Here is a 72089-nt window from a genome sequence, read left to right as displayed (position 1 = left end):
ACGAGAGATGATGACCTCGCTCTCCATGTCTGAATAAACAAGTGAGCCACGTTGGGTCTGTGAGAGGTCACTGCACAGCGGAGTTATGGAGATGGACAGAGGAGAGGGCAGACAGACAGTGGGCCTCAGCGACTGAGTGAGAAAGAAGGAGAAAGGGAATGGACAGAGAGAGAGGGAGAAGGAGCGATAGACGTGTGTTTGGTTCTCCCTGTGGCCTCGGCTGCTCTAATGTACCCGACCTCCACAGGCCAGCAACAGGGCAACTTGGGCTTCTCCTGTTTTGAATATATAAAGATTAATAGCTCCTTTCAGACTCCAGATCAGCTCTATGGATAGCAATATGTCCCATGTGGCTACATCTCCAGTCACATGCAGCCATGTGAAATGGTGGCTGACCTCTACCTTTTTTCAGCTTTCATCTGTCTTGTTATGCCTTGAATATATGTCTGATCCACAGCTCAGTCACATGGCGGTTCTGTTTACCATTCTGTGACACTATTCAGAATTATTCAGAAAGGATCCTTGATAGCAAGGAAAATAATAACAGAAACAGATAAGTGGAGCCTGATTTTGATCAATCCTGACCTGGGATCAGGCTGAAGCACCCTGTCTAGACATTAGCTCCACTTAATACCAGCATCCCACAGCACCCAGACCTCTCTGTCTTTCTTTTGCTTCCTCTGTTTCTTTCACACTTTCCCTCTCTTATTTTCGCTTTTCCATTTTCGCAACTCAGTTCTCACAATTTTCTGACCTCTGCAGCTCCCTTTTGTTTTTGATCTCTGACTCCCCAGTCTATCTCATCACTCTCTGAGTCAGGCTTAGGTGTGGTTCTATGGTGATAATGACAGTGAAAGGAGGATGTGGTAAAATGGCTGAACCAAGGATGACCCAGCAATACAGAAGGAAGACAGATTGCAAAGAATGTATCCTACTAACATGCCAAAGATAACTAGTGAAGTTCCCTTTTTTGTCTTTTCTCTCATATTCACTGTCTAAAAATGCAAATGGCTTGTTAGTCAGTACACAGCAAGGATGCATGAAGACAGAGCCTATGTTTAGTGGCTCAGTAATTGTGACAGGGTTACAATTAAGGGAAGGCCTAACCACATCACACTGCCCTCATTATATTGCAATTACATTCTTGATTGTGAAACAAAGGTACACAACAATGGTTTGATAAGACCTCTTGTTTAATGAAACTTTGCTGTAACTCCTGTGTTCATTCAATTAGTAAACAGGTCTTCCATTCATGCCTGGGCACCCCAGTTCTCATTTTCCCAAATGCAGCACACCCCCACCCCTCACTTCCCCAAAGCCCCCACCCACCCCCTGCCCTTAGCCTTCAGTGTCCCACATTGGATCTTGGCATCCCCCTTAACATTCAGGACACACAGACTCCTCCCCCAACCTCCTCGAATCCCCTTCCCCTCCACCCCGCACACACACCCATTTGATTGTGATTGACAGCGTCTTTGTTCCATTGTGCGGAGCTGTCGCCTCTGATGAAGACACATACACAGAGCTGAGGCGCTGCACTCATTGTACACTGCACAGAAAATATAGGTCTGCAACCAGTTGCACTGTCCTCTGATGATGAGCTCCATGCAGTCGTACCTGGTGAGTGTAACTAGCCAGGACATGGCAGGGCATGGAAGGATGAGATGGGACAGTGTGTGTGCAGAAAGGACAAACTCTGGCTAGGCTATCAAGGCCCGACCGCAGGCCTCTCCCAGTGTGGACCAGGGGGTCCTGGCCGGATGGGCTAAGGGGGCCAGCTGGAGAGGGAGGCACAGGGCTGCGCAATGTGTCTGAGGAGGCCGTCATTAGGGTTCACCCCTCCTCAGGGATGGGAACCAGGTCACATTCTCTCACACGGCACAAAGCAGGGTGTGTGTTTGTGAGACGGGTGGGGGTTCAAGGGAGGGGTTTTGATGGGGAGCAGGCCATGACCTCTTTATATATCCATCAACAGATCACTAACTTGGCCCATAGACATGCTCATACAACACACTCACACACACACACACGCACACGCGCGCATATATGCAAACACATGCTAATGTGTACGTATGTGCAGAAACATGGACACTCCAAAAATGCATATGCAAAAACAAGTACGTGCTCTGCAAGAGGCATTATGTGTGTCTTTATCTAAATATGGTCCCAATAATTTAAAGTCTCTGTTAGCTGAGATACTGAAAATGTTTACTACTGCTTACCACTAAGGAATATTTATCTTTCCAAATTAACCTTTCAAAATTATCAGTATGGATTGATGTTGACCATTGTATTATTGAAACATGTAGTGTTACAAATCCAATAAATGAAATAAATCTGCATATAAAAAAACATGATGGCCTGTTTTTGTAACAACATATAATCACAATCTAAAGATTCAATCAATTTAATGATATTGCACTTGTCTCAGGACAAATTCCATTACACTACAGCTCCACCTCTGCTTACTGCTGATACTGTGAAATCATCAGGTTTGCTGCCAGGGGGGAAAAAAACAGTGAAATACTGCCCCCTCTTGATACCCAAGGAGTCTTGCAGAAACAGAGAAAAGTCTTGAAGAGCTTTTAGTATCAATAAGCATTACTAGTCAAAATGGTGACATTTTGTTATTGATATCCTTAAAAAAATGTGTGTGTATGTATATATATATATATATATATATATATATATAAAATATACACCTTGGGATCTTGGGATGGAGAGGCTGTGGCTCAGAGGTGGAGCGGGGCTTCCACAAATCGGAAGGTTCTGTGGTTCGTTCCCAGCTTCCCCAAGCCCACATGTTGAAGTTTTCTTGGGCAAGAAATTTCAGTGAGTGTGTGTGAATGAGTTAGTTTCTTTTGACTGATGAGCATCTGGTACCTGCCATCAGTGTGTGAATGTAGTGTGAAGCGCTTAAAGTTCGGAAGACTAGAAAGGTGCTATAAAGGTACAGTCCATTTACCATTTACCTTTGAGGGTAAATCAGAAATCTCTTTATTTCTAAATCAAGATGCTAGATAAAAAATACCTGACCCACCCCGTCACAAAACCTTAAAAACCAAAAACATTCAATTTATCAAAAGATTAAAAATATGATTTAACAGCAGTTATGACCATGAGAACACTATGTTAAGGCAAACATGAAATTAAGAGCACAACACAGTAAAAGCAGATATATTCTTTTTGTCTCTCTCATAAATGTTATAACTCTGGTGAGCCTGAGTGTATAGTTATCTGGGCTACAAGTTATAGCATTATCACTTCTCTATAATTTTATTGTTTCTCTCTGTAACTGAGTTAATCTTTTGTGCTTTGTTGTCTGTCCATGGGGCTCGTATCTCAAGTCCTGTCTGTGTATTCTCTTTATAATGACATAGACATGTAACCACTTACACTATAACTGTTCAGTTCCTCCCATATAGCAATGATTAAAGCATGGCCTTCGCTTTATAATTTGTATGTACAATAATCCAATGTGTGTGTTGTTTGTATTTCTGTGTTTTTGTGTATGCATGTTTTGTGTGTGTATTTGTGAATACATGAGATCATTCTGCATACAACAACTTGTGCAATTGTGCATATTGTCTGGCAAAGCTTATCATGGTAGTGTCTTTGAACTAAAAGACGCTTCCTGTCTCCAGGGTTACTGGCTCTGCTCTACCTGCTTAGCCCAAAACCTCAGGAAAAGGCAGTAGGAACTGGGTGGGTCAACAAACTGGGAGGGTAAGGGACAGGATTGGACACCCTCATCAGTTAGGTGAGATGGTGCGTCTACGCAAGCAGCTGCATGTCAGGCACTTGAGGATGCTCATGGTGATGTGCATGAGAGGGCCAAAATTGAAGAGCAGGTTGTAGAAGGTGTTGACAGACAGGCCACCAGTCTCATCTGCGTACTTTAAGGCCACAATGGGTGTGTAGAGGCTGTTGGTCAGATTCCTGAAGCGAGGGCTGCTTGACTCAATAACCTTTTTAGTGCACTACAGAGATGAGAAGCAAAAGAAAGTTTTGACTGATTTCATTGCTATGTATGCTGGTTGAATGTTTGTATCAGTTAGTGATCAGATTCGTATAATGTGAGCTAGAAACCTGCTCCCTTACTTTGGCTATGTCCTCTGGCATCTGGCCCATGGCTTCAAATATATCTATGGATGATGGCAGGTAAACGTCTTTAAAATAACGAACTGTGTCGGCATCTACTCCTGGATACTCCATCTTGGCCACATCCTCCATCATCTTTGTCTCAAACTCAGTGTGCACCGGGCCAGGCTCAATCATGGACAACCTATGTGGAGTCAGATGCAGAAAGGCCCGTGAGGGAGCATATACAGTACAAAGTAAAGACAGATGTGAAGAAAGAACAGAGGAAAGAGGGTAATCTACCGGATATTGAACTTCATCAGTTGCACGGCCATACTCTCACAGAAACCTTCCATGGCAAACTTAGATGCAGTGTAAACATCATTGAACACCACTCCTAAACCAACAAAACAGAGATTGCACCATTGTATTATCAAATTTTACAGTATTCAATTAACAGCAGACATCATTTACACATAAAGGCCTAAGCTACTTGAATCAACCAAGTAGATAGATATCACATAGGACAACACAAGTGCCAGACAGAATATGTAAGTCAGTTTAGCTTACTTGCTTGTGACTGACCACTTATCAGATACTCTTTAACTTGTTCAGGTAAACCCCGCCCATTTGGCACGTCAAACAAGTTAAAACAAACACAACATTTCTTTGCAACTGCTTGCTGTTTGGCTCAAGTCAGGTCAGCAGACCTTTACTGGAAATGTAAGGCATACGCCGTCAGCTAATAAATAAAATAAAGTTACGTTTTTAAATCTAGAAATATTTTCAGATTTCATCAGTCAAGCATTCTCATATAACCTTAAACAAAAACTGCTAGCGTTGTCAGTAACTACAATTGGAAAACAATACATTTGAGCAGATTACATCTAGCTAAAAAAGCAGCTTGTGTTTTCTTTCAGCATTTTAAAAAAATGCTTCTGTTATGTAAAAAAACTTAATTTATCTATGTTTTGCATGGTACTATAAACTCTGATTTTTGACTTCACTAATTTAATAGATCCTAAAGCACAAAACAAACTGTATGATTTACAGCTCAATATGAGTGATTTTGAAAATTTCAGACTCTGCACTGGTCTGTCCAAAACATGTGCAGGTCACTTTGGATGATCAGCGTATGTTATCCTGTAGCTTGAAGAAAATTGAATTAAAATCTCCTGCTTTTCAAGTGAGCCTTAGACTACTGTAACTAAAGATGTCAGAGTTATATCAAAAGTATTTTTATGACTGCAGATGTGATGCTATAGTTTAGTAAACCAGTTTAAAATATGACTACAGTGCTCCTGTCTACAACTGCAAAGTCAGTCTTAAAACTGTTGGTTAGAATTGTAAGTATCTTTTTCTGTGTTTTTTGGATCAAATTTAACTGGATTGCAGATTTTATTCTGTAATGTTAAATACACACAAATCATACCCTGAAGACCCATGACACTGCTCATGACCACAATGTGTCCTGAGCGCCTCTTCTTCATATCTGGCATCACTTCTTTGATCATGCGAACAACACCAAAGAAGTTGGTCTCAAATACTCTTTTCATCTCTTCAATGCTGATACTTTCCACAGGTCCCAGCAAGCCCACACCTGCATTGTTGACTGACAGGAAACACACAGACACAGAGATGACACACTACTTGTTTCTCCAACATTGCACTTATCAAAATATATTGTTGACTTAATATGAAGTGATATCTGTATTGCACTGTTCACATGGGCTTTCTACAAGAATATATCCCTAATTGATAGATTACAGATGGTATTACTTGATATTGCCACCAGATGTCAGTATCTGACAATCCAGTTCAATTCAATTTATTTATATAGTGCCAATTCATAACAGAAGTTATCTCATTGCACTTTTCATATAGAGCAGGTCTAGACTGTACTGTTTATAATATTATTTACAGAGACCCAACAAATCCCACCATGAGCAAGCAGTTGGGGGAGAGAGAGAGAGAGAGAGAGAGAGAGAGAGAGAAACTTGTCTGAGACAGACTTGTCTGACAAGTCTGACAACAGAGAAGTGTGATATAAAACCAGTCCATGTTGAAGGGCCTCTGGGTCTTGAGTGATTAGGTGAAGGGGGGTGTAATGTTAGATTTTGAGTAAGATGGAGGCAGGTTTATAAATAGAACCTTTATCCAGACGAAAGGTTTAAACAAAACACAAGAACTGAAAAGAGTCACCTTTTCACGAGTTATTACTCTAGCAACATACAATTTACTGCCCCTGTAACACAAAATGACGATAAAATGACTTAAAGGTCCAGTATGTAGGATTTAGTGGCATCAAAGCTCGTCCCACTGTCCCCTTCCAAGGGTGTAGGAGAAACTACGGTGGCTGTGAAAAATGCTAAACGCAAACTGATCTAGAGCCAGTGATTGGTTTGTCCATTCTGGGCTCCTGTAGAAACATGGCGTGGCCTTGCATGAGGATCCACTCCCTCTGTAGATAAAAACGGCTTATTCCAAGGTAACAAAAACACAAATTCTTATTTTCCGGTGATATTACACTAATGAAAACACTCTTAGAAATATTATATTCCATTTCTGCCAATAACTCCTCCTAAATGTTACATACTGAACCTTTATATTGATTGATCAATACCAAGGACCATATAAATTGTTGGTGACATGCTAATGCTGATTTCTGGATTTTGGCATTTTTTTAGCTCTAACCTCCCTACAGAAAAAGAACAAGTAAAAGAAGGTGTCATGGGCAGATAGAGCTGCAGATAGAGTTTCAGCTATATTTGGCACACTCAGGAGATCAGTATGGTGGTTCTTTCTGTTTTGGTGCAGAATCTATCTGCCCACTGGAATTTCAAGACTCTCTCAGTCTCCTCCCCCCATCTACTCTTAATGTCAACTGAAAAATCATGGGGATGACCACTGTTCTAAAACATTTCAGTTACAAATCTTCAAAAATTGTCTCTACAGTTATAATATGGTTACAGTAATAACACTGTAGTGTGATTTTTGCCTTTTCACTTGACAAGACTATTAGATTTTTACTGTTACTCTTTCTCTTGAAAATATGACATTACTGTTTGTGTTAAATACAGGCTTCTATAGTGGCTAGGTTGCGTGTTAGTGCTCTCTGCATTTGGTTATCATTCTTACACACAGAGAAGGAATTGAACAAGGTCATACAGTACAATACTTTATAACTTTAGGCTATATACTGAAACTATTTATCGACTGTTCTAAAATATATAATAAAAGAAACAAAACACATTCATACTCGTATGTTTATCCACATGCAGGGGATAGATCAAAGAAGCCATTCAAAGCTGGGGAAGGGGTCAAATGGGAGATGCAGGCCTAGTTTCAGGTGTGTCCCACTCACTCAGGATATCAATATGGCGGTCTTTAACATTGTTGATGCACTGTTTGACAGAATCGTCACTGCACACATCTAGCGGAAGCAACGTCAAGGTCTTGCCATATGCATCTCCTGCTGCCTCCACTAGCTTGTCCTTCTTCTTCAGGTCCCGCATCGTGGCAATGACTGATAGGGAGAGAAGTGGAAAACATTATTTTACTTGTATGATGTGGCTTCAAACTTTACAAAAAGAGCCTCTATAATACCAGAAAATGATTCTTTAGACTTTTAGTATAGTAACACAACTTGGAATCGCAAAAGAATGCTTAGGAGCGCGTGGAGCACTCCAAATCATCAGTGTTAAGATAACTTTATATTTGAGTCCATTTTTGTACATTTCTTTAAATTTCACACTGCACTTTCACTATTCATCATTTGATAGGGAATCATTAAGAAAATCATAAATAATCATTTCCTGTAGTTAAAAGAAAAAACTCTTGACCCATTGTCACATTGATGAAGTGACACACAGGACTGTGAGACCTCTGATTTGTGAGGCCACCACCACTAAATGACTTCCTGAACACACACTCACAGTTGTGACAGAGTCAGACGTGTGGGTCAGAGTTCCTAGCAATGACCACGCCTGTCAGTTTACAGAACACAGAATTGATTTCCTCTGAACTTTACACGCTTGGCAACATTAACCTACATACAGCACAGGAATCTATCATGACCAGTGACAGCAGCTATCAGCACCGTGTTGACTTGGCTTTCATGGCTTCTTCCATGCTGTGTGTTGTGCTAACACTTTTCTGACTGATGTTATCTAGCAGAGAAAAGAGAGACAGTGCTGTTGCACAATGGCAATCAGTGGGAGTAAACAACCTCTTATTCACATAATTCATTTGAATCTACCAGTTGTCCTTGGCAGATAAAGGTAAACCCTCACCTGATTCTTGTCTGAACAGAGACAGGGTTGGATAAGTAAGATTAAAAGAGGGATTGCTACACTGTAAAGGTTTTGCACTGCCATGCAATGTTACTGATGTAACATTTCATGATGCATAACAATAAAACCATTTTCTTTGAGAATGTTGCTGTGAAAGTGTCATGCAACATATTTGCAAGTAGTCAAATACACACTACACATTAATGATGTCTCATGAAGTCTAATTAAGCCTAATCTTATGATTTGAGAACTATGTGTCCATGAAGCAACAAAGAGATTTACGTACTGGTAGAGAAGTGAACAACAGATCCATTGTTCTTCTGGCTCCTGCAGGAATTACTCTTGGGCTGCTTAAACATTCTTGAATGAACCACATTGCATTGCACACACAGAGGTCGTTTTGGGGTTTTTCTGAGTTTGGTGCATGTTACTGCAACTAATCATTACTTTATGCAAAATGCAATAGCTAATCTCTGTTGGATTTCCTAAAGACCCTGGGAAAAGAGCAGATCAGCTTCATTGCTCAGTGGTGGCCTTATTGAAAGCAGGTCACATTGTGAAAAAAAATCTGCTCAAACCAGTGTTAAGGGAGCAGTTTATCACTATTGTTTTGCTCATCTATTTCACGGTAATAAATCCCTAGCAGGCCCCAAAGAAAAAGAAAACTTTAACTAACCCCTGCACAGTGGTTCCTAAAGTGGCAAAATGACAGCAGTAATGACTTAACTTGGCTCAAATTTGTTTATTAATTAGAGAACTTATATGATGACTGCTGAAATAATGGGTTTCACTGTTAACTCACTTATGGTAGGCCCACAGCCAATTATGTAACTCTGTATAAAGTCAGATCTAACAGCAAGGGGGGACTTGAAGGCAAACTCTTACCAACAGGGGTGGGGTGGGAAGGTGGTTTAATGTAATTAGATCGGAGGCTCCATGACATGTAAAGGTTTTGGATCTCCAGTTCCTACAGTGACATTAATGATGGCTGAGATGCAGGAGAGGAGACACACAGACCAACAATGTCAAAGTGGGACACCCTAACTCCACCGTGCACCAATGAAGACTTCAAACAAGGCCCTTGCTTTAGAGTGAACCCTCGCTTGTACAGGTCTCAAACTTTGTCCCCCTTTCAACACTCGCTCCAGTGAGGGGACTATAGGAACATTAGACACGCCACTAAACCGGAGCAGGCGGTCTACAATTCACTGCGATAAAAGGGGGCTTTGTGCTGGAGAAGTCACTTGAAAGAGAGCTGACAAGACTCCTTTTATGATTCCGCCTGGCAAGCTGCATCCTTGCAGAGCCCTACCCTGGAAACTGCGCTTTCAGATGATAATAGTTGAACCAAAGGGGCGACTGAATCTCAGTCTTTACAAAAGGATATGCATCCGATAGGCTATCACTAGGGTTAGCTATTTCAATGGACACTACACTAAATCAGTCATTTGCGTTTAGACGGAGAGTTGCGCATGAAACTCAACCGAAGTTTGTGCGTAAAGGAGGCTTGGAGCAATAGCAGAGCTTTGCAGGGAAAAGTAAACACGGAATAGGTTTTCAAGCGAGCCACACTATTACAGGCTTGCTACTAATAGGTCCGATCAAAGAAACAATGTAGAAGAAAGCGCATTTACCATGGTAACGCTTCTTTTCATCTTTGGCCAGCGTGACGGCGATTCGTAACCCGATGCCGGAGGAGCAGCCGGTGATCAGCACAACTTTCTGCCCGCTGTTCGCCATGATTTGTCCGGGTAGGCGCTGTGTTTTTCAGCGGTCCTCTCCTCCGGATGGTCGCTGCCGAGGGAGCTACCGATCACTGGACTTTAAAGCACTAAAGCGGATCATGCAGCCACCGCAGCCATGTGAGCGTCTAATTCAGTCACATGTTCAATAAAATCAGTAACCAGAAAAAGACGTAGCATGGCAAACACCCTTTGCAGGCACGATTTTAAACTTGATAGGTGCCGCCTGCCCTGAAAATGAAGTTAATTCCATAAAAATGTGTGTGGCCGTGCATGCGCGCACGTGCGTGTTGTAGAGGGGGCAGTGCTTATTTAATTTCTGAGCTGGTGACCCCAACAACAAATAACTGTATTTACACAATGTTTTGTTCACATCTTATGATATTTCTGGTTCACAACTATATTACAGTTAATATTCTTAATAGGCCTAGGACTTATAGTTTTACCATGATATATTTTATGGTAGCCTATACCCAACTTTTCTTTTTACTATTATTTAACATTTTATAATTAAATTTAATTAGATTAAATTAAATGTGATTAATTAAATTAATTGTAACACAGTATTTTAAATGAGCCACTAAATATTTGGGCTGCACATATGATTTCATAACAAATCATATATATTATTATTATTATTATTATTATTATTATTATTATTCTTGTTTAAATGCTCTTTGCTGTTGTCCAGACTATATCTTCACCCAAATTAAGGCCTTGATGTTCGGCTCTAGTTGATTTATGAATTATTTATTATGATAATTACTAGTCATCCATGCTTACCTTGTGAATGTAGTGTTTCTTAATGCGCTGCATTGTACTGCCATCTGGTGGTAAGGAAATGTGCAGCACACTGAAGAGACAGGCTTGCTGAATGCATAATAGCTCATCAAATAAATTATTCTAATTGTATCACTGTAATCCAATTATTAACTAAATATAATAATCTAAGAAGGTGTGGTTTGTCAGTGATGCCATTAGCAAGGATCTGTTATGGTGACTAGTGGACCCTATTCTTGACTGATGTTGTAAGGGGTCAAAGTGCCTTTGATAAGACCAGACTTGCTTCTTTTTTTCTGATGAAAGGCCGTAGTGCAAGAGTCAGAGCCTGCCGTGTTTGGGCATGTTGCTAAATGTGATGCAACCACATGCAAACTGTAAAAGACATTGTAGAAGACTATAAATTTATGTTTTCCATTTACTCTAATGCTGAACCTCATAACCCACAAGCAGGCATGAGTGGATGGTCCAAAGAGCAATCTGGATAGATTAGTAAATGAGTGATTTGTTGAAAGTAATCTGTAATTTATGTCCTTCTCTTTTAACTCACTTAAACTGTTTTTGCATCTACTTATCAAATGCCATGCCAACTTTACATGATGGAAATTTCAAACAGCTGGTTCCCCCAACTAAGGATGTTTTCTGTTTTCTGATTAGATTTTCAATTCCCTTTTTTTTTGATAAAGAATTTTAATGCTTTAAAATATTTGATGTATTTAATGCATTCATTAAATAATGGAATAACTAGCACATTTGTTTCTGTTTTTAAGAATTTAATTAAACTGGGATTATTATGCTGGATCTTCTCAGCTCAAGTGCCTTTAGTTTCTCATTTGGACAGGGTTCAGGAAGATTAGGCAGTACTCTGGTATGACATTTTATAATATTTAGTTAATATAGCCTAATAATTAGCCTGATACATGTGGCTATAAAGTAGCTCCACACAGGTTACTTGAGTTTAAATGTATTCTCTGTTGATTTTTTTCTTCCCAGCTTTTGAAACCTGATTATTTTTTCCACTGTTGCAGCTAAAATTTTCATGTCATTCATGATCATTTTCTGACACAAAACATGTCTGTTGTAATCCTCCATGGTTAACTCCTTTAACCATATTCCAATTTATGCATCTTAACACAGTGTGAAGCATCAAGGTCACTATAAGATCAATACAAGAGAATAGGTGAAAGCAGATACACCCACTCACACACACTCAGACCAGCAGAGGGAACAATGGATAAGGACAGGGACGGGTTCCTGAGTTTGTCTCCTCTTAGGGTAAACTGAGGTTACTTATGGACGGGCCTCCATCATCAAGAGCAGCTATTCATTTCTGTCATAACTTTGAAAGGAGAGATTCTCCCACAGGGAAGACACATTTAACAATAATTGGCCTGGCCTGATCCATTAAGGGTCAGCCAGTAGCTAGCATGCTGATGGTGTGAAGACTAGTTTAGCTTCACTGTGAAAAAGCAACCTCAAGCATGTGATGCATATAAAACTCAACATATGAGAATACATAATGAAAAATCATTTTCATAGACTTCCAATCATCACTGCTTGTGATGAACTGTCTATTATGCTGACAACAGAGAGCAGACTGTCAGCTGATGATAGTATCTCCATATCAGTTCAGACCCAATTTCCTCTTGCTGTCTCACAAAGCTGATGTCTGCTTATTTAGAACATGCCTAAGCTATGAACCATTTCTCTCACAGGAAAGCAGAAGTTTACAATGAGATAATAAAAGTATTATTTCCATTGTCAGATAAAGTAGCTTTAAATCCAAGCTGACAGTCTGAAAAACAACATTCACTGCAGTGACATCTTATACATTTATATCTGGCTACATTTTAGATTTTAGGCATTTGGCAAACCACCTTAGAGAAACCTACAATTGAGTGTAAAGGCAGAGTAGATCACCAAAATCACAAACAACTGAAAATAGTCATATGTGAAAAAGAGTGCCTTTGATCCTGTTATTTTTTGCATTTTTATGGCTGATCAGCAGGTGGTGGTCTGAGCAAATGTCATGGCCAGGGACGGACAGAGAATGAAAAATGACCATGACACTTTGATCTAGACCAGCCCACCAACACTGACCCAACAATCAAAACATAACCATCCACCAGTGGATATGGTGCTAAAAGGGTGGTGGTGAGTAAGCCGGAGGAGTAAGGTCAGGGCCGTTACTGGCATGCTTTCCCTTGTGCCTCTGGAGAGAGTGGACAGGTGTGGATGGAGATGAGGTGGGGTGCTGGGCAGCCAGTGATCTACCAGCCTCCAAGCTATTGCTGTGGAATTTCAGAAGATTAAGGTGCTAAGACACGAAAAGAGTGAGGAAAGAGACAGAGGAGAGGATAATACAAGCCCACACATGCTTTTCCATGCCACGTGCTTTCTCTGCTTTTAATGTCTTGTTGTAAACCCTCCACCCCTTTTCACGACAAACTTTCCCCGCTCCACTTTCTCTACTGCACCTCTATATCTATGTACCTACATTATCTAACCCTCCTTGTAGTAATCAGTTTCAACATCCTTCCTCACCAACAGTGTTCACCTGTTCCCTCTGACAATGCTGTGCCTACGCCAGCTGTGCCCTGGGCCCAAATCATCCGTAACTTCTTTATCAAAGTCCAAGTCATAGAAAATGACACCCTCATCCCCTCTAAACCTACTTTTATAGCTTAATAGTCGATTTCCTGTGTACTGACTTCAGGGATGAGCAGATGCTCCTGGAGCTTCCACTGCTTTTCCAGCTGACTTTACAAAGCCAATGTCTGTTTTTACTCATCATAATTAAAGATGGATTGTGTGATTAAGTAGATGCTGTTCTAAATGTACAATGTACATTCAACTATTTGTCATAATAAACAAATGTATACACTGCATTTCAAATACTTCCCCTAACATTTTTTATGTTACGAAATATTAAATCTTTATGCAGGCTAATTTTTTTTAGAATTTTACAAATAATTTCTGCAGTAATATTCCTCATCATACAACAAGTGCATTAGACTGACTATCCCTAATTGTTTGGCCCTCCTGTTGGTGGCATCTCCATGCAGTAGCATTGGACAAGAGACAGACTCTGGCTGATGCTAGTAGGATAGGAGACTCTGGCTGTGTGAAAGGGCCTAGAGGGCTTTCTGCTCTTTTGTGTGCAGTCTGCAGAGGAGGTGTGGAATGCAAACTTCATGAGAATAAAAGGGACGAAGCGAAAGAGTTGCTGGGGGTCGGTGGGCGGGAGGCAGACTAAAAAACAGAGAAAGAATGGGGGCAAAGACTTAGAAAGGAGAGAGCTGGGAAAGAGTTTTTGGGGTTTGAGGCAGACAGAGAACACTGTTAGCTGAGAGAAGTGCTAAAAGAGTAGCCCACAAGCTGCACAAGAGGAGAGTTAAAACTGTTGCTGCAGCTGCAGACCACACACAATGAACTCTCCACAGAGAGTGCTTGAGCGCAATGACACACTGAAGATCATGATGTGGCATTTCTGAGCACCAGCTAATGACATTTTTAGAAACATTCATAGAGTTTCAGCTCATCATTATACATCATTCGTACATTCTCTGGCACATGCCTGTTGAAAAGCATTAGTCAGACAGTGAAATTTAGCTTGGATGAAAAATGTTCTTTTTTTTGCCATGTACTAAATTTACATATGAAGGCAACGATTTTTGTGGTACAAACTTTCTTCATGGAAACAAGCTGAAACATAAAGATCTTTGCCACTTAAAGGATATTCAAAGGTTTCCCAAGCAGTAAAAACAGAAAGCAAAGAGAAACAATATCATGGTACCAGTTACATCTGATCTTAGGCAAACAAACTACACAGATGGATTCCCGGGGGGCTTTCCACTTAGCCACTGTGGCACCATGTTGCAGAACTCTTCTGATCAAAAAATTTGCTTATTCTTAAAGTCCTCATGGATTCCCAATAGCTACACCTAGAGTAAAATACATTTTATATTGTAAATAAAATGACTTTAATTTGGCGTCAGTGCTTGGATTTACCTTATGTGCCCCTGCAAATACCAGTTTTCAACCTAATTGTCTTGCTATTTAGAGATCAAAACATCAATCATGGTGTTTTGTGCTGTAAACTAACTTGCAAAGAGGAGGGTACACAGCAAAGTAAGCTTGAGTGTGGTCACTGCTTGAGTTAATTTAGTCTATTTGTTTGAGCAGATCATTTAACAGACATGGTCCTTAGACGTTAATTAGCTTGGTCTCCTGTCATCTCTAAATGTTATAATTATCACCAGACTGGCAGTTCCCCTTACTGACCCAGTGCAAAAGGAAAAATTTCCACATGCTTTCTCGTGGTCACATCCCTCTTTTGGCAACCTAATCACAGCAGGGTTTAGCAACTGACTGTGTGGAGTAATGTGTCTGATAACGCAGCTCTGTATCCAACCCCTGCTCAGCTTTGGTTCTGATGGTGATCTTGCTCCTTTCAACAAGGCTCAAGTATAGTGGTGGTGAAATACCAAGCAGTCAATGTTATCCTGTCTGATGTGCTCACTGATGTGCCCCCTTGTACTGCAGGCAGGAAAACCCAGAATACCTGTTGCAGGGTGGATTTGTGTCACAGGATGTGGCTTGGTGAAAGCTCTTATGTAAGAACACATGCTGTCTGATATATGGAGATACTATCATCAGCAGTCTGTGGGTGGTAAAATCACGTTTCTCTTGAGGTGCTTTCACAGATCAGGGGTTTTACCAGCTTCTGACAGATTAACCTACATTTCCCCCCATAAGCAAATGTGCATTTGTTTAGTGCCTGTATTTTCATGCCTTTATACTTGTACTCTTGATAAGTCAAAGATGTTAGATTTTTTTTCTTGTTTTGAAGTCACTGACTAAACCCACATTTTACACCATCCTGCATAACAAACCTTCATAACAGACCACATAGCTTTTCTTGCATGTGACATGTATTGCAGACAGATGTTGGCTGTTTCTTAGAATCTCTATGTGCAGGGAAAAAAACCTGTGGTTGTTATCTAAGGCTCATTCATATTTCTGCTATAAATGGTGAATTAAAGTGACAATGGATTAGCTGTCAGGCTCCACCACACACACACAAACCACAAACTTAGATACACAATCATCATTCACACTGATCTTTAAATCCTTATTATATCACAATGACAGAAAGTAATAACAATGTTCATCACATAATATACAACTAAATGACATCACAAGCCTATTAGGAAGCAGTGGTGTAAGATTCGTAAGGTGGTTATTTCATAATGAATGTGTAGATAAAAAGGTATACATAAAGGTATAAAGGTATACAAAAAGCATACATAAATCATCATAAATAATTTTTTGGCAAGCTTAAAGAGTCAGTCACCTCTTCCTTCTGAAACTTCACATGCATATTTTTCCTGACAGTTGGCTTGTTGTCCTGTTCTGGCATGTTCGTCAACACAAGGAGCAGACTGGAGTCAGACTCAATTGAAAGCCCATCTTAGTCTATAATCTTAAATGCTCATCTTGAGGCTTAATAAAGTCTCACTATGTCTCACAAGGCTTAAAATGTGATGACAGATTACTTCACTTCACCTTCCACCTTCTCAGTGATCAAATGATAAGAAAAGTCCAACATATTTTATCAGCACAGAATGGCCTGCAGAGGGAGAGAGAGAGATACTTCCAATTTGTAACACCACATCACATGTGTGGGATAAACTTCAAACTCCAATACCGTAAGCATACTTTATATCATTCTGAGGAATTAGAGAATAAATAAAAATGACAAGAGACTGGAGCTAAAATAGGGGAACATACAAAGTCTGTGATGGATTCATCTACTGCCAGACTTCATCTATGATTTTTTTAACGCTTATCCATAAATACATGTCAAAACATATGGAGGATAATTTAGTTTCTTGGCGTTTCCACATGATTTGTAAGTGTTAACAGTGTGTACCAAAAAAAAGTGGCTCTGTTGGTTTCTGCTGATTGATTATCAAGATAAAGAGGCCGCCAGCATGAACTGACTTCATTCTCCGTGTTGAGCACTTTTTGTGTTTTTATGTGTTTACATTTATGTATTTACATCAACTTGAGGGAGGATAATCTATTTACCTTACATGAATTATCAGTCTGATTTACGAAAGCCTCTTGGTTAATGAAAGTTGACAAACTACTGGCAAGAGACAAATGGTTTGATTTTAATTTTCCTGCACATTGCGGTCACGTCACATGTTATAATTTAAATCTATGTGTTGGGTCCCAGGCTCAATCAATGCATGTTCGGTGCCAGTCATGTGGAAAACCACAGTCTGGATGTATCTGGTTTATTAGTAAAAACTCATTGTAAATTAGAGTTTTTCTTTGTTTTATTGTTTGTTGTGTGTTTTAAAGAATAATTATCTGTAAGTAGTACAGATCCCGTAGTTGGACAAAGGTACATAGCACATGCTGTGGAAATATTTCTCACCCAGAGCTCAGACTACCCACTGAACTCTTAGTAACTATCTGCTAAAAGCTGCTAGGAATGTGGCCCTGACTCAGGCTGGCTAAGCTGGTACTGAGAAGGGAGACGGTGGGAGGTCAGGGGGTCTGTTGTTTACTTACCAGATCAACCTCAATCTGTCCAGTTATCTGGGTGTTTCTGTCAAACCTCTTTCTATCTCTTGCTCTATGTTCTTTCTAATCACTCTCCCACAATTTACTGTCTTTGAGGCTCAATAAATGTATCTTTTCTCTTTCATATTCCTAGAGGGTCCCTTATTTTGAAGAATTTGAAGATTATTTTTGATGCTGCTGAACTTAACTTTTTGACATAATTTATTTGCCATGAAGAAACATTAACACGTTTTGGATTCCCATCGTAACTGTCTGTGGGTCAGTGATGTTAATGGGTCAGTGATGTCTATTAATTTGTGGCTCAGAGTTGGGTTTGGCTAGAAATAATAAGGAACAGCATCTTCGGATAAAAGAGAGAATTTCGAGTTTTAAATGGGTGTGTTTCTCCCTCTTTCTGTGGTTTGAGACTGTTCTTCCTTAAGACATTTTGGTTTGGTTTATTTATGTGAATGTTCTGGGATTTCAGCTGCCAGTTACTTTACAAAGGCCGGTTGGACTCTCGAAACATTATCTTTGGTAATTTTCCAATTAGACGAGGTCTTCACAAGTCTTATCTTAGAGCATGTCTCAACTGAATACCACAGTCTTCCTAGAATTAATTAGGCTTCTGGCAGGACTATATTCAGCCTCCACAGGTAATCAACACTGTACAGGCTTAAGTTTTGGCAGATGATTGGGACAGATGTCCCCAGCAGTATTAAGAAGTAGGTGAATTGTCACAACCAATTATTTCTGCGCATTCCTGTAAGCAGTGTCCCTCTTAAAAGATTATTAACTTCTTGCTGTATGCAAACTCAATTCATATTATGTTATACCTGTAAAACCATGTTCATTACAAAATGGAGAAACACTAAAATATGTCCTTTCAATATTTTGATGAGTATAAACATGTACAAAATTGATGTTTCTGTTTTGTCTATACGGGAACTTTCTATTGTGTGGTGGATTTTGTCTACATTAGAGAGCTATATGAGGTGGGATGACCACTCAAATTAAAGTTAGGGGGTTTGCAATAATACCTCATTTGGTTTTAAATAATGTTTTTTAGCCAGGTGTGTCTGCCCCTGAACTAGTAGTCCACGACCTCTAACCTGAGGTGATTGAGCCTCCAGCCTCACAGTGGTCAAGCTCCAGCCTGAACAAGCATTACAGAAACTGCAGCAATGCTGGGCTGAGATAAGTCTGATGGTGGAGATAACCTGCCCCAGTCTTCATAAACCTTACTCTCTGAACTGGCCAGGGGTGCTGTAATGTTGAGGTGTATTTAGTGCTGTGTGTGACGTTCAAATCTTGGATACATCCTCCAGTTTTAAATGATTTAGTCAAACCTCTGATATTCACTGTCATAGGAAAGTCAAAAGGGAATCTGTGCAGGCCAAATAACAAGAATTACATTGCATCATCATCATCATCATCATCATAATTAATATTATGATAACTGTCGCTGTATTCAACCATTGAGACACTTTCAGTTTGATCTTATATCCTACATTCAGGTGCCGTGCCTCTTGTTATAGTCTCTGTGGATAATAGCCTACACTGGCTACATCTGCGAAAATCTGGAAACTGACAGATTACCAGGTACGAGCGTTGTGCTCTACATCACTTCTGTGGGTAATGACCACCTTTAAGAAATGAGACCTAACAAATTAACGTGATTTATGATGGAGACTTCTGCAGGCGCACCGCTCATAAGTCCCAGGACACCGTCCTATGGGAGTGAAGAGGCGGAGGAAGTGAAGAGCAGAGGGAGGGAGTGAGGGAGAAATTGAATGAGAGGGACAGAGCGAAACTGAGAGGAGCCACCACAACAAAACTTCTCTAACAATCAAGCAAGTGGAACTACAGACTGGCTTCTCTCCTTTTCTCCCCGAGTGGCTGCTGTGTTCCTGCAAATATAACTTCTGCAGCATAAAGTTTTGGTGGCGGAGGAAGAGGGGGTTCCCGCTTGTAAAGATGGACCATTTAATAAGGACCCTGTCACGCAGGAGAACACCGCTACTTCTTTTTATCCCACTTCTCATAACGACGACACAAACTGGTAAAGTATTTAGTTGAACACCTGTAGTTAAATAATAAAGAAGTGCTATAGATGCTAGAATAAATGAAAATGACGACAGAAGTGACCGTGCTTTCTGTAAATGATGCACTGTCCCCTTAATCTAAGTTTCCATGACTTTTTTTCAGGCACCTTCATTCAGAACTTGCCCCCCCCCCAACACGATGTTGTTAGCACAAAAGCATAATCTTTACTTTAAGGATCACTTTGGATCGTGGTGTGTAAGGCTGATATGTGCTTTGAATCTGTGTGAATGTTTTGGTGATGCTACCACTTGCTTTAGGCTGGGATTAAAACTGTGAGCTGGCTCAAATGAGTTTTAGAAGTTGTCGGAAGGTGTGCAAAGGATTTGTAATTATGTAGGCTATAAGCCATTTTTGTATATGCATATATATTAATTATTCGCGTCATTGCACAAGGAGCACATTTTGATTGATTCGGTATTTCCTGCTCCAGCCTGCATTTTAACTGAACACATTTCCAAGGTCTGAATTTGAATGTGTCCTTCCTGCATCAGGTGTGCTGGAAGACTTGCAGCAACCTCAGGAGATGTATGATGTCATGTTTGAGTTTGCTTGTGACCATCGTCGGTTTACTGTGAAAAGGATTATCGTTGGCTTGAGAAAGAGGTGAATGGCTGAACACTGACCGAACTGAGTAGATTAAAATTCCTGTCATGGATCTGTTTAATGTGCCCTCTGCACACATAGGTCTTAAGTGAAGGCGCTTAGCACTAACACTCTTACTGCCTTAGTTATGATTATTCTGGCACACATCAATATTTTACACGTTTTATTGCAGGCTACTACCTCAGGTCATATTTTACACAATTGTAACTTACTGTAAGTGACCCAGTCACACTATGTGTTGTAGGAGTGGATTGACTGGACTCATTTTTCAGTTATCCACCTGCAAGAAGAGGGCCTGCTCTCTGTCAAACAGCTGTGTGTCTCTCTCTGTCTGTCTCAGTGTCCACATTTGCTGCACTTTCAGGCTTGTGCAGCAAGTGCTGCAACCATTTTAAGATTTCCTTGTTCCCAAGATAGCCAGTAACAACCAGCTTGTGCATACATATTGTATGTCATTTGGCCCACCACTATCTGTCACCCACACAGACATTCATGTGTCCTGAGTATCCTCAACTGGCAGCAGACTGTTTCCTTACAGGTGCTTTGGTTTAGAGACTCCCTGATGGAGTGACATGCCTCAACAGCAGGAGTTAACCCTGTGGTCACCAGAAGTGCTTAAAGATGTCTCATTTTCACTTGTGGCTCTCCACATGCACCCACTTTATGGCTGGCAGGATTTGTTGGAATTCATCGGCTGAAATAAAGCGATGGCAGGAGGAAGTGAGCCAGATGACATACTCTCATTCAAGTAACTCAGCGGCGGTGGTGTCCACTGCTCTCTAGTAAAAGCCTGCGAAGTGAGAGGCTGAGATGATTTAAAAGTGCATGGGACATATGGTGGGGCTGATATGGCAGTCTTAGATATGTGCATGTGGTTGATAATGTGTTTGTGTCTCTGAGTCTGAGTGTTTGTGTGCATGTGTGTGTGTATTACAGTGCAAGAATGTTTTCCCATATGCTTTCTGTGTGTGTTCAACAGAGATGAGAGAGTACTTTGTAGTCATGTTTGCTGACAGGAAGTGAGACATTCTTGCACACGTCCACAGTAAGTATCAGTTAGAATCCTCTGTTCTTTTACCTCAACACATTTTTGTTCAGTTTTCTTTTCCTTCTTTTCTTTTTTTTCTGTTCTTTTCAAAGTCTGGGAATAGGGAGTGTTTGTTTTTATTTTATATGCCTTATCTCTTCATTTACATCATCTTTTTCCTCTTGCTTATGCCCTGCCTCATCCTTGACTGGTTCTATGACAGAGAAGAAATCGTGCATACAGCCTCCTCACTGTGTGCCGTTTGATCCAGCCTCCTTGCCAATCCTGCACCAGACTCCCAAAGGAGGACTGCAAGCCTTGTTCGCCTTTGATCTAGCAACAAATTAGTGGCAAATGAAAACAAATGAAAAAAGCAGCTGAATTTAGCAGGATAGAGAATAGGCAAAGAGGAATTTTACGCCTGTTACAGCCCTAGCGTTTTCTTGTGTTATGTGAGTTTGTGTTTCTCTAATGGAAACATTAACATCAGAAGTGTCAGAGAGATTCTCATGTCTGTCCCTAGTTGCTGATGCTGCAAGTGTCATATCAAACTGCTTCTCAGACTTTTTGATGAGACAAACTGTTGGAATTCCCCCAAGTCTGTAATATGTGGAAATGATGCTTAAACACTTCATGGTGCCGGGCTGCAATCTATAGTATTCAACACAAATCTGGCTTCCAGAAACTTAGTAATTCCCTTCCCCTCAGGCTTCTATGGCTCTGTGTTTCTGATCACTGGATGCTTCAAGAAGCTTTCTGTGGGACTAGTTGGAGATGCTTCATGTAGAATTGCAATGAGCAAACATCAGAGGAGCTGACTTCTTTGCAGTGTCCCCTTGCATGTCATCTGCCTCTTCATCCCAGTTTATGAGTCTCAGAAAAGTTTTATCAGTCATCCGTCACATGCTCATGCACATTTTAGTAGAGGTCACAGTAGTAAGCTTTCCTACCAAAGCCATCTGTAGAAAACAATGTTACCCTCAATGATATCTTGACCTGGCTCATATTTCAACTTATCTAAACCTTCCAAGTGTCAGCATAGACACTAAGCTGCTAACATAGAGGTGTCCCTCAGAAGCACAAAGGAACAGAACTTCTAAAGGAGCATGTGTATATACCTGTATTACACATTGTATGTGTGTATGTGTGTGTGTGTAACATATAGTGCTAATCTTTCATTTTGCCATCTCTGGTGTTACACTCCACAATAGCTGCCTCAATGTTATGATGTATGAGAGACTAAATGACAGCTTGGGGTTGAAACTTGAATGGACTTGGTCATGTGTACGCTTGCATATTTGTGTAATCCTCTGTGCCTGAGGTGTGTATGCTGTATTAAATTGTGCGTGTGCTCTTGTGTTTGTATTTGTTGTGCTGGTGTGTAATGTTACATATTTATGAGGACCTGATAGCCTCATAAATATTTTCCAGATTTTCCACCATCAGGGCATTTTAAACCCTCCCCGCACCTCTTAAAGGGAGTTTAGTGATTAGAAATTGGGTCAGGCTGGGTTAAGGGCCAATGTTAGGCATGCAGTGGAGATTATGTTTATGGAGTATATTTACTGTAGTCAAAGAACGTCCTCACAAGTATAGATACAAATGTGTGTTTCCGTATGTGTTTGTGTGGAGTGCCTGCCCAGTTAGGGACCTTGAGGGGCAGGTGTTTTCTCTATGGGCCAACAGCTTTTGGCCTGCTGGCCCATCATACTTTGAACAAACATGAGCAGAACAAACTGTGAGAGATTGAAGAATGTGGTGCTGATGTGAATTGGAAGGAAATATGTAACCAGATTCCACCAGAATCTTGCAGCTTCGACACCAAAAGTATAACCCACATTGAGCATCAGCATAAACAAAAGGACACAGGCGCTGACCCATTTTCAGCAGAGTGCTCTGAGCAAGCTAAATTGTTTTATAATTGTTTTCATATTTAAGAGTTTTGGTCATTCACCTATAATTTTAAATTGGTATTATTTTTAATATTTGTGTATTCCCCTCATGCAGTACAAAATGAGCAAGGAGATATGTTAGAGGAAAAAAGTGGAATGCATATGTGACTCAAATGTAATCATCAGTGCCAGATTTCTGTAGAGGCAAAAACTGGAGCTAAGTCCACTAATTATGATGAGGAAATGCTAGGATTATAAGTCTAGGTGAGATAAACACAGTGCCTGCATTTGGGCAATTGACAGGCATGTTTGATACATTGTATATAATACATTGTACACTGAGGCATGTTAAGTTCAGACATTCACGTTCACGTCCAGTTTATCATTGTAGTTAGGGGAGGGTCGGTCAGTGGATTCCCCACAGTCCATATACTGTATTATGAGAATGCACATGCACAAGAAATGGTTACTATAATTGTTGACATTTTTGAAAAAGAAGATTAGTTATCGGACACAGTATTGCTTATCCTGTGCTTTTTTCCTCAAATTTGACCATGTTTCACCTAATGTAGAAGGCTTTGTCACCATTTCTAGCACTCGTCTACACAACCACTGACTTGGCTTGTTCCTAAAGTCTTAGTGATAACTGAAAGCAGACCCAACCACAAAGCACATTCAGGCGATAAATATCTCTGCCTCTCAGTTTGCATACTTCCAGCCCAACAAATGCCTCTGTCTCCATGTTACAATAAATTTACCTTTGTCATAGATATTTCTTAACATGCTCTTCCCTTAATAACCCCTGTTACAAAGTGTTTCTGACAGATTTAATAATACAGTGATTCAGAGAGAAATTTTGACAAGGGTGAAGGGCCAAGTGCTGTTTTTTCCTTCTGTGGGCGTTATGATTGAGCTACATATAAACAGTGTGTGCAGGTTGTTTGGTCATGCTAGTGCGATTGTGTGTACAGGCAGTGCATCAAATTTATTGGCTGTTCATGTGTTTAAATTTCTGTCTGTTCAGAGTGTGTATTAGCTCTCCTCGTCTCATAGTGTTCTTGTCCACAAACAGCAGTGACCCAGACAAAAGGTCAGACCCAATGCTAATTAGATTAAGACTATTCTTCATGGGGCCTAGGAGAAACTGTGTCTGGATTTATTCAACCACTTCCACTGGATCTGTCACCAATTTTTCATTATTAATCACTATGTGTTTTACAGCCTGTCACATTTTTTTGAAGAAACGCTCTCACAACAGTAGTTTTTATGGAATGTATGTTTCAAGAAAAATTTAAAAAGGAAGAAGAGATCCATTTAAAAGAACAAGATCCTGTCTGTATATTCTGTATGTATCTGCTTGATGTACACATGTTCAGTACATGGTCATGTATTGTCTTATTACCTCCACCAAAGAGGTTATGTTTTCAGTGCACTACTGGCCCGATTTTCATGAAATTGGGTGGAAGAGTGAAGCATGGGCCAAGAAAGAACCCATTAAATATTGGATCCGAATCACGGAGCTGATACACAAATTATTTTTCACTTTTGTTAACTTGCCGAGTGTCCTTTTACTTTATTATAAGATGTATGCACATCTCCAGACAGTAATTCAAAGTTCAAATGTCAGTGCTTTTCCTTCACTCATCTCAGGGTGTGGTCCAAGATACTATGGGAAATTCCCATTGCCCAGATTCATTTTGGCTTTATTTCTTGTTAAAATCCCCCAGTTCCCAGGCGTAATAGTTTTTGACAGTCCAGTATTGTGTGTGTGCGAGTGGTATTTTCAGGCAGAGCTGGGAGTGTAGGTGGTGTGAGTCATAAAGAATGTGTTCAGAGACATTTTCTTTCGAAACACAGAGAACACATTATGTCCATGTATGACTGAAGTGGCACTGAGTTGTGTGACTGTAGGGCATGGAGAAACTGTGTCAAGTGTCACAGAGCCAGAGAAGATTCACAGATGTGCACTGTTTGGTGGCATTTCCAGGGGATTGAGCATGATCTGTGAGGTGGAGTGCTCAGCTCTTTTCTGTCAGGAAGACTGTGGTCAGCACTGTTGCTGGGCCGACATGGTTGTCTCAGAAATAAAAGCACAAGAATAGAAAAATAAGTTGATGTATTTATGTGCATTATTGTGTACTGACACAGTAATTATATGCTATATAGTATGTGTGTTAGTCACTACTGTTTTCCCAGAATTGCCAGATGTCTGTGAAATTGCTGGATGTTTCGGCTCCCTCCCATGTGCTCTGACCTTTTGGTGTGATTGGAAAACTCTCTGAGTCATCAGTCCTTAGAGATTCTATGATGCTATTTGAAACATGTTGAGCCATATCTTTAAGTGGTGGGGCCAGCATGATGCACTGGCCAGCAGAGTATCAGAATCAGAATCAAAATCAGAAATACTTTATTGATCCCCGAGGGGAAACTCTTTCGTTACAGCTGCTCACTATCACTTCAATGCACACAGGAATAGAATTACTAAGCAAATCAAAATATAATACGCTATAATACAGGTAAGATAAATTATGTACAAAGTGGATATCAGTATAAAAGCTAAAATAAGTGTAAATTACCAAAGTGGATTTAGAGGTTGGCGCTCTGTGGTGCATTTTGGGGGGATGAGTCTTTCGCTGAAGGTACTTCTTTGCTTGACCAGCACATCATGGAGTGGGTAGGAGACACTGTCCAGGATGGCATGCAGTTTGGCCAGCATTCTCCTCTCTGACAACGCTGACAGAGAGTCCAGCTCCCCCCCACAATGTCACTGGCCTTACAGATTGTCGGTTTGTTGAGCCTGTTAGCGCCCGCTACCCTCAACCTGCTGCCCCAGCATGCAACAGCATACAGGATAGCACTGGCCATCACAGACTCATAAAATATCCTCAGCATTGTCCGGCAGATGTTGAAGGACCTCAGCCTCCTCAGAAAATAGAGGCGGCTCTGGCCCTTCCTGTAATGCGCTTGAGTGTTCTCAGCCCAGTCCAGTTTATTGTCCATGTGTAGTCCCAAGTACTTGTAATCCTCTAGAGTATCCACACTGACCACCTGGATGGAAACTGGGGTCACTGGTGCCTTGGCCCTTCATAGGTCTACAACTAGCTCCTTAGACTTTGTCGCATTGCACTTCAGATGGTTCCACTCACACCATGAAACAAACCCACCACAGCCCTGTACTCAGTCTCATCACCACCGCTGATACTTCCCACCACAGCAGAGTCATCAGAGAACCCCGGGTCAAACGCCATCGGGGCCTGCAGCCTTATTTGACTGGAGTTTCATCAGCTGTCCTCTCACCTGGTCAGCTGTCAGGCACACAGCAGAGGTTACAGACGGGGGAGGGTGGGAGTCGTCAGTAACCACCCAGTCACAAGTTCTGTCTATCAGTAGCCATACCAGAGTGCTCATTCACTCTTCCTAAGTTTCTCTAGAAGTAACATAATTTGACAGGTGAGGTAAGGACACGATTTCTACAAAGCCTAATGAGATGCAAGCAAAGCCTGCTCAGACAGTCAGTGCTGCAGGATAGGTAAAGAAGCTGCAAGAATTGGCACAACTTAAGGTGACACAAATGGATCCAAAGCAGGAAGTAGATAACTTTCTTTTATTGATTGCTGCATGGATCCAGACTTCATATGGCCATCTGCCAATAGCCTGGGGTTTTCCTCTTGACGCCAGAGTCAGGGGTGGTGGTACTGAAATGGTGAAACAGGGGATACTAAACAGAAACTTCTTTATATTTTATGTGGGTCATTCTTGTATTCACTTAGCTTTTGATATTGTTGCAGCAGCTATCAATAAAGGTTTTTCCCACGTCCTCTGAATCAGCTTAGCAAACTTATCCCTTAACAGTTTATTCTGGGTGTGGGGTGCCTACTATTTCCTGCACGTTTAACTGACAGGTCATTGTGAATGCAGTTTCTTTTTTTGGAGGAATTTCTTGTCTCAGATTTCTCCATTTGGCATTGTTGCACATTTTGACTGTTCTCTGTTGTCTTGAGAGTGTCAGAGGTCAACAGTCTCCTGTCAACCCATAGCTGAAACATGTTTAGAATTGGGCACCAGTAATCTTTAAAACGCATAGTGGTTGAGGCAGAAACAACTTAGTGTGGTGCATGGGGTACATTGACATATCATCTTTGGATTACTTGAAATTAAACAATTCTGCTGAAAAGTTAATTGTGTTAGTTTGTTTTGAGGCCATTTTGATAGGTGCTGTTCCGGAAGGGCTGACAGAAACCCAAGAATCCTGTATAATTAGACCCATGTTGCTTCAATTTAGAACATTATTCAGACTGTTCCAAACATCACTGCCTTATGACCTCTCTTCCTCCCTGTGCATGAGAGAGACAGAGAAAGAACCAGATAGATAGATAGAGAGAGAGAGAGAGAGAGAGAGAGAGAGAGAGAGAGAGAGAGAGAGAGAGTTTACTGGATTCTGACCTTTGACTAAAACACAAACTTTCAACTTTGCTATCCAAAAGGAAATTGATTTGCAGTCAGGAATCAAACAAGGCCACAACAGAGCTACAAAGAGCTCAACTGGGGATCAGACACTCCTACCAATTCAATTAAATACAAACATTAAGGATTAGGACCCAGACGTGATGTAAAGTGTAAAGTAAACTGCTGTGAAGAGTAAAGTGCTTTGACAGAAATGCAGATGCTTACGTATTTAATGAAGATTGAGCCTTTAGCTACAAGAATAAAAGAGACTCTGGCTTGCCATGTCTTGATTTTTTGCTTCTGAAGTGGCAGCCTGATCGGAGCATTCAAGGATGTGGCTAACCTTTTTGATGACTTTCTTAAGGTAAATGTCATAAGGGTGAGTTTTGTGCAACCCATTCACTTTACTGGCCAACTTAACCAGAATTGTCAATCTATTTTATTTTATCAGCCGACCATATCAGGCCAAAAGACAAAAAGTCTTGATTCAATAAAACAGTCATTAAAACATTGCACACTGAAATAAATCTTTCTTCAAAAAATTAACACTACGAGATCTTCTTGCATGTACAAGATACTTACAAACTATGTTATGATAGTGCCCAAAAAGGAGCAATTGAAAACAGTGTCACTGTCCTTATTCTTGATCTAAGTGGGTGACTAGGCTGTGACCTTTTAAAATGAATAGATACCTAATTCCTTGACATTTAGTTCTTGGTTCACTGTCATGATGGCTATTGCAAAATGATCCTAAATGACTGTGTGTGGGTGAGCATTTATTGGTGCCACTTGTACATATAACAGCCTGCGGTTTCTGTTGTTAGAAGCCAGCAACTTCTGTAATTATTTAATTTACATGGTTTGTTTATGACAAATTCAAAATTTAAACCCTGAGGTCTTTAATACCTTTAGATCTGTACCTAATGTTTTTCTTTGCTGGAGTCTGGCTGTAATTCACAGTTTAACCTATTTACAGCCCTGTTGCCTTTCTAGGAGACTGAGAGGGCAAGCTCTCAAAGTGGCATGAATGGAATGAACAGCCTCTGCTATTCAAATATAAATAATGCCATAAAATGTAAGGCGTGATTTTCTGCAAGCAATGTCTGGGCAACGGTAAACTCTCTCCACATGTTTAATTAACAAGGAGAATAAAAGGCGAGCTCTGTATGAGCGGCAAGAGCTACAGGAGGCAATTTGGGTTTAGGATCCTCATTTCAGATGCCTGGAATGCTAAGTGCTGAGTTGCCCTGAACAGGCTCTCTCTAGCAGCTGGTGGGAGACTGGCTGTGCACAAAACTCTGATCTGATGCTCACGGCAGCACTTTATCATCAGAACATCTAATAACATGACCAACAGACTGCAAATAAAGCACAGGCACATTATAATGAGAGAGAGCCAACACTGGGAGAACCCCATATCTACAGGGGCAACAGTTGCCGTGCTCATTGCAAATAAGCATAATTTGATACTGTATATATTTGCACAACAAAAACAATCTACATCTTAACAACAGATGAGATCAGTTTTCCTGTTTGTAATAAAAATCAACCTCTTTCAAGAGTTTAATGAGAATACTATCAATTATCTTGATAGATAATGAGATGAGATCTTATTTATGCCAGTGAAGTGTTCAAAATGTGATAAATGCAATGCGGACATATTGTTGCTTGCTTGTGCAGGGTGTGCAGGTGTCAGCTGTCAGGTGTGCTGCAGTAGGATTATGGGTTAGGCTTTGTACCACCCCTATCCTATAATAACACCCACAGAAGCCTGGCCACCTGCCGCCACATCTCAGAGGAGCTTGTCTCTTCCGACTCCTAGGAAGCAGGAAGCCTCCACACTTTAAGACCAGCTTCCAGCCACACTAAACCCTGCTCTTCAGCTCAGTAACAACCAGCACTTAACTGAGCCAGACAACAAAGTACTGTCACACTGGCAGAGTTAAAGTGTTATACTGACATGACTAAAAGCATGCTGCCGCCATCTGCCACAAGCTCCACCCTATCAGAAGTAGTTTTTATAATTTATGTATAGTTTTTATACAATGCTACAAATAGGAATAAGGAGAAAGCAGGACATCCGCTTATTTAAAAGCATGTAAAATGTAAATATGTTGTTTAAAGTGATAGAATCAGCTACTGTCTGTGAGCATGAAATTAAAAAACACCATATTTCTTCTATCTGCTCCATAACTATGTGCAGATGGTTCAATTTTTTCTTTCTTTCCATTTCTAGCTGATCCCATTGATGTTCTGCGAGTGCTGGAGCTGTCAGAGAACATGGAGGGGGTGTCCTTGGGGGCTGGTCTCTGCACCACCAGGAGGGGCATGGAGGAGACGGACCTGGCCTACAAGATAGACAAAAAGATCCAGCTCAGTGCTCCTACCAAACAGCTCTTCCCTGGTAGTGGACTTTTTTCCTTTTCCTTTTACTAGACCATATACAGCATAGCCTCCAGTCCCATGCAGCAATGAATTACTTACGAATTTCCAAAAATGGCAAAAAGCACTCAAATGTGTCACTTTTGTGAAGGATTCTTCTCTCATTAAAACCTTAAGAAGTCTGACTTTGAACTCCCTTTACTCCTCCTCGTGGGTGCTCACTGCTTTCATGGGCAATATTTTTCATCATTATTATCTTTACTCAGGTCTCACTGGCAGCGGGTGGTGCCTGCGTGTTATAAAAATGTCTGCTTCCTGCTGTGCTCTCTCTTGTATGACTTAACAGCATCTCTCCTCTCCACTCCTCTCCTCTGCTCCTCCAGATTCCAAATTTCCAGAGAATTTCTCCCTGATGGCTACCGTGCGTGCTAAAAAGGGTTCCCAGTTCTTCCTGCTTTCAGTGTATGACAACCAGGGGGTGCAGCAGCTGGGGCTCGAAGTGGGCCGTTCGCCAGTCTTCCTGTATGAGGACCAGCATGGGCAGCCCACACCAGAAATGTATCCCATCTTCAAGAAGATCAATCTGGCTGATGGAAAGTGGGTAGTTTGAGGGCCTATAACTTCTCCATTAGAGCAGATATTAATGAAATATATGCCCTCCTGTTGATTGTATCTGATGTGTGTGTTCAATAGATCAGATTCACCATCACTGTGTAATTAATATTAACTGTGGATGTATAACTTTCCCAAGCCTTGAAATCTGACGCGGGCCTCACATTTCTGCATTTCTGATTCATACAGCTCACTCTGTGTGCTTGACCTTGAGAGGCCTTAAGGGGAAAGATGTTTGTGGAGCACTTGCTGCAATGATTTGACTTGATCAAAGGAGTTAAGGAAATCAATACTTCACAGTCTCAGGCTCAAAGGCATTTCTGTTTTGCATTGCTGGTTCTGCTGTGCAACAGACTTATCTTCAGATACAAAATACTTCCACTACTACATTTTCGCAATACTTCACTCCAAGGCTCAACCGTCTGTTAATTCTCACTCTTTCTTTGTTCTCTCAGATGGCACAGGATAGCCTACAGTGTGCAGGACAAGTCTGTGACCCTCTACTTGGACTGTCGGAGGGTAGCGACCCTGGATCTGTTGCGAGGGGACAACGCTATAGTCAGCATAGACGGTATCACTGTGTTTGGGACACGGCTGCTGGACGAAGATGTATTTGAGGTAGGACATTATCAAAGAGTGGGAATGTATAAAAGCATATAATCAAGTGTTTTACTTTAAATGTTCCTATTTCAAAAATACAATATCATGTTTTTCACTGTATTTAACCAAAGTTTCAACAGGTCTGGTTGGGCAGTTGCTAAGAAGAATAACATATTTGAATACATCATGTACTGTGGTCTTTTATTGTGCATTTCTGTATTGAGGTAGACAAAGGAAGTAAATGAGAGTCAGTATCATGTGAATTTTGTGTTATTAAGTATGTGAAACCATGAGAGATTGTTTCACTGGGGTAATGTGTGTAATGCATAGTAGCTGAATCATTTGACAAGACACTGTAGAGGGATGTCCTGATGACCTTTGTATGACTATTTTTCTTTCTTACTTTATCTGTTAGCCTCTTTCTCACACTTCTTCACATTCAACCAAATTCAGTGTGTTTTATCCATACTGCTGCTGACTTGAACATTTCTATAGCTTGCTGAGTAAAGTGATAAGGATTTGGATAGTTTGTTGATCAGACTAGATAACCTCTGCATGCTACACCAATGGACAAGCATTGCTCTTATCCACTTTGTTTTAAATTCTTGGCGAGATCTAAAACATACCAAAAATGTTAGGCCTACTTTTGGAGAAATGTGCAACAAATGGGTTTGAATAGTTTCCTCCATAACTTGAATGCATTACCATGTACATCATATTGTATATGATAGATACAGTTGTGTCGGTGAAATGGTGGGATAAGTAGGATATGAATTATATATGATGCTGTGGACCCCCCCCCCCCCCGCCCTCCTTTAAAGCTACTTCAGAAAAGATTTGAAGGGAAAATCACAGTTCAAGAGGCTATGGGGTGACAGGGGTCTCTTGTCAATCAAGAGCTGCAGGAACAAAGCAGTGCAGAGGAAAAGACGTGTTGGGGAGGGAGTGGGGAGGAGGGGATGTGCTGTTCAGACACGCCCAGCCTCATCATTTCCTTTGCAAAGCCAAGAAATTACACATTCTCTTCACTGTGAGATATATACATATATATATATATATATATATATAAATGTGTGTGTGTGTGTGTGTGTGTGTGTTGGCTATAGATGTGTTGAAGTGAGTCTGAATGGCCAGCATTTGGACGCGTGAGGTTTGGTCATGTCTTGTCATGGTCAGGACTCATCTTCTTGCAGGAAAAATACCTGCTTCTTATGGCTACACATGTTGGGCTTTTTTAAATCACTGAGTAGCAGGAGATGTGTATCACAGATAAAGTTACTGCTAAAGTCATTCCAAATTGCATCTACCTGAAAAATTAGATCATTTGATCCCTTTTGAAGTTGAAGTACACTTATATTATAAGCATTACAATATGTGTATCAATATGTTGGGGGAAAATGGAGGAGAAAGAAGATTCAAACTAAGCTCTGGGAGGGGTTCCAGTTCCTCTTTTTCTCTGCAGTAACCTTTATTGTCATAAGTCATTCTCTGTGCTTCCCATGACAATATGCAACCCCTGCTCCATTGTCATTCCCGATGAGGCTGCACTCTAAATCTCTTGCCCACAGCATGAAATAGAGATCAGCTCAAGCCCCTTCCCCTGCCATGTCCTCAGGGCTCTGTATCTGCACAGCAATAGAGCAAGAAAGAAAAGGAAAGATACAGTGGTATAAGGTACAGTCAAGTTCAGAGAAATGACCAAATGCCCAACCCTCTTTCCCCTCAGTGTCCCAAGAATACCCCATAGTCTGCAAAAGGAAACATACTGTTAAACTTTAAGAAAGTATAGAGGGAGAGTTGTTATCACTCCCTATTGGCCTAATAGACAGAAACCGCAGCCTTCTTTACTTTCACCAGGAGAAAACCAGATGTCCTTAGTCCTAACAAGCGAATACCTACTGCCTTTGGGTTTTGCATTTGTAGTCAATAACTACCTTCCTAACTTTGTCCACACATTAACTTTATGTTCCCTTTGCCCTAACCTGACCTCAGTTACCCCTCCCATGCAGTAAGTTACTCTGCTCTCTTCCTACTCTTCCCTCTCAGACATTGACAGGCATTCCAGTTTTTAAATTAGTTTATATCCCACTTCAGTTAAGAAATGTGTCTCCTTGTGGGCTCTATACATTTCCCTTTTCATAAGCAATGGAGACTGTTTAATTTTTGGCCTTACTCCAAAAACACTCCCATGCCCTTATTTGTCATCCTATGATAAATTTCTATCTGTTGATCAGATCCATCCTTTAGTCCAATCCATGCACTTATTGTGGTCATTGTGATCATTTGTATGGAAGTTTGCATTTTATTTCATCTAGAATTGAGTCCTAATATCTTGTTTTCTGTGGAGCAAGTGAAAAATCCTCAAACGAGTCTTCTGTTTTTGATTTTTCATTGATACATGTGATGGCAAAACATGAGTTTCAGTGTATGCGTACAGTATGTATTCACAGCCATAAGTATGTCTGGCTGTGCATATTTAAGCATCAGTGTTGTACATCATGGGTGAGGTTGGTACCAGGGGAGGAGAGATTAAGCAGGCTGACCTCTGGGCCTCTGTTCCCAGGCCCTGGTTCTGGGGGAGGAGGTCGGTGTTCCGGCCCAGTTCTCCCAGCGTGGGAGCATGGGGACCGTGGTCAACCACTAATGTCTCTATTGCTTCCAGATTGTCTACATATGACTGCAGAAGTTTGGTGTTCAAACTCAACTCTGCTTACATCTGCAGTAAAACAAACATCAAACTGTCCACAAGTCTGGATGTGCTCCTTCTTGGCCGCTATGTGCCCTGTGTTTGTGCCTCCAACACGCTGACTGCTAAGATAAGATCCAACACAGCGTTTATTTGTTAGGAAATTCAGATCCTTTCTGTCTCGATTAGTACTGGAAATAAGAAATGTTTTTGGCTCAACAGGCATGTTGAAACCATGACTTGTCAAGCATATCATTAAAGGGCAGCTTTATTTGAAGGCTTAGCAACCCCATCGTTTTACCACACATATCGGAGAAGCACATTAAATAGGTCAGGGTCTGTTTAAGTCATATTTTGCCATGATAATGACTTACATCTGATAGTGGTCAGATGTTTTTGGTTAGTTGTGAGCATCTGTTGCACTTTAAGCAAATGAGGAGCATCAAAATGCTGTTTCATTACAGTGAGCTTGTTTGTAATAAACAGTTGCTCCTTCACCCACACAGAAGTTGTGACTCACACAAGAACTTAAGTTATTTTTTAGAGATTGAGATCTGATTAAGGCACTGCAGCACCTCATATACGGTCTAGTTAGTTGGGATTTGGTGAAGCAGTATGACTCTTGGCTAGCTGGCACCACACACCTTATTGCAGACAGCAGGGGAAAGCAAAGAGGTCACTCTCTGAAACACTAATGAACCTTTGCCAACAGAGCCATGTATGACCTCATGCAGGATGTTTGTGAGCCATCAGAAATATGTGGATTCAGCTGAGGTGTTTTCCTTTTCAGCACATTCTCACATGTCCTCTTCAGATGTCCTTGCCCCGTCCTAAATGGAGAATGGCAGAGCACACCATGATTTTGGGCAACACTTTACTCACTCTGTGTTTCTAGAGGCAAGAGCCCCTGCTGGGCAAGAAAAACAGGAAAACTTCTCTGTGAAAGTGTTGCCTTTGATCTTAAATTGAGATTGGATTAACTCCTTGTTGCCTTTCACCCTCAGTCTTTCTCTCTGCCTCTCACCTTAGAGTGCAATAATTTCCTTTGCTTGACACTGGCTTTTGGCCAAAACAGGAAGAAAAAAGTGGATAGTGGATAGTGGATAACAACTCCTTTCATGTTTGATGTATTAAAGCATAAATGACTATTGATATTGAGTCAAAGGACTCAAAGAAGGCAGTAGTTTTAAAAGAAGGAGGGGGAGAGGGAATGTGCATTCTGATGCTAGAGACTTTGTTGACCAAAAAAGTTAAAAATTCTTCATATTTCTGAGGGGAGGAGTCCATAATGACAGTTGGAGGAAAGTCTGTGGCACGGTTAATTACACTGAACAAAAGTTCAAGTTGAGAGTTGTGTTTTCTTCAATAAGGTTTGAAAAATACCGTGCTCTGGTATTTTTAACTGCTGTATTAAAATTACTCATAGAAAGTCATAAAATGTCAAGGTGCACTGTCTAGAGGCTTTCCACTTCCACTCTGCCCTGTGATAGTCCCTCTTTAGGGCACGTATGCTGTCAGTTATCCATGGTAGGGAGACTTTAGAGTGTTTTTTCTGCTTAAATGGTGCAGTTTGGCCCAGGATCTGGGCACAGGTGTTATTAAAATTATTTAGGACTGTGTCAACATCTTGACTTGAGCAAATGTCAACTGAGGAAAACAGGAGAGCATCTGTGAAATTGGCTGCAGAGGAAGTATTAAAAATGTGAGAGCATACAGGGTTTGGCTTATTATTGGACAGATTATTTTGCAACACAGATGTGAAAATAATGCATTTGTGGTCAGAGATACTAACATCGTTGCATAGTATATTGTCAATTGAAACGCCATGTGAAAGGACAAGATCAAGTGTGTGGCCCTTGATGTGAGTGGGCCCTGTGACAATTCTACTTAAATTAAAAGCAATGTTTAAAAACTCTATGGCTAAAGGATTATCAAGACAACAAATTTGTATATTAAAATCTCCCATAATCAGAACTCAGAAACTATCATAGTTTGGCATTACAATAGAAAGGAGTTCAATTCAATTACCTTCAATTTTATTTAAATAGTGCCAATTCAAAACAGAAGTTATCTCATTGCGCTTTTCCTATAGAGCAGGTCTAGACCGTACTCTTTATAATATTATTTACAGAGACCCAACAAATTCCTCCATGAGCAAGCACTTGGCGACAGTGGCAAGGAAAAGAGGCAGAAACCTCGGACAGAACCAAACTCATGCGCCACTGCCGGTTGGGGGGGATCACAATGCAAATTCCACCTAGAATTTTAAAATATTAATGATGTAATTGTAATGATGTAATGGTAGTGGTAATATTAATAAAGTAATAATAATAGGAATGATAGTAATAGTAATAAGACTAATAATAACAACTGTAGTAGCAGTTGTCGAGCAGGAACACGGGAGCAGCAAGTGGCAAACAATCACAGATCCAGCTCCGTAGGTAGAAATACCTGCTGAAAGCGACAGAAGGAGAGAAGAGAGAGAGACGAGAAAGCAGAAAACTGTTTTGGGGGAGTTTTAAGGTTTCCTCTAATAGAGAAACACAATGACTCAAGTCACCCAAGCAGATGAGTGAGCAATCAAATTCAAAATCCAAAATTAAATTTGTTATTATAATCAACTGAAAGTCAACCCCCTCTACCAGTTAACCTGAGCCGGTTGACAAAGGAGACATTGGGGCGTAAGGATTCTATCAGGGGTGCAGAATCACCAACATTAAGACAGGTTTAAAAGATTTGTTGGAGAGGGATCATATAATTGAGCAGACCAAAGTTAACAGAGTGACCAAGAGTGGGGGTTGGATTTAAAGTAATTAAGTTACATGTGTTTCTATGACTTGTGTTGTCTACAATGTTTTGTAAAAACCATTTGAAACATGAGTATTAGAAACATGGCTATTAAAAGCACAGGGAGCATGAAACCTGCTATTACATAAAACAGGTATATAAGAAACAGGTGCTTTTAAGAGCTCCCTAGGTTGGGAGGAGTCATGATGAGATGCAGGACCATGGGTCTTGATAATAGATTCAAAGCTGGATAGGCCAAGCGCACTTGAACAGGTCAAGTTTACAGCAGAACCGAAACTGAAAGCACTCAGCCCTTGAGAACGTTAATTAGAAGGTATTAGAAGATATATGAACTGGTGGCAGGTAACGGAGAAGTGATATGTTTTGATTTATTTCACCTCTGGCCTCTAAAACCTAAAGAGATTACAATGGGACTATAAATACCACAACATCAAGCAGTTAATCTGACTTGGTTTATTACAAATGGCTGCCCAGCTGTCCCCGGAAAACGTCAGTTACATAGATGCGCACACTGTGCCACGGGGATGCCTGCATTTTGTTTATATTGAATTACTCTTTGACTTGTGTCTCAGAGAGAATTAGCACTGCAGCTCACAGTTCTTTTCACTATCAATTCATCTTTTGGATATTTAAAAAAAAAATCTTATTCAACCTATAAAATGTCAAAATGACAAATGCCCATCAAAATTAATTTAAGCCGATTTGACTAATAATATTTATTTTTAGTAACATATAACATTTGTAAACCATTGTGTTTGGTATTTTACTTGATAATTGACAAACTTGGGCTTTAATATGTCAATTGACAATTAATTGACTAGTTATTTCAGTAATACAAAGCATTATGTAATAATATAATGTGGATAGAAGACAAGAGGATGTTGAGTGTAAGGCCATTAAAGCCAACAGAGGCTCTGGGTTTAGTGCTACAGGGTCCAGCAGTGCTGTCTCGGTGCATGCTTGTGTATACACACTGGCTATGCCTCCAGGGCGGGATGGTAAGTGAAAGGTCCTGACAAGGTGGTGAGAAAGTGCTATTTGACCACTGTGTACACAATCAGGCCCCTCCTGGAGGTATGAGAACACAGCGAAGCAATAGTCAGTAGGAATTTTACCAGTAGTGACAGTTTGATGATGCTACTGTATTGCACTTTACATCCAGGTATGCAGCCAGTTTTGTTGTTCTCATAGTGCCTGTGGTATGATAGTGTATTGTTACAGGGTCAGATCCTTGGAATATCTCTACACCGTGCAGTAGCAGCTGCTGTGTGTTTATGTCAGTGCTCCAGTGAGATGATACTGCTTCTACTGTATGCCTGGTTTTATAACACGACACTTGTTGTCTATCCTTCTGTCTGCTTTCTGGTTTATTTCAGGGAGATATTCAGCAACTACTGATTCTGGAGGACCCCCAGGCCGCTGTCAACTACTGTGTAAACTACATACCAGACTGTGATTTTGGTTTACCCTACAACAGCCAAGCCCTGGACCTGCAGGAGGTCAGTACTGCCACCAACAGGAGGCAATGCCTACTGGAAAAACCTACGCAAATCTTCATACAGTTGATACGATGAAGTATAGCTTTAGCTGCAGAGACATGGCTTGCATTTTTATTTGAACACAAATTTGATTTGATTTTCACATTTTCTGTGTTTTATAAAACGTTTTAAACAATATGATGAGCTTCTACGTCTAGCACATTATCAGGTCCTTCTGGCTGCTAAAGTGGGCTTACCCTTGCTTCACAGTCAGCCAGTAAAAGGAGCACAAGCATGCCTAGCAATAGACCTATGTTTCACTAAGACTCTTTTGATTTACAAGCAGACAACAGCCCTAGCCAAGACGAGGTCTGAGTACAGTGCAAACGTACTGAGTGCTTGAAGAAGAGACTTGAGAAATTAAGACAGAATAGGCCATCAGTCAAATGAGAAGTGTCTTCTTTCAAATGCAGCCAGCAGTAGAGCATTCTTAAGGTCAGGTGTTCATTTGGCAAGGGATACACACATACATAGAGCCAGGAGCCGATAACTCAAACATGATATAATAGCTCTTCCCCTCCTCAAGACGTGCATAAAAATTCAATCAATCATGGATATGAATTACTGTATATTTCTTTGGTGGTGTGTGAAACATAGAGATAAGGAGGAAGGAGGCAGCCAGAGGAATAGAGGCAGAGAGATGTGAATGTGTGTGTGTGTCTGGGGTTCAAGGTATACACAGTTTTAACTGAACACTTAAATGTCTTATTTATGTGTATGTCTATTTTTTAGGTGTATGCCACGTGCACACACTCATGTGCGTGCACACGTGTGTCTGCATGCAAATTTGTGCACCCGGTCATTGATAATGCTCCAGAGATGGTTCATTAATGGTAATGCGAGGCCATTTCAATAGCCATCCAGCTGGCTTTTATAGAACTACAGCTGAGCAATGAGCTCTGAATCCAGAACATGTCAACATCTGTCACCCCACTGACCTACTTCCCATCATTCTCCCTTACACACTGACCTTGTTTACCAGTGGATCTAAATCACATCACTGATGTCTTTCATAGACTGGGCCTTCAGCAACTTTTTCAGGCAGAGGCCATTCAAATCACTGACATGCGATGGACATCACTGTGGAGGATGACACAACCCATATTTGCTCACTTGCCAAAGCACACTAAGAATTAGCACCTCTGTAGGATCATAAATAGGGTGACCCCTGACCACACTAGCAAATATACCTTCTGCTTTGACACGACTCTACATTTGTTTGTCCCTTCTCATTTAATTTTTGCTTTAGGTTTTTACAAGCTCAGTGGGAGTCAAGGTAGGTGTTTGACACTATAAGGGTGTGTCACAGGATCTGTATGCATTGCTTTGCTGTTGCAGGCTATTTCATTTATTGTATTTTTATTGACAACAGTTTTTGTTTTTTCTCTATCCTCTGCCTGTGCCCTCATCTTGCGTTCCTTTTTTCATAAAAGAACTCCCAACTTGGGTCTGATGTCTTGATGCAAAGTGACCAGCCAGATGAGCCAAAGGAGCACTCCAAAAAGGACAGGAAAGGCAAAAAGAACAAAAAGAAGAGGGACAAGGGCTCTAAAGGCAAACGCAAAGGCAAGGGCAAAAAGGGATCCAGAAAGAAAAAACATGAAGAGGACGGTCTCGAGGATGGATTCCTCAGAGTGTCTACAACACTGCTTGAGTATCTATCCCAAGAACCTTTTCAGACCACTGAGTTGCCAGAAATTAAGAGCACCCTAGACACTGTCATCCCCACTGAAGTCTTTGACAAGACCCTCATGGAGATGCCCACACATGAACCTGACTCTACAACTGAGGCCCCCGCTGTGGTGCCCAGTGCATTGCCTGAATCAAAGGTTACTGAGGAGGTAGACACGTTTACCTGTAGATGCTCTCCACCCCAACCCCCTCCTGCCATTTGCAGTTCTAACTGATCACTTCCCTAATACCTCCTAACCATAGAGAGCACCTTTTTCCTCTACAGTTGCTTACCACCACCACCACCACCACCACTAACCAGCACCATCCTAATCATCACTTACTCTACATCCCTACCAGAAAACATGGAGAATGCATCTTAAATTTGAATTTTTTGATGATCTCACTTTATGCCTTCTGGCTGTGTGTGTGTTTTTGTGGAACGTGCAGTAGTACATGCATACCATATATCCAAAAAGCACGGTATTCATGGTACATACAGTATATGTCTTCCTGACGCAAAACCTACAGAATTAGTATTGGGTTTACAGTTCATTCACGGTGAATATTGTGTACCATCTAAATCATTTAAATCATACAGCACATGCTGTTATCAAAACGCCACAACTGCATATCTTTTTTTTTTAATCCAATCAATTTTTAACTTTCCACAGCAACAGACAAGGAAGGTTTCTGTATGTCTCCTTCATGTTTATTATTTGCTGATTTTCATTAGCACAATTTTTCATGCTCACGCTGTTTCTGCAGCTGTTGCAGTCTCTGCCATGCTGCCACATGAATCTGATGTCATCCATCAGCTAATTACACTCTACTAGCATTGTAATTAACTGCACACCTGTCAACCTGTAACCCGGATAATCAACACATTTGCAGAATTCCACCTGTTTTGCTAACACTCATGTTGTACATTACAAAATATGCCTTTACTTGAAAGCACTGGGTGCTAATGAGAAGTTCATCTTTGCTATGACTCATTTAAGCCCATGTGTTGGCCTACAGGAGGGCAAGCCAGTGAAGAAACCAGTGGTGGAGGGGTATGGAGATGACCTTTATGGAGACCTCTATGATGATCTCTCAGTTTCCACGGTAACAGTGGGCCCAAATGTTACTGAATATGAGGTATTATAAAAAAAACAAAAACCTCAGCACAGAAACACTGAAAGGTTATTTTGGTATTCACTACACCTATCACTAATGGAGTTTTTCATTGCTTAACAGATTCTTGAATATGAAGATTACAAGAATGACACAGAGTCAGAGTATGAAGAGTATGAAACATATGAGGACGGCTTTGACTTTGCAGAGCGCGAAAGAGCAGAGACGTGGGATGGAGAGGTAAATCTCAAAGTGAACTCATACATCAAGTGAGTGGTCACATCTTCAATTGCCTGTGTCAAGTGATTTCTAACAATCCACATCTATTCATCTGTGTCTCCTCCTCAGGCTAGCCTCAGAGCAGAGAAAGGCCAGAAGGGAGAGCCAGCTATTATAGAACCGGTAGGCTGCTAGAGGCATTCAATGAATAGTCTAGTAGCTTTAGTTATGAGCATGGGAATTAGTTAATACTCACCTAATGTACATTTCATTCTATCTGTGCTTGTTTCTAGGGTACATTAGTGGAAGGACCCCCAGGTCTACCAGGGCCAGAGGTAAGCGACAGTGTCTTGTCTCTGTAATTGTACAGGATGTGGCATAATGTAACATAAGCAGGAACTCTCCAGATGTGGTGCAAAATGTTGAGAATTTTGGATTCTAGCCATCAGGATGCAACTGTGGTGTTTTCGAAAAAGGAAAATCGTTTTTTTTTTGTCCACCAAAAATTCACCTCTGCACTACAATGCAATGCAAGATGGCACTTTGTGAGACTGTTTGATAATATTTTGTATACATCTATTAACACATAACGAAGTGACCACTAAAAGTGCATCATTACAAAGAAGCTAAAAGATTCTGATTCAAAACTACATAAAGAAATAAAAAGTATGAGTAAGAGTATTGTCAACCATTTAGTCAGTAAGAATATGTTGTAGAAGAAGAATATCATTTTGTTGAAAACCAAGCCACAGTATGGCAATGTTCTTTAACGTTTGTTTGAGTGCTGTGAATGTGTCCTCCACAGGGCCTCGCTGGCCCAGCTGGACCAACAGGCCCTCCAGGACCCAGGGGAGATCCTGGTGAATTGGTGAGTTTGGCTTAGGCCTGGATCTGAGCTCACTGGGTTAGTTTGACCCCAGTTGACCCCTTCACCCGTGGGACAAAGCTATGGGTTCAACTGTGACCTCACATTAAAACATGTCCATGGGATCACTATGTCCTGGTTCAGTCCTGAGCTGAACCTGCTGGACGCCAGGGACTGATGTTGACTCACACATGTTTGACCTGATTTTCTTTTGTGTGTGTATGTGTGTTTGTGATTGCTTGAATAAGTGTATTTGTCCATGATTCATCCCAATGGAACACACTCACATACACACACATACACTGACAGATGTCATTTTCCAGTTGTTGATGGTTTTTATTATTTTGCTTTGCAAATATGTTGATGGCAGTTTATTATCATGCAAATCCCCACTGCTTACAATTGCAGTCGTTGCATTGCATCGTCATTGCACGCGTTTTTAGTAGTTGTGTATAGTTCAGGGTCAGCCCACATAACAAACAAAGCTATATTTTATTTCATAAGATGACATCTGAAGAGATGGTGGATATATCTGAATCTGACACTGATACCAATAAGTGAGGAATGGATTAACAAATACAATATATCTACAAATAATCTCTTTAGCCATGGCAATAAAAATACATGAATACGAATCACCATCATATTTTACTCTAAAAAGTCACTGAAACAAAGGACTATACTCCTTCTTTATGTATTATATATACTGTGTCTTGCCCTTATGAAAGTTTATAAATAATGCTAACATTCATTTATATGATTATTCAGTCTAGTGTAAATGTAACACCATAAGTTAATTGTAACCTATTGTGTAAAAAAAATAACCACTTCTGTGCAATTTATTTATTAAATACATGCTTTAATACATGATGCCTTTGTATGGTATAATTTAAAAGCAGTAATAGCCTCCAGGTCCTCTTGAAACACAGGCATCGTAAGTATTACATGTGAAGGATCCAGAGGCATAAAGAAAGAACTCTTTTGTTCTTGCTGCAGCATGATACTGTATAACACACTTAAACCTGTCCACCAGTGATTGACACAAATGAATTAGCTCATGTCTTTAAGACTTTATGTAATAGTTATAGGAACATCATGTAGACATTTAATGCTTCAGGTAGAAAATCATAAGCCTGCTGTATGGCTTACTAGAACCCACCTTGACAACAAATTTTATTGCATATTCAGGATTATTACACAAGTATATATACACAAGTATATATCTATATTGGAAAAAATTAAAAATGTTCACAAATGAGTTAAGATAATTAAACATATACACACAAACCAGCTCCAGACAGCGATACTCACAACTCTCCTGCTACTATAGCTAACATCACAACAACAGCATGTCTTGGCAAACTAGAAAGTAAGCTGGATGTCCGTGGGCAAGTCATTTAACATTACCTGACACACAAATTATGGCTGGAATAGTGTTGTGTGACTCATCCGAGCCTCTTTGTTTGTTTCCCATTTACAGAACCAAGGCTGTGTACAAACACCAGATTTTTTTTCAGCGCACACACTGAACAGACAGCTAGCGAACCGTGTATTGGATTAGAATCGCTTACCCCACCTTTAAACGACTTGTTAAATTGATATTTACAGTGTGTAAACAGAAGATAAAGTTGTGTGTGTGTGTGACATGCTTTGTGGAAACAGAGCAAAGGTTTCTACAGTGTTTAGATTACAGGGCTGCGTATGGCACACACACCATACGCACAGTAGCCAATGCTTATCCCTTTCCCCGTCCTCTCTTTTCAGGGTCCCCCAGGACGTCCTGGTCTTGCTGGAGTTGATGGAATTCCAGGTCCTCCAGGAACCCTGTTGATGCTACCAGTAAGACCTTAAAGCACACTCATGCTTGCTTGCTCATGCACACACAAACACACACAGACACACACACACACACAGAGCACACCTTTTCCCAGTGTGGAGTAGTGGCATGACCACAAGGGGGGGCTGTGTGATTGAACTTCATTTACATTCGGGGAATCCTGTAGTGGGAGCTGATTCCTCTTTTTCATTCTCTCCAGTTCCAGTATGGAGGTGATTCCCAGAAGGGACCAGTGGTGTCTCCCCAGGAGGCGCAGGCACAGGCTATCCTGCAGCAGACCAAGGTGCACTTCACAAAAACCCATACTTTGATGTCATGATGACATATTATAACATCAGTGACTGTTAACGTTATCATTTTATGCTGTATGAAGACCAATTCATTGCATATTAAAAGTCAAAAGGTACCTTATGCAGCGTATCAACCACCCAGTTGTGTTTTTCTTCCAGCTGTCACTGAAGGGACCTCCAGGTCCAATGGGTCTTACAGGTCGACCAGGCCCACTGGTAAGGAGCTCCTCTGACCTTGACCATCATACCTGAAGGGCTCCTGCAACCTTTTACCTCAACTTCACATTCTGTCTGACCAGGCACAAGCTCTACTCTCTCCTTTCCATCCTAACCTCATCATTGTGCATGCTCATTGTGTTCAAATTGTGAAATCACTGCAGGGTTGCAAAAATGAGCACATTTTTTAAGATGATTTGTTCTTAGCTCATTTGTATTTTGTTTGTTTGGTGCTAAATTTCAGTGAAGAGTTGAATTCCCCCCCCCCCACATCATGTCATGCTTTACTGAATTCTTCTGTTTATTTTGCAGGGTGTTCCAGGTCCCACTGGGTTCAAAGGAGACATCGGAGACAGTGGCCCTCCTGTAAGACCTGACATTATTTTTTACCTCACTACTAGCTCCACTACACTATTTACACATTTTTCCATTTGTCTTGCTCTCTTTTTTCTCATATAGGGACCACATGGGTTGCAAGGCCCTCCAGGAATTAATGGAAAGCCAGGAAAGATGGTGCGATATCTTGAGTATTGCAGGTTTCCACACTGAAAACCTCTGTATCTGCAGCTTGTGTTAAAAGTATACTGTGCCTGATGTACTATAAAGCAAAACCTATTTTAACTGGATTGTGTATCTTGTAGGGGCGTGCAGGAGTGGATGGAGGTCGTGGAGCTCCAGGTGAAACAGGCTCTAAGGTAAGCTCTTTGAGATCTCACTGCACTGTATTGCAGTAGTGATAATCAACAACCCACAGATTTTTTGTTTGAGTTTTTGTTTACATTCTTACTGCATATGTGGATACTAGCTGAGGTTAATAGTTCTGTGAATGCTACATTGCCAGTTATTAGACCATATTACCAATGTTTGGTGTTTGGTGTTCCCATTACTTCAGTTTCCTGTTTCCATTAACACAACAATACCACACGTGTTTAGACAGCAAGGTCTTGTACGATAACAAACTATCTCCACTTGCAAGTGTAAGACTTTAGGTATCCAGCAGCCCACAGCTTTTTATATGCATTGACAACGAGGCAACTCAATACCTAACAGCTGCAGGAAGAGCTTAGTAAATAAATCAGGCTCCCTTGATGCCGGGTCTGACAGAACAGCAGAGTCTTTATCAGTCAAAGCAGCATTTTAGCAGACCTACAGCTAATCTGAAAGCTCCCTCTTCCCAACACATACTCAGAGCAGATGGGAGGCTCTGCCAGGGGAGACTTTCAGTACAATTCTGCTAATGTTTACACATTACCGTATGTGTGTGTTTCAGGGTTTAATGCACTTGCTTCTCCATTACTTTTCAGGGTGACAGGGGTTTTGACGGCCTGCCAGGTCTCCCAGGAAACAAGGGACACAGAGTGAGTTAGGTTTGGTAACTTAACATTGTCACTGTATTCATTTAGTCATTCAGACACTAACACGCCAGCATGGCATGCATGAATACCTTACACATCATATGGCAGATGTTTATTTGCATATTATGATCATGATGATTGTTGTGATTTCTGTGATGCCAGTGTACACTAAAAAGCATCTGCTTGATGCTGCTCTGCTATGAACAGAACAGTCCTAAGTATCTTGAGGATTGTGGCTAATGTTTTTATCTTGTAGGGGGACAGAGGAAAGCCTGGTCCTCATGGGCCTGTTGGAGAGCCAGGAGAAAAGGTGAGTGCACAGTACTTTGCAGAATTTACTTGCGACCGAAAAGACATCCTGCAGCAGTGCTTTGTTTTTGTTTTTCTTTTTTTCCATCATGCAAGGTTAAAAGGGAAAACCTTTCCAGATCAATTAATCAATTCTACAACCCATTTAGATGGTAAAGCACCACAGATCAAAGCAGGCTTTACTGAAATTAATTTTTTAATTCTGCTATGCTGGCTTGAGTTCATTCAGTATCAAGGTTTGCAAAAGACATGAAAGCTATGCAGTGCATCCCTGACACAAAACTGAAAATATGAAAGATAGAAGCTCTGTCAAGATAGTATCTATCCATGCAGGCAGGCGGGTGAAGTTTGAGAGAGCGGTCTATTAGTCTTTGCTCGAAGATAGTTGAGCCTTATCTGTCAGGCAGTGAATTTCTTTAATGAGCTATTTTCACAGATTATGTCTGTGGGGATATAAATGTATCCACGCCTGAGGTTGACTCAGAGAGGTGTATGAGATTTATGTGTTGAACCTGTTTCCATCTTTGTTATTTTAGGGATCTGATGGACCTGTGGGGCCAAGAGGGCAACCAGGCGAACCTGTGAGTAATCACATCTGGAAGGATATAATACTCCCTCAAAATGCACACACATACCTCTACATCAAACTATTTCATGTTTATTGGTTCTCTTAAAAATACTATATCAAGCCTGTGCTTTGGGTTATCAGAAATATGCTAACACAAAAACCGTTTTCTTAGTGCACAATCACAGGAAAAAATGATTTCTACAACAAACCCTGAGGGCATTGTGGGAGATCACTGAATTAAAGCTCCAGCAGAAGTTTCAGCCAAAATGTTCCAGAAGAACTTACAAAAGTACAAAATCTACCGCTCATATTGTACATACGTAGAAACACTGCACAATATTTTACAATATACAACAACTATAAAAAACTAGGACGGTCAAACCTTATTAGTATTGCCTCAGTGTTCACCCTAGCATTAAGAGAGAAAAGGTCACTGGCAAAAGGCATGCAGTTTGATCACAAAAATGTACAATGGCATAGCATACTAGTATATTCAAAATCTTTCACAGTAATACTACCTGCAAAGTAACTTTGGATCACTGAGAGTCCACAAAGATCTTGAGAGCACCGTTGTAGACGCTGTCATTTTTTCTGTGTATCTCTGTGGTGAACGCTGGTTGATTGGTTATGACTCATACTCTATCTTTCTCCCAGTAGGTGAGGTTGGGACTCAGCAGGGCTCTGTCCCTCTAAATGGATCACCCAGTGCAGGAAGAAAGAGAGTGCCATAAGAACTATTAGGAACGATGTGTTAAACTACAAAGATACAGGAAAGGAGAGGAATTGGCTGTTTTGATGAGAGAGAGGGAGCGATGGGAAAAGTGAGACAGCGAGAGACAAATGCGAGAAACAGAATTTTGGTTGGTGGTGGTATAGATAAGAGAGATGGAGAGAGGAAAGAGAGAGAGTCGGAGAGGGAAGAGATAAAATCCTGGCCTGAATGATTATATTTCCATATCAATCACTTCCCAGGAGATCACAGATGTGGCTTTGGAACAGGTGGCTTGGCCAGCCTACAAAGAGGGAGGCTGACAAAAACAGGGCACACAAACACACTCACGCAAACACAGGCTAGTGCAGTCTCCGTGGCTACCACATACAAAACCAGATTCGTGCACACACACACATACACACTAAAATATATGATCTGTCTCTCCCTGTTCCTCTCTCTCTCTCTCTCTCTCTCTCTCTCTCTCTCTCTCTCTCTCTCACACCTTAGTTCTGATTTATGATTAGTATTCCACACTCACTCCGTCTCATCATGAATGCAGGTTAGATGCTGACTATTTGCTGTGTTTTGTCTCCAGGGTCCTCGGGGTCTTGTTGGACCAAGGGGGCCACCTGGCCCACCTGGCCGGCCGGTAAGTCAACATTGCCTTGATTACAGAATCAGAGCTATTCAGTCCCTTCAACTCTATAAAAGGTCCTCTAGTTCATGGAATCATAAATATGCCACTCAATAAGGAAGCTTTTAAACTGTCTCTTTTTTTGATCAAAGTTTGACATTTCATACATGATTTTCTGACATCTTGTATGTTTGCATTTTTGTCAGGGTATTGGTGGAACAGATGGCGTACAAGGGTCAAAGGGCAACCTGGTCAGTCCTGCTACCTTCATAAACACATTATTGAATCCCCATAACTGCCGTTATATACCACTGATGACTATAATGTATGTATAATAGTTATATGGAAATATGCGGGAAATCGATCTCAGCTACAGAAACATCAGCCAGAGTGGCTTAGTGTGGCCTTCTAATGAACCTGTTAACCAGTCATGTGATGATGAACTTATGACAAAGATCATATAGAGGCAGAGTGTGTGACTACCAGTGTTTCTTGTTGTCAGGGCCCACCTGGAGAGATAGGGCCCCCAGGTCAACAAGGAAATCCAGGAGTACAGGTACTGTAGCAAAACTGTCCTGTCGCTATGAGAGTTAATCCACTCATTACATATCCTATACATTTATTCAAGTCATATAGATCAAATATATACAATTACTTGCAATCACAGTTGCATAAACACATTTGCTCTCTCTTGCTCAAACTGACACTTCATCTTTTTTTAATTTTTGTGACATGCTGATAGAAGAGATTTCCGCACACTTAGATCTATGCAGTGTTTCACTTTATTTTAAGCTTTCGGTCTATCAGACCTTTATCAGAGCGTATGCTCTGATAGACCAAAAGCTTAAAATAAAGTGAAACGCTGCATAGATCTAAGTGTGCGGAAATCTTTTCTATCAGTTTGGACTCATTGACGCTTCCAGCACCTTAGCAAAGATTTAGCCAGGTTGAGCGGCGGTCATCCCGCAAATTTTTGTGACATAAAAACTTCCTGTTTCTGATGGTATTTATATTGTTACTTCAACTGAAGGTATACTTGCTCTTCTATAGTTTAGAAAATTCTCTGGCCTTTTGGGTATATAAAACCTTTTCACAATCAAATTGCATGACATTAAAATGTATTCAGAATACAAGGCTGTTTTTATGACCTGATAAAAATAATGTTTTTGGAGATACAAGATTTTCACCCCACAGCAATAAAATTGAATTTTGAGATGTCGTCAGAGACATTACAGTTACATAAAGAAGATTTTATCATATTTTTGATTTTCCAGCATGCCAACAATCCAACCCCCCAGCTCACACAAGGACACCCACACATACTGTTCATGACTCTTTCATACACACATACCACATGCACACATGCACAGACACAGACTCTGAGCAAAACCTCAACTTAACCTCAACCTGATTGATGCTTTGTTCTGGTCCAGGGCTTGCCTGGTCCTCAGGGTCCCATTGGATTGCCAGGAGAGAAGGTAGGTAGCATGTCTCACACTTAATTTCAGAATTAAAGCTGTGATCTTGTGACCCCTGTCATCACATACCCACGGGAGGCCAGTTGAGCTGGAGAGTATGACCCAACCGCTACTGGCTCCCATTCAGACAAGACAGGGCTAGACAGGAAATCAATACACAAGAAACACACAGGCATAACAGACACTAGGGACGGCCTTGGCTGGTGCACATCATGAGGCTAGACTGATAAAAATAAAATAAAAAGTGGACTTAGTCATAAACACAATATGTTTGGTAGAGGAGCAGCAAAGTGGGAAATGTGGCATAAGTCAAGGTGCTATATCATATCTAAAGCTCAACTCCAGTATTCATACCTCTGTCTGTCCTATACAGGGTCCCCTGGGGAAACAAGGCATGCAGGGACTACCAGGCATTGATGGCCCTCCCGTAAGTACACACAGACACACATAAATGCATGCATAGAAAATGTAGTGCTGTTACTTCATCAGTCAACTCAGTGCTCAAGTGACAAAACAACTGAATGCGAATGATAACTCTGCAACATCAACTGATTTAGAATCTGCACTTTAGTCAAGCAATGCATTTTGGTACAGTTTTTTTTTTTTTTTTTTTTTACAGAATGTGTAAAAACATACAGACATACATAACTAAATACAAGCAAAAACCTATATATACCACATAATGACTGCGTCTTCCTCAATTATCCAACAGGGACTAGACCCAGATGGCCAGCCTTTACAGTATAGGATTTTGTACCTCCAGTAGAGAATATTCCAAATAAAAGCTCACATAATGCTATACAAACAATAAATACAACCAAACAAACTTTGTATATATACACATTTATATGTACATGTATAAAACCCTGAAGTTAGTTAATCTGAAGTAGCCAAGAGGATAAATTAATAAAAAATTCACCAACCTTTCTGTGGGACACCGGAGGCATTTCTGGAATTCAAAAGCAGTATGACATTTAGAAAAGAATGAAAAAATCTTCTTACAGTGAGGCTTTTCTCATCTCCAAGAATTAATTTTAGATTGCAGTCAGACACATTTGAATGAGTTTCACTTAATGCTCCTGCAAAGCTTTGTGACACACAATGATATTTGTATGCCGCTTCTCTCTCAGTGCCGCTGGTGTTTCCTCTTTTTCACTGGTTGGTTGCATTCAGAAATTTCCACTGAGTAGTGATAAAATAATGATGTATTTGCAGCAGTGCTTAGTCAATCTGATTCCTGTTTTCCTGTTTCAGGGTCACCCAGGAAGAGAGGGCCCTGCGGGAGAGAAAGGCATCCAAGTGGGTAACTGCATATCTGAGGCTTGTCTACTGTAGTGTCATAGTAAGATATTAAAAGTGCAATATCATGCTGTTTCTTGCAATCTATTGTAACTGTGCACTCACTCACATTAGGTTATAATAATGCTTACTCTCATCATTACAATCATTGTGTTCCATCAATGTCATAATCTTTATTGTACAAGAGCATTAGCTCATTAGAGTCAACAGCATGCACTCACCAGCATCATCCACTTTTTCTGTTTGAAAATGCTTATTGATAATAAAGGATAGGACATAGTGACTGAGTGCAATGCTTATTCATATCTGGTCAGAGAAATGCATTTGTGCTGGCTGCTGCTTGCTAAGACTGAAGAATACTGTTGTTCTTTTTTGTGTGTAGGGTTTACCAGGTGCTCAGGGGCCTGTTGGGTACCCAGGCACCCGTGGAGTCAAGGTGAGACATAAATGCTTCATGATCTCAGGTGTAATATTCACTGAGATATTTATTCCCTCGCAGGTATGTCCATCTGTGATGGACAAGCTGTTTGAGTCTATGACTGATAGGTGACATGTGGAGGGAAAGCACCTTGGTTCTCAAGGGGACTGCTAACAACAGAGTGAGGAACATTTGACGAATGGGAGAAATGCCCAAGTCAGATAGAGCAGAGCTGTGTGCGTAGGTGTGGACCAGTCCATTTCGACTGAGTGTGCTTTTGAAATTGAGGAATAAAAGTGAAGTTGTCGGGAAATGGAATTCTGCTTGGTGTTTGTTTTTGTCACATTTACACGTCTAGTATTTTATCTGGTAGTTTCTCTTAGGGGAAACAATCATTAGTATGAAATGAATGTAAGGTCATAACAATAACAGAGCAATAATAGAGCAATTTTAGGTCAAGAGAAAATCAATACACACTTATAAATCATTTCAGTGTTTTAAGATGGGGTATTTCTGGCAACCAGTGATTTTTCTATGTGATGTCCAGAGTCTTTTCTTAACTGTAGGCAGTAATGTTAGAGTCTTGTTAAATTAAGTGTTTTTCCCCATTTTTTTACAGGGAGCAGATGGAGTTAGGGGACTAAAGGGGAGCAAAGGAGAGAAGGTGAGTGAAACAGAGAGTGAATCTTTATTCTGTTGCTTGTTGTCAAATGGATTGTGACTGGAAGGACAATTGACAAATTACAATGTAATGATGCCATTTATCATCAAGAGAGCTTTCATTACACATCGCCTCTCCTTAATGCATCATAGGGAGAAGATGGCTTCCCTGGGTTCAAAGGTGACATGGGCATCAAGGGAGACAGGGTGAGTGCGCCCACAAATCACAAGACTCAATATCATTTTCTCTCAGTTATTCTCTAGTCTACTCTCTAGTGGAGATAAAATTGCCACTTCCCTTCTACTCTCATTCTTGACTTTAGGGTGATAACGGAGCTCCTGGTGCTCGTGGAGAGGATGGACCAGAGGGGCTAAAGGGCCAAGCAGGGCCGATGGGAGATCTAGGAGCTTCTGGGACAGCTGGCGAGAAGGTACATTTTTAAAAGATTACATTTACATTACAAGACAAGGTTAGGACACAAAGAGGAGGATAGGGAGATCAAATAGTCAGCCAAATTATAAGAAAACTCTTATATAAACCTGCATTATGCTGCTACAGCCATTATAATGTTAGGCAGTATAGTTACATTTCTTTAGCTCAGTTTTCAGTTGTGACAAAACTTTCTTATAAAATGAGTCTCTGAAAACCACTGAAATACTGAACATATGGATTTTAATGCCCTCACATTTATTACATCTGGTTATAGCCCATTCCTAAGGCAAAACTGCCACAGAGCCAGTGCACATCTTTAAGCATTTAATCTTTCTGTCATCACTATATGCGTTCATTTAGAGATATCCTGCTGTATTGGTACATGCATAGTCAGCAGTATCTCATAAAAAATCTTAATTAAATGGTTTTTATGCACTTTTCTTTTTAATATTTCTCTGGTTTATTTCTTCCTCCCCTCTTATTGTGTCGGTCTCTCTGCAGGGTAAACTTGGCGTGCCTGGATTGCCCGGATACCCAGGAAGACAAGGTTCTAAGGTGATTTAGTATTGATGAGCTGTTATAATCAGTTAATGTGTCCCCTGGTTCTTTTATCAGAGCTTCAGCCAGCAAGATATGTGTCTTTGGCTGGACTGTTTCCTGTCTGATTAAAAATAAAGGATGATAAATGGCTTATTAAAAAAGGCTATTTTATTAATAGTTCATTAGTGACATCAATTCATTACATGTTGATGAATGGTGTATTTAAGGCTGTGTTGGGCTCATGGATTAGATTTGCTTTAATTTGTTACAGTAGTTAATTATACATTAATGAGACATTGGGGGTGATGTGTGATAAATGGAAGGCTGAGGCTGATTAACCTCTACATGTGTCTCCAGGGATCACTTGGCTTCCCTGGTATGGCCGGGGTCCCAGGAGAGAAAGGACGCAGGGTAAGGACTGTGGTGACATTTTAATCCTCATCACATTCTGACTGCTACAGAATATGTAAATGTTTCTATGTAAGAGCTATTGTAAAATAACTGAGTGATAAATAATTGTTAACCTCTGCAATGCAGGGTCCAGCTGGTCAGTCAGGGCCTGGGGGCCAAAGAGGACCTAATGTGAGTAGAGCTATAGGTGCCATGCCTATACACCATGCTTTTCTCAATGTATAAAACTGTATTCGCTACCACAACTTGTGGGAGGCACACTGTTACATAACTGCAGTGTTTTCACATCACCAGACGTTTATCTTCCACCTCCAGATGAGTTATGCGTGTGCTAATCAGACTGTTGTTTGTTTTCCAATAGGGAGCCCGGGGGGGAAGAGGAGCAAAGGGGCCCACTGGAAAGCCTGGAGAAAAGGTGACAGACACACACACACACACCCTGACTTGAACAAAGACATATGCACATACAGTTACACTCACATAAACACACACCTGGCTGTCTCATGAAGTATGGATGAATGCGCCGGCCGAGTTGGAACTGGTTGTTACTGTACACTTCTAGATGACAGGCCATCTGGTGCAGTGAGACGCTACTGTCTGGCAGGGGATGCTTCAGTTTACACTCTCACCCTCAAAGACCATCTTGGGAAAGCTAAAGATTTGTTGGTGGGCACAAAACAAACAATGTTTTGAGTGGCTTATGTTTTCGTACAGAAACTGTGTTTTTATTTGTCATCTGCCTTGTCCACCTGGTAGGGTTCTGCTGGACAAGATGGTCCTTCAGGATCCCCCGGAGAACAGGTAATCTTCTGACTCTTAATATATACTAATAATACTGTACATACAGTGCCTAAATAAGACCATATATGTAAAGCATGAAAAACAATCTTGGCATCACATATACAGTCTCATAAATCAGTGTTGGACAAGAACCAGAAAGTTAAATCTGGGGTCTGAGTTTTGACTGTTTTGAGCTGTATTATTATTTTCTAGGGTCCCCAAGGACCACAGGGAAGAAACGGTGAACCAGGACCTAAAGGGCCTAATGTGAGTATGCTAAGATGTACTGTATAGTGTTTGCCCTGTGATTTCATGTTACTTATTTTTACCTCATCCTACATGTTATGCTCACTTCAGGTCATATTCAGTTCATTACAATGATATAAGAAAATGCTTCCCTTTCAGGGTCCACCTGGAAAAGATGGATTACCAGGTCATCCAGGCCAGAGAGGGGAACCAGTGAGTTACTTTTAATGTCAATAAAGCTACATATTTGTTATATAGCATTTTTCCCTTATGAGGTGCACACCCCAGCATTAACTTAACAGTGTGACATGATCTACTGAATGTGTCAACACATCAAACAAGTGGAAAGCTAGGACTTCAGCACTGAATTACTGAAGGCAGAGTGCAAGTTGAGAGGCCTATACTAAATCCTCAGATAACAGGATCTCTGCATCCCCCTGACTCTGTTTCAACTCTTAACTCACTTATCTTATTCTTCAGGGCTTCCAAGGCAAGAATGGACCCCCTGGCCCCCCAGGTGTTGTTGGACCACAGGTAAGAGGATCAGCTAATGGTATATTAGTTGATTCTTAAGCAAATAGCTGTTTTATTTCAGATAGCATGATTTTAAATAACGGGTATGTGATGTGTGTTGTGTAATTTGGTTGTTTTCAGGGCAAATCTGGTGAAACAGGGCCAACTGGAGATAGAGGCCATCCAGGTTCACCCGGACCACCAGGTGAGCATGGTTTACCAGGAGCTGCCGGAAAGGAGGGTGCCAAGGTGAGTGGTTTTCATCATAATGTCAGGATCATAATCACTTACCAGCATCACCTTATTACTGTTATATTAGATTAAGCCCAAGGACTCTCTCAGCACTACCTGAATATCTCCTGGGTCTCATCCTATCCACTAATTTGCTAATAAATAACAGCGGAAACCTCGCGGTGTTGAGTGTATTATGGCTCATAAAAGATAAATGTTCCTTCTTGGTGTGACTTGCTGGTTGGTGTGATTTATGACTGCATAAGGGCCTGTAGTCTGTTGGCGACTTGCCTTATAACTAATCACATATGTGTGTGTGTGTGGTTTCCAGGGAGACCCAGGTCCACCAGGAGCCTCAGGGAAAAGTGGCCCTGCTGGGCTCAGAGGCTTCAGAGGGAGCAGAGGGACCCCTGGTGCAATGGTACCCCAAAATTCCATGCATCTCACATTCTCACCTTCACTCACTGTCAACATCAGATTCTCTTGAAATGTGCAGCTTGCAATTAGATCACAATTGAACTTAAAATCATAACAGCTTGCCAGTTACTTATTGTTTTGTAATGGATGTGGTTGACGCTTGATTGTGAAGGCTGTTTATGCCTGTGTCTCTCCAGGGTCCTGCAGGTCTGAAGGGAGGAGAGGGCCTGTCTGGTGTTGCAGGACATATTGTAAGTCTGATTTCGTTAAATTGCTTCCCATCCCATCCTCTGCTCTCTGTTCAGCTTCTATGTTATATAGAATACTAGGACATATGAAGCAGGAGGCTGTTTCCATGGTGATCAGTGATCGTGACCACCACATTAAATCAAAGAGTGAATCATGTGACATACTCACCTCACCTCTCTATCTCCCCTATCTTATTTTCAGGGTGCCACTGGAGAAAGGGGCCCCGCTGGGCCGGCTGGTGCTATTGGCCAGCCAGGACGGCTCGGCGGTGTGGGTCCTGCTGGGCCAATGGGCGAGAAAGGCGAGCCAGTAAGATTTGGAACATTGCTAATTTTGTTTCTTAGGCAACAATGTCCATTAACACATAGTGTACCATCACCTCCCACCATTGGTTAATAAACAACATGTGCTCTCGCTTTGGAATGTGTCGTTATGAGACAGAGTGCAGGAGAGAGGTAAACGACAGAGAGAGCAAGACAGAGAGAGAAACGGAGGGAGGTAGAAAATATGAATGTGATAAAGCCTGCTTTCTTGGGTGTGAGTTTCCTTCCTGGTATGATACATAAATCAATGTGCCATGCTGCTATATGAGGATAATAAGTATTGTAGCATTTGCTAGATATGTGCTGTTTTCCCATCTGTTCCCCAGGGAGAGAGGGGGCCTGTGGGGCCGGCTGGGCATGACGGGGAACCAGGACCTGTAGGGCTGCCAGGGGCTACGGGACCTCCTGGGCATCCAGGGGAGGACGGAGACAAGGTAGTTACATTGGACAGACAACATGGACTGCTGTAAATGTCTTGCTGATTTTTTGACTTAATTGTTTGTGTATGTGTGTGTTCACGTGTGTGCATTTGTCTCCATAGGGAGAGACAGGAGGACCAGGCCAGAAGGGCAGCAAAGGAGACAAAGGAGAAGCTGTGAGTATGACTTATATGTGAATAACACCACAGCATCATCTTGCGTCACCAGGAGGTAGAGGCTAAACTGGCTTATAATTGGTTTGGGGCAATTCATTGTAATAACTGTTTGCCTGGACAGTGCATCGTCTGGTGGAATGAGCAGATGGTTTTAATCATGACTTTCCTACAGTGAGTGTGTATTGAACTGTCCTTCTGCTTTTCTAGGGACCCCCAGGACCCGTTGGAAGTCAAGGACCTGTGGGCCAGCCTGGACTGCCAGTATGTTATGAAAACTCAGAATGCAGCATATAAATAAATACATATCATTGTATAATAAGTTGGTTTAGGTTGTGCAGTGTTAACAATGCTGTATATTTCAGGGTGCAGATGGTGATCCAGGTCCTCGTGGGCAGCAAGGCATGAATGGGGCGAAAGGAGATGAAGGATCCAGAGGCTTTAAGGGGGCATCAGGTCCTTCTGGACTACAGGTAAAAATTATCAATCAATTCCAGAACTGACTGTATCTCCATTGGCTCATCTCTGATGTCACATTTATACTTTAGTTTATGTCTGTTTCCATTTCATGCCTGATACTGCGTTGATCACTATATCTGCATTTGTAGGGAATGCCAGGACCACCAGGGGAGAAAGGAGAGAGCGGGCATGTTGGCTCAATGGTGAGTACTGCTCAGCAATCCCAGCACATACAACACTCATCTCAAGTCCACTGCTATGGTCCAGTGTCAGTCTCAAGTCTGTTCTCAACACCACTTTTCTGACACTTTGTTTCATGATTATTATGACTTTGACGTGTCTTGGTCTTGCCTGATATTGGATATCGACTCCTCACTTTTCTTCATTTTCACCCCAATATCAAAAGCAGTTTAATGGATCTTTTTTTGAAGATCAAACATATGCATGCATTCATTAGTAGAAAAACTATTAATTATTTATTGGGAATATTTAGGGTATAATGAAGAGCTTCTGCAAGTACTGTAGATTTACATTTCTGTTTATGGTTTGGAAACTCTTTTATATTGTAAAGACATGTAGCCTACACCAATATTATAATGATACAGCCATTCGAAGTATACCATAACACATTGAGTACAAGTAAGTTACTGTAAGTGTAATTATGTTGCTCAATACCTGATAATGCAGCCCAAATAACAGAGAGTTCGCTATGAGTGCGACAACTACTACTGTCAGTAGAAAAACATTTTTAATGCAATCCGATTGTATTATTGAATGTATATCATATTGTCTTCATATGAGAGAAATATACATTAATAAAGGAATTTCATGGTTAATTATTATTTCTTAAGATGAGGAAATGGTATTTTTGTAGTACTATTATATTATTATTATTATAACATATTATAGAAACAAAATGCTGTTAATGAGTCATAGAAAAGTGTAGAGGATAACTTTTGGATAACTACTGGTTTTAAGATTGTATCTGACCCATTGTTTCCCAGATTATTGTAAGTACAGTATTGTAAAGGTTCAAGGTGTCAGCAGTCTGTGAACTATAGCTGGTACACAGACAACCCACCACAGCGTTTTAAAACTTTAGTTAGTGCCACCTGGTGCCAGCTGTGCTGATTCTACTGCTGTGTGTCAAACTCGTGAACCAACCTTTTCCTCTGCCGATAATCATTAACGTTCACCACCCTCAAACTACAGGCCCTTGTTTGGTCTCAATGACATTTAGACCCCAGTTGTACAAAGAGGTGTTGACTGGTCTTTGGGTAAAGCCCGTCATGGTTTTGCACTTAGACCAGTCTAGTGTGAGACTGTTGCACAAAAATTAAGATAGATTAACTGAAATCAAGAAACTATTCTGCTCCCAGACTACAGTATACGAGCTAAGAGCTGCGTTTCCATTGTAATAGACTTGACAACTCTTGATAACTGACAATTAGCCTCACCTGTTGAGGAACTGAGGAAAACATCTAAACAGCTAAATTTGTGGTTGGCCAAGAATAGGCATTTTTCAAAGCAGACCATTTGACTTGTCATAACAGGAAAAGTACAGGTGTAACTAACATTGCTGATGGTTCTGCTCCAGGTAAGTATCCTAATAAGCCATGCCAGTGAGCCAGCATGCACAATGTCAGGGCCCTGGAAATGGTACATCTAAGTTAAATGCAGCCATTATTAAAGTTATAATTCATATAGTACAGACATATCACAATCATGACATAATGACACTGTTAACAACTGAACAATGCTTTGTGGACTGTGTTAGTCAAAGCGATTTGCTCTGCTAAGCAGTTGTCCTTAGCAGTTAACTTTATGCAAACCATATTACTATGGCATATAACATACTGTGTTATTATGCTGGCTATGAAAAAATACAGTCTTAGGTTAAAAAAACACTCTCCAGTCAACTGCTTTCTTAATTCTGTTCCTCATATCTCTACTGTATGTCTGCTGGTATCGGGTACATCTTTCCATTATCTTATAGAATGATATCCATAATAATGATGGTGAAAAGAAACAAAGCGCTTTAAACCTATAACAATCTCAACACATTATGTCAATGTATGATGCATCTTCAAGGAGTGTGAATGAAGAAATCAGACCATGAAGAATGAAGACCATGACTTCATGTGCAAGAAAGACGAGCCCAGAGAATGAAGAGGTGGTCCTGTATGTAAAAGAAAGAAAAAGATTAAAAAAAAAGAAAAAGAGAGAGAGTGACAGAAAGGAGGCAGTGGAGCAATGGAGTGGAAGGAAGAGGTGGGGTGCTGATTGTGAGCAGGAAGATGGTGTGACAGCTGCTAATCAGATTAGCCACAGCCTTGGCTGTCTAATGAGCATCCTCCTTTGTGACAGTCATCTCACAACGCTGTCAACCATGTACACACGCTCAACAAGATTCTCCATAGCCCCTCTTCTCCACAGCCAGATTAGGGAGGGAATGCATCAGAATGAAACCAAAACAAAAGAGAGAGAGAGAGAGAGAGAGAGAGAGAGAGAGAAAAGGAGGAGAGGAGAGATGCTGAAGACTCAGTGGGGAAGTTTCATTCATGTGTGAGCGTTGCGGATCACAGAATTCTCCCCTCTAATGCTCAAGTATCTCTCCGCCAGAAGGATATGTGTTTCCTCTAGTCCCACACGGTCTCTCTCTGGGCAGATTGTCTGTCTTTCTTTCTGAGTGTCTTTACAACACAGGGCTCCCTCCAAGACATCAGAGCGATTTAGAGCACAGCTCAACATCAACTCAACTGAAACTGAAGCCGAGCACAGTTAGGATTAATTGCTTGCCGCTTTCTTGAGCTGCACAGAAGAGTCAAATCACATGCCATCACTGTGACTGAGAGAATATGGTCTTGCACATCACAGGCTAGAGATTTCTTATTAATAAGAGAGAATATAAGAGAGGCTGGAGGGGGGGGGGGGGGGTCATCATATCGAGGGTAATGACCTGTCTGGACGTCTTCATCATGTCACTACGATAATGATCATAGATACTGGGGCCACTGCATAAGCAATCCACCATGGGCTGACTTCTTACTCTCATTTAATTTAGGAGGCACCAGCCAACCCCTGGCTCACATTCAGTTTGTATTTGTGTGTGTGTTTTATTGATGCAGTATTTCCTTACTGTCTGCACTGAGATCCTAATGAAAACATTTAATTTTTCTCTCCACAGGGGCCTCCAGGACAGCATGGCCCACGAGGACCTCAGGGGCCCATTGGTGGAGAGGTACAGTGTGGCATGATTTTTTTCTTTACTCCTTTTTTTAATCATATGTAAGCATGAATATAGTGATATATTACAGAGACAGTTCCATTGAAGGAGGACTCTATACACAAACAGGTACTCCAGAGTAAGTAAAAGGAGAATTTCCCTGTGGGGCACAATTCAGGCTTTATTGCAATTTATATCAATAAGCTGTTCATATTCGTCTTCATACCACAATTGTAAATATTCCTATATATCTTGCTCAAAACATTATTCCCAGCAAAAACACTTCAAATGAACATACAAAAATTGCAAAAATCAGTATTAAATTAGTTCAAACAATAAATGCACCAGCAAGGTCCATTTCATATGGTAATGCTAATGCTAATCAGCATAACCAAATATTATCCTGTCTCATAATGAATACATGTAGATCATTTTTGCCTTTAGCCTGGTATTCTCGCATTTTTAAGATAATTCATTGAGGTTTGAAAATATATGTTCTTGATTTGTTTCTTGTTTTTAAATTGTATCATTGAAGCCAAATCATTAATTTTGTTAAGTGAATGTTTGTATTTTAAAAGTTTTCCAAAATCTGACAAATGCAATTCTGAAATTACACACAACCTGTATATTGGAGTTCTGATGTTTTCAAGTGATGGTAGCTGCATTCCTTTGTGAGTCATAAACAAAACATGATGGTGTGTCAGCTTTGGCATCAAGAAGACTTCCATTCAATACACAGTATTATCTAAATTTCAAACTGAACAGTAGCTTCTCCTCTAACAACACAGATACTTTATATTATCTCTTCATTTGAACACTCCCTGCCACAGACCTTCCACTGCTTTTGAAACTTGAATTATTAAATAGTATTGGGATATAATCCCTGGGAGAGAGTTATATTTACTGCTCTATGAATCATTAAGAAGTATTAGACTATCATCCCTGAGAGGCAGTTATATTTATCTCTAGTAATGGCCGTCTCTCTACAGCCTCTCGCACTGGTCAATTATTCAGCAGTAAGATGCAGAAATCTGTATGAGCCACACTAGTGCTTCATCACAGGAAGCACTGAAATTCAGCCATGCAGAGATGGTGGGATTCATAAATGGATTGATACAGAAATAGTGGAAGAGAGCAAAATGGAATGGGATGGCATGTGAGGAAAGCAGTTGACAGCAGGAGCTCAGTAGTAGTGCGTGGCTGTACGCAGCTCTCATGTTTGTGCACTCTACCGAACACATGCTTTTACTGGGTTCGTCTCAAGACACAAAGCACAATACACTGACATACATGCGTGCACACTAACACGCATGCACATACACATGCACAAGCAAACAAACAAACTGATTGAGAGAGGGGAAATAGCATCCACTTTACTGTGTGACTCAGACACTATCCACACAGAAAACCTGACACTCAATGTTTTTCCTTGTGTTGTGATAATTCTGTTCCAGTTTCAGCATTCCGTGAGCAGAAGTGCTGACAAACCCTTAAAAAAAAATATTGCACCAGAACCTGATTTTCAAAAATCAAATGAATATTTCAAACTTGCCCTTGTTTTATGATATTTTGGTTCAAGCTGTTCTCTCTCCTCCTGCCACAGGGCCCACCTGGATTACTTGGTGGAGTTGGTCAGCCTGGACTTGTTGGAGAGAAGGTCAGCATTTCCCTTTAGCAACTACACAGCATGTACCTGTGCGCATACAGTAGAATGGTGGTGGTTTATGTGTGTGGACTTGTGCTTGTGTGTGTGTGTTGTGTTTTTATATCGCCTAATGTTCCATCTCTACCAGGGTGAGGACGGAGAAGCTGGAGACCCCGGGTCAGTTGGAGAGCATGGCATTAGTGTGAGTCATGTTGCCTCCATCTCTCTTTCCTGTCTTGCTCAACCTTGTCCTTTCTTCACTATCTCTCTTCGCCCCTTCATTGATTGTCATTTCATATGCTGGTGTCCCAGGGTGCTAAAGGCGATGTGGGGGAGAAGGGTGACTCTGGCCTTCCCGGTGCAGCTGGGCCTCCAGGACCCAGAGGAACACCAGGGGAGGACGGACCCAAAGGCAACCTTGTGAGTCTTTGTCTCTCTGGATCAGTGACTTTTTCTTGCTCTGGTTGTCAGGTCAGTCAGTCTGTTAATGTCATGCCATGCATATGATGGTTTTTAACTCACTGTTTTTGCCCATAGGGCCCTATTGGATTCCCCGGAGATTCAGGACCCCCTGGAGAACCTGGCGTGAATGTGAGTATTATTGTTATTATTGTTTTATGATTCATTTGTCATTAACGTATTGTTTGGTAATTTCTTCTACATTACATTTTTCATCCAGGGAGTAGATGGTGGACTGGGGCCTAAAGGAGACAATGGAGAATCTGGCAAAGCAGTAAGCCGTGATTTATTTATTTTTTTTCACTTAGTGTGACATATTGAGGTTTTGCTTCTTCATCATAATGGCAGGGCTTTCTTATGAGTGTTTTTGGACTAGGTGGGAATGTGTTTCTGTTTTAACTTTAGTCCTTTTTCTATTTTCTGCAGGGTCCTCCAGGAGCCTCTGGAGAGCCAGGTCCTACAGGACCTCCTGGCCGGAGGGTGAGCTTAGCATATTGTATATGTTTTTGTGCATGCATGTGTATGTAGCTACGTATGTGTTTGTTTGAAGTTAATAGCTATTGTCATCATCTCAGCAACATTGTTTTTCTCAACCCCAGGGTCATATAGGTGCTGCAGGAAAAGAAGGGAAGCAAGGCATGAAGGGAGCCAAGGTAAGGATAATGACTGACACTGAGCTCTGTGGTTGTATATGGTGCCTTCCAACAAATCCTGATCTAATTTGCTCCTAATGTCTTGCTATCTATGTTTGTCCCTCTGCTCTGTAGGGGACGACAGGATCCCAGGGTCCAGTGGGGAAGACAGGCCCAGTGGGACCACAAGGGCAGCCAGGGAGGTCTGGCCCAGAAGGTCTCCGAGGCATCCCAGGCCCCGCGGTCAGTGCACAATGTAAAATGGTGTTTTAACATTAGTCTGACACTGTTAAAATGGTAGTCACACTGAAAATCATCAGAATGTTTGTATTTGCGTTTAATCAGTGCTTCAGCATACTGTAAGATGATCTCTATTAATTCATGTGTTTATTTTCTAGGGTGAGCAAGGGTTAAATGGGCCACCAGGACAAACTGGACCACCAGGACCAATTGTAAGAGCCTTATATTTTAGTTATCGGAGCCTACCAAATCAGAAGGGGGATTTGGGACATTTATAATAATAAACAAGGATTCAAACCCAACACAACCAAACCATATGTCATATAGTCTACAGCTTTGGCCAACTAATACATCTGACATTGTTAACAGGGGCCACCAGGACTTCCAGGATTGAAAGGAGACCCTGGAACGAAGGGAGATAAAGTGAGTGTTGACAGAGAAAACACTCTGCACCAGTCTAAACCCTGGGAAGCAATGGTCATGAACCATGTCTCTGTCTGCAGGGTCACGGTGGGTTGATCGGTCTAATTGGCCCCCCAGGAGAACCTGGTGAGAAGGGAGACAGAGGCCTCCCAGGGAACCAGGGTACACAAGGGCCTAAAGGAGATGAGGTGCATATGGTTATAATATGATGCATCTGATACACTTCTACACAAAGGAAGTTCAGCTCACTAACAAGCCATGCTTGTCCTTTTATCTAGGGTGTGGCCGGCCCACCTGGTCCCACTGGCCCACTGGGACCACCTGGCCTGTCAGTAAGTGACGTAGTTGTTCCAAAATATATATGCTTTTCTATGATCAATTCTCAGCTACCATACATGATAAGTCCTTTGATTTCGGGTGTTCGGCCCAATACATTTTCTCAGTCACAACATGCAGATACTGAATGTAGAGATGAATGTTTTCATCTCTACTTTTTCAGTAAACAATCTTTATATATGAATGTATCAACCTATTCGAATACTATTGTCCATCCTTTTAAGTTGAAAGGCTCCTTCACTGACTGATGCCCAAAGCAATAAGAGATGCATGAAAAGTGTACATTATTGCTACATTATTATTAATAAAAAATAATCTGCCTTCTTCTTACAGTGGAGTGTTGAAACCTGTGTATACGTTTTTTGGTGATATATGTCTGGAAACCAATTTATGTAGAAGCTGCATATCAAAATTGTTAATAGTATAACCAGACAGTAGTTTGAAATTGTCCAAAAAACTGCCCATATGAAGTTTGTATTTGTGGTCTGCTGCATCTTGTTAATGTAGATGTCATTAGGATTTGTCATTTGTATCAGGAATGCATCTTGTAAGCCATCCTTTTGCAAAGATTCTGCAGGTATAAAACAATACACATATGAGAAGAACAGAAAGGCAATAAGGCTCTTAGATGTTGTCTGAAACTCAATGAATACTTATTGAAATGTCATATAAGATTTGGATCTCAAGGATTTAGCGGATGATGTCATCTGCAAAGAGCTAAGAACCGGTTCTATCCAGAGACAGTCCTGTTATTATTCATTGTTACTCAGTTGTGAAAGTAATAATTTTGACCATAACCTGCCCTGTCGCTAAACAGGTGCCTGATTTTCCAGTGAACAGCTGATTAGTATTTTACAGTTCTTACCTGAGTAATTAGATTGAGAGTTTTCTAAGCTTTAATAGCTTTTATCCTTTTACTGCTTACTTACTCCTCGTCCCCACTCTTAGGGTGCAGCTGGCGAGAAAGGTTCGAAGGGAGAAATGGTGAGTCCAGTAATCTGTCTTATTTATACATTGCCATTTCTGTACTCACACCTCAGCTTGGTTAGCAGCTGCTGGGAACATATGCTGGGGAAAAGAGAGAAAAAGTGTTAGTTGGCTTAAATGCACCATGCTTCATAATCATAATGCTCTACTGTGTTTACTGCATGTCTTTGGAACTAAAAGCCTGCTGTACAGCCACGCTTGTCTTGTGTGTGATTTTTCCATTGGGTCTTTTTAATAGGATTTGGTTCTGGTGTGTGTGATGTTATGAAAACCACTATAGTGTGTCTTGAGAGCCAAGGCTTTGACCACAGAGTGCTGATGCACACAGCTGGATAATCCTATAAAGCAGCAGCAATATCTGCCTGGATGAAGCTGGGATTTAGGCAAGTGGTGTGAGAGAGGCTCCAGGTGAGACATGATTGACACAAAGTTTGGTCCTCTTCTATTCTCTAGGGTGCCGTTGGTCCCAGAGGAGATGCAGGCCCTGCTGGCCCCCCAGGACCCCCAGTGAGTACCACCAATGATCCACATCATGGCCTTCTCAGTGCCAGCTTTATCGTCTTCCTTTCCCTTTCACCTCTTGCTCACCTCTCTGTACTACCTCCAGGGACCGCCTGCGACAATGGTTCAGCCCCTGCCTATCAGGGAGGGCAGGCGGAAGAGACGAAGGCATTCCAATCGGGCGGGAGGAGCAGCCCCATCCAGGGAGGAGGATGTGGATCTGGATATGGAGGAGTTCCTCCAGGGAGATCAGCCTCTGGAGGATGCTGAGGGAATGGAAGAAGTCTTTGCCACCCTATCTTCCATGAAAACAGAAGTGGAGGTGATGAGGAGGCCCCTGGGAACCTTTGAGAGCCCTGCCCGGACCTGCAAAGAGCTCATGATGGTCCAACCTGACTACAAAGATGGTTAGCAAAGACATTGCTTCATAATTGATGCCTATTTCACCACCTTAAAAGTTGTATCCAAGAAAAACTAGTCCAGGAAAAACTGGAAACATTTAAAATATGCACACATCATCTAACATACACCCTTTTTAAGTCAAATGCTGTTTATCATTTCGCCAGCTGCATGTTATCATCTTGTTACTCTAGATGTGTTCATTATACCAACATCTGGTGTTTGATTGATGTCCTTTCTCTGTGCACTTTGTAGGAGACTACTGGATTGATCCTAACCAGGGCTGTCACCGAGACTCCATCAAGGTCTACTGTAACTTCACAGCTGATGGAGAGACATGTCTCTACCCTGACAAGAGGATTGAGATGGTAAGTCTCCAATCTCTTGTTGTCAGCCTTTACAAAGCCGACCTCGTCATATTACATAAGAGCACAAATCACTCCCTGTATCCCTTGAGTAAAATTTTACTCACTGTCCTCCCTCTCTTCCTCTGTGTGTCTAGGTGAAATTAGCAGCGTGGAACAAAGAGAAGCCAGGAAGCTGGTACAGCCAGTACAGGAAAGGCAAGCAGGTACAAAAAAAAAAAAACCTCTTCCATTTCCTATCATTAATCTTAGCTGGCTCCAAATGCCAGGCAGTCTTTTTCAGCTAAATTACTCTGTTTGAATGATATTCATGCATATGATTGATGTGCAAGCATTTGTATGAGTGTGTTCACATAAATGTGTAGGCATGCATGTGTATGTCCATCCATGTGCACATGGCGGGATGTGAATGTTTTTTGTTTATTCGTAAATCTGCACATTGTATAATTTGGCATTAATTTATCAAACCATGTGTAACGATAGAGCTGATTTGATATTGCCAGCAGATGATTTCAGCAGTCAGGATGACTCACACAAAGCCATTGGCAGCTCTGTCTCATTGACTAACGTTCAGGGCAGCATGCTCAGAGCATTGGACTTTCATGTGCACTTGAACAGAGGTCTCATATCCTCTCAGATAATCACAGAGCTGCCAGCACAATTGCAATTCACTGACTTTCTTACACTTTCCTTAATTTCCTTACTTCCTACTTTACTTTCCCTGTCTGTTCTGATTCTGAAGAGAAGTCGCCGTAACTTTTTCACCCTTCCTTACATAAACTCCTTCATCAGCACAAGATGGGAGATTTGTAATTTCGGTGATGGAATTAAAATTAGAAGTCATATTTGTCTGACAGATTATAGGCTCAGACGTTTCTTCATCTCTTTGAGAGAAAACCTGTTTTTGTGTATTTTTTCCTCATTCAGTGAGATTGTGTGTTATTTAAGGGAAATGCTGTTTTAAACTTGTGGCTATAGTACATATTATATTTCTCTGCCTAAGTAGTACACTAATGCCTATGTATCTGTGTCATCCAGTTCTCCTACAATGACAGGGATGGGAACCCTGTACATGTGGTTCAGTTGACCTTCCTGAAACTACTGAGTGCCACGGCCAAGCAGAGCTTCACCTATACCTGCCAGAACTCGGCAGGCTGGTTTGACAGCACCTCCCGCTCCTACCAGCGTGCCCTCCGCTTCCGGGGCAGCAATTACGAGGAGCTGACGCATGCCAAAAGCCCCTTCATCAATGCAGTACATGATGGATGCCAGGTCAGTGCAGGGACATGTCAGGGAAAGGGACTAGTTGGACAAATAAAAATTAGCCTTAATGAAACTAATGTGTATATGAATTGTGTTGCTGTGGTCAGCTGGTGCTTGATTTAATAAGTGGGTAGCCATCAAATCACTGACTTGAATAGGGATTTAGGCCAGAGAGTGGGGAGAGCTAGTTAGTCAAATGAAAATTCTAATAATGGCTTGAATTTCTCTCTTTCAGTTCCGCAAAGGTCAGGAAAGGACTGTACTAGAGATTGACTCCCCCTCGGCAGAGCTGCTCCCCATTAAAGATGTGGCTCCAGCAGACTTTGGCAACAGCAACCAGAAGTTTGGATTCCAAGTTGGACGAGTATGCTTCAATGGTTAACATCTTGCCAACAACAAACAAAAGAAAAAAAGACCTTGAAAGTTACTGAAAGTTTTCAGTAGAAGAAACTGAACTTTTACCGCTGCCCCAAGCAATATTTATTATATTATGTTCCTGTATGTGGTGGGTTTGTGGTATATTATTTAAGACTCTTCAACAGCCAATGAAATAGGTTCTATGGCTTTGCAACAATAAGAAGAATGTCAAGAAAGAGGACATGCAACAGTGGGAACAAAGTACATTTACCAAAGGGAAATATTCCAGTTAGATATATTTAATTTTAAGTATTTTTGTGTGTTTTTCTCACACTGTTTGAGTGCCCTGTAATTGATATTCTAGAATTATGAGGATTGCACCACTTGGTGATGACCACTCATAAACAAGACAGATCTGCCCGGTCACGGAAAGGAACAGTCTGTCATTCTGCGGTATGGGTCAGGGTCAAGTCGGACTTGTCAGACCATATATGAACTTATTGCTACTTTATGTTTTACAAAGACTGCGAATGAATACATCAGAGATGTTGTCATACTCATTTGCATGCTCAGATTTCACTGTAATGACAGTTGCATAGCAGTTGTGAAATAGCCTAGCATATTAATTCCACACAAGCACAGTAATTAATTTCCTGTGTGCAGGAATGATAAATTGTCCTTTTTACCCTTCAACTGCAGTTTTCTCAGTGAATTACCTTGATTAGTATTCCAATAGCATAGCTAGTTATTGAACCCGTCACTTACTTGAACGAATAAGGTTGTTTCCTTTATTGGACTGCTTCCCTCCATGGGCTTGATAATAAGCTTTTTGAGCCCTCCATGTTTCCAAGGACTACAGTACTGTATTATGTCAGATTAACATCCTTTCTACTGTGGTATATACTTGCCATGACATACCTCAGCAGCTAGGTTGGGGATATTTCAGGGCAAGAATTAAGAGCATGCTGATTAAAATGTTCTCTAGTCTTAACTGCAGTCCTTAATACCAAAAGACGTTTCACGCATCTCTTGAAAGCATTTTATTTTATGCTGACATAACCTGTTTTCACTTTTCCACCCTACTCAGAGGTTTTTGAGGTTTTGTTCATATGTTGAAATTTCAACAGAATATGTTGCTGTTCATTTGACATGATTTGCTCTTCAGTGGTGCTAAAGATGATTCTGTTTTTTATGTGTCACTGTGTTTGTGTGTCTCTGTGGGCAGGATTATAGGACTGGGGGGGGGGGTTATTGCTCGTTCAGCATGGAACACACTCAGAGGCTGGGGGACTAGTCTACTGTGTTTTTTGCACATCTTCTGGCTGATTGTGCCAATTTCACAGGGCCAGTGAAAGGAGTTTAGGGACTGATCAGAGCAATGTCGTTGATCGCTTTAAAGGGGAAATCCACTCTTAAATTGAATTTACATTGTGCTGTTCCACTGATTTTAGATTGTAAACCTAAACTAGAAATTGCAGCGTCAAGACTGGAGTTAATGATGTCATCAGGTAACGTTTTGAGAAGTTGATCCATTGTAGATTTTTTTTATGTTTCTTTGAAATTCCCTTTTAAAATTGCAGAGCTGTGAATCAGAAATTGTCCTCACATCCCAGTAAAAACACCATGGGTGCTGTTATAGTGCCAGGTTATTCCATTATTCACTGTCTGTGGAGCAGCTCCAGGATTTGTTTTTAGATGACATTATTACTACAGTCTGTCTCTGCATGTCAGCTTAAACAGAGACTTCTCCAAATTAACCAATTGAGTTGTGAAATATTACAGAAATGACATGCGTGTGAATTCGATTTAATGTTGATTTTCCCTTTAGCAAGTTAAATTTCTTAATGCTCTGCCTATGTACCTCCTCCAACTCAAACAGTAGACTCTGTATCCAGCATGTAATAATTATATAATAATTTTGCAATTCACTCCTGCTGTTCTATTTGTTTTATAGCATTTAAACATTCCAGTAATTAACTCCTCTCCTCCTGTCCCATCCTGCGCTATCCCTCCTGTGTATAGTGTTTTTTGTACTAATTTTATATACTGTACAGTTATTCTGAGGACTTTATGAGCAGTAATCTGTTGCCTGAATGAAAAACAAATGAATTTGTCAAAAATTGATGTGTGAATAAAAACAAACAAGGAATCAACCTGATTTCTTTTTCCTCTCCAGACTCCACAGGCAGGTTAGAACAATATCCATAAGAGCATGTGGCTGTCTGCAATGTCCAGTCAGAGTGTAATAGACAAACAAGGCTCTGCAACATTCACTCAACAAGCTTAAAGCATCCCCACACAGCTGATGTAATCAACTCTGATTTGCTCCCCAGTTCATATATTTCAATTAGCCCTGTTTCAGTTCTCAAGAGGGAAGGTGAGGAAGAGACAGAGGCAAGGAAGGATGGATGGTGAGAACAAGAGAAGGGGTCAGTAATGAAATGGCTGAGGATAAGAAATACAGCCATGGAAATTTGGTCTGTTTGGTGGAGGAAGCAAGAGCTGTGCTGTTGGATATTTATGTCAGACAGACAAAAAGGAGACAAAAAGAAATGATAGAAGTCCTAATGACTATTTTGAGTCTGACTTTGTGTGTACAACAATTTCATCGCACCCCTTTCTTATGCTGCCTCTGTCTGTCTGCCTACTTATCTCTGTTGCTACCACAAACACACACAATAATTGCTTTTTGGTCCATTCACGCATATACAATACACACACATATACCCACGCATACACACTCTAAAGCCTGTTTTCTTGCACACATTAAAGTGTTCATACCCACTGGGGCCCATTGTTCAAGGTTAGCGTCAATGGCAGAATAAAGGTTACCATGTTATTTTTTTCTCCTTTCTGCTCTCTTCCACTCAATTGAATTTTTACCACACTAAGCTCTTGACCAGGAAAGGTCAACTGTTGCCACTACCTCAGAATAATGATCAAGCAAAAGAGCAGTGTGACTATCAATATGGTATTTCCACGGTACTATGCCCTTTCCCCTTGCTTACATTCCACCCTCTAGTGCCCACCATTCCTGTGACATTGTGTCTCCAACATCTTGTATTTTTTCTGCTGAGAGCTGAACCTTTGTTAGATAGCATCACTGCAGTGCTATACAAGTATTTTCTCTGTTAAGAGCTGGAAATCTTTATGATAGACTAATATGCAAGACTAAACCCACCAGAATTGAGCTGTCAAATGTGACAATAATTTGGAAAACATGGTTACACAGTCTCTCCACTGCACAGAGATAAATCAGCTTGAGCAAACCATTGAGAAGAGCCCTTCATCCAGCTGATCCTGTGACCAATACTACAAAAACTACAAAATATAATACTGCATGGTAGCTTATCATGTAAGTATCTGTCTTTTTGAATAATAATTATTTTGCATACCATTAGCACCCAAAACACTTGGCCTTTATAAATTGCTCTTTCCAGACAAGATGTTTTTTTCATCTATTATTATGATTCCTTTCTTCCTTGAATCAGAATCAGAATCAGAAATACTTTATTGATCCCCGTAGGGAAACTCTTTGTTACAGTAGCTTGCCTTTACGTCAGTGCACACAGGAGAAGTACTAGAAAACGATATGATACACTATAAACACTATAAAACAGATCAGAAAATAAATTAAGTATCAGGTCGGTATAAGTATAAGGTAAACTAAGTGTCGAGTACCAAGTGGGTTTACTGGTTGATGATGAAAGTACAGTATAAAATACAGTGTCACCAAATATGTAATAAGTAATAGTAATAAGCGGAGGTGCATGTACTGTCGAGAGTAATAGAGGTATATAATATCAATAACAATAAATAAGAAAAACTAACATGGGAAAACTAATATTGCACGGGAGTAGTACACAGAATATTGCACAATTATTATTAATTATGGCGGAGATGTAATGCTCAATGTCCAGTTTAGTGACCTAGGGTCAAACAGACTAACGCTTAGAGGGAGGAGTTAAATAGTTTGATGGCCACAGGCAGGAATGACTTCCTGTGGCGATCTGTGGTGCTTTTTGGTGGGATAAGTCTTCCGCTGAAGGTACTCCTTTGCTTGACCAGCACGTCATGGAGCGGGTGGGAGACACTGTCCAAGATGCCGTGTAGTTTGGCCAGCATCCTCCTCTCTGACACCACTGCCAGAGAGTCCAGCTCCACCCCCACAGTGTCACTGGCCTTACGGATCAGTTTGTTGAGCCTGTTTGCGTCCGCTACCTTTAACCTGCTGCCCCAGCATGC

At 41.0% G+C, this 72089-nt stretch overlaps 2 protein-coding genes across 9 annotated transcripts; one reads left to right on the top strand and one right to left on the bottom strand.

Annotated features, from left to right (window-relative positions):
- Positions 1 to 2973: 2973 nt before the first annotated feature.
- Positions 2974 to 10404, bottom strand: rdh8a (retinol dehydrogenase 8a). 2 transcript variants are annotated; one of them, XM_044181854.1, is made up of 6 exons: positions 10007 to 10404; positions 7445 to 7606; positions 5513 to 5692; positions 4384 to 4477; positions 4102 to 4285; positions 2974 to 3980 (listed from the first exon to the last, which is right to left on the bottom strand). In XM_044181854.1, exons 1-6 carry the CDS (start codon positions 10110 to 10112, stop codon positions 3753 to 3755), a joined length of 954 nt encoding a protein of 317 aa, XP_044037789.1. In that variant the 5' UTR covers positions 10113 to 10404; the 3' UTR covers positions 2974 to 3752. The 2 variants fall into 2 exon arrangements, with proteins under 2 accessions (XP_044037789.1, XP_044037790.1); XM_044181855.1 differs by lacking the exon at positions 10007 to 10404 and adding an exon at positions 8659 to 8746.
- An 8825-nt stretch (positions 10405 to 19229) lies between these two features.
- col5a3a (collagen, type V, alpha 3a) lies at positions 19230 to 69997 on the top strand. 7 transcript variants are annotated; one of them, XM_044180662.1, is made up of 68 exons: positions 19231 to 19532; positions 21159 to 21224; positions 29781 to 29948; positions 30310 to 30523; positions 30994 to 31156; positions 38009 to 38131; positions 39604 to 40011; positions 40862 to 40981; positions 41081 to 41197; positions 41306 to 41359; positions 41470 to 41511; positions 41982 to 42044; positions 43806 to 43880; positions 44078 to 44161; positions 44328 to 44384; positions 44697 to 44750; positions 44844 to 44897; positions 45026 to 45079; positions 45689 to 45742; positions 45996 to 46049; positions 46585 to 46629; positions 47924 to 47977; positions 48169 to 48213; positions 48465 to 48518; positions 49396 to 49440; positions 49814 to 49867; positions 50695 to 50739; positions 51122 to 51175; positions 51777 to 51821; positions 51971 to 52024; positions 52141 to 52248; positions 52752 to 52805; positions 53148 to 53201; positions 53328 to 53372; positions 53563 to 53616; positions 53958 to 54002; positions 54195 to 54248; positions 54387 to 54440; positions 54708 to 54761; positions 54882 to 54989; positions 55303 to 55392; positions 55586 to 55639; positions 55839 to 55946; positions 56287 to 56394; positions 56502 to 56555; positions 56763 to 56816; positions 56918 to 57025; positions 57161 to 57214; positions 60199 to 60252; positions 61841 to 61894; positions 62031 to 62084; positions 62195 to 62302; positions 62420 to 62473; positions 62562 to 62615; positions 62768 to 62821; positions 62941 to 62994; positions 63109 to 63216; positions 63372 to 63425; positions 63583 to 63636; positions 63717 to 63824; positions 63915 to 63968; positions 64921 to 64956; positions 65413 to 65466; positions 65567 to 65867; positions 66115 to 66227; positions 66362 to 66430; positions 67263 to 67496; positions 67723 to 69997. In XM_044180662.1, the coding sequence occupies exons 3-68, from the start codon at positions 29825 to 29827 to the stop codon at positions 67867 to 67869; spliced, it is 5487 nt and encodes a 1828-aa protein (XP_044036597.1). In that variant the 5' UTR covers positions 19231 to 19532; positions 21159 to 21224; positions 29781 to 29824; the 3' UTR covers positions 67870 to 69997. The 7 variants fall into 7 exon arrangements, with proteins under 7 accessions (XP_044036596.1, XP_044036594.1, XP_044036595.1 ...); XM_044180661.1 differs by lacking the exon at positions 21159 to 21224 and having other exon boundaries at positions 19230 to 19532; positions 39604 to 39999; positions 40862 to 40948; XM_044180659.1 differs by lacking the exon at positions 21159 to 21224 and having other exon boundaries at positions 19230 to 19532; positions 39604 to 39999.
- The last annotated feature ends 2092 nt before the right edge of the window (positions 69998 to 72089 follow it).

Source organism: Siniperca chuatsi, linkage group LG21 (genome assembly GCF_020085105.1).
Source record: "Siniperca chuatsi isolate FFG_IHB_CAS linkage group LG21, ASM2008510v1, whole genome shotgun sequence".
Lineage (NCBI taxonomy): Eukaryota > Metazoa > Chordata > Actinopteri > Centrarchiformes > Sinipercidae > Siniperca > Siniperca chuatsi.
This window is presented reverse-complemented; position numbering and strand designations above follow the sequence as displayed.

Excerpts from the sequence above, each read along its gene's own strand:
- col5a3a (XM_044180658.1), top strand. The coding sequence starts at position 19,448 with ATGGACCATTTAATAAGGACCCTGTCACGCAGGAGAACACCGCTACTT. Across the intron at positions 38,132-39,603 it reads AAGCCCTGGACCTGCAGGAG|AACTCCCAACTTGGGTCTGA; the intron begins GTCAGTACTGCC and ends TTTTCATAAAAG. Across the intron at positions 67,497-67,722 it reads CAGTACATGATGGATGCCAG|TTCCGCAAAGGTCAGGAAAG; the intron begins GTCAGTGCAGGG and ends TCTCTCTTTCAG.
- rdh8a (XM_044181854.1), bottom strand. The coding sequence starts at position 10,112 with ATGGCGAACAGCGGGCAGAAAGTTGTGCTGATCACCGGCTGCTCCTCC. Across the intron at positions 5,693-7,444 it reads CCGCCATATTGATATCCTGA|TCAACAATGCAGGTGTGGGC; the intron begins GTGAGTGGGACA and ends GTTTCCTGTCAG. Across the intron at positions 3,981-4,101 it reads TGCCAGAGGACATAGCCAAA|TGCACTAAAAAGGTTATTGA; the intron begins GTAAGGGAGCAG and ends TCATCTCTGTAG.